The following is a 72,089-nucleotide window of genomic DNA, read 5'->3' on the forward strand; positions in this document are numbered from 1 at the left end:
AAATCGTATAGGTCTGATAGCACCATACCTAGTATATGGATTCTAGGATATTAGATGGATGAGGGACTATAGGTACATGGTAATTGAGGACAAATAGGTCCAATGGATTAGATTCCCCTGTAACGTCTAGGGACTATGACGTAGTGGCTTAGTACGTCCACAATCGATGAGTCGAGTGAATTATTATGGAAATAATAATTCACTCAGCCAAAAGGAGTTCTGACAGGTATGACTCACTGTCAGCTCGATATTGGGCCTAGAGGGTCACACACATATAATAGGCATTGCAATGAGTAGAGGTTCGGATATGAGATATCCTTCGGAGCCCCTATCTTATTAGATATTCAATAAGCCCATGAATTATTGGATCCTTTCGATGAGATCCAATAAGCACCCATGAGAGATTATTGGATAGATATCCACTAATCTAAAAGGCTTGGGTAGTTTAGATGGAGATCCAATACCCAATAGGGCAAGATGTATTAGGGTTAAGTTGATAGGGGGCCTCTATAAATAGGAGAAAATTAGTGGTTCATAGGCTAGAGCGTTTTACTTGCCTCTCTTATTCTTCTCCCCCTCTCCATCTTAGAGCAAGCTTGGAGTTTTAAAGAGCATCGTCGCAACCCTACTGTGCAGACCATTGCTAGAGAGGAGGGCGTTTGACCTCCTTCACCCTCAACTAGAGATATATAGAGATTCAGGGATATACGATCTCCCTAGGTAACTCAATCTATCTCACACGTGATTTTCTGTTTCACGAATCTTCGCACGACGACGAACATATCTTTGGGATTAGGGATTTTGTTTTCTATTCTTCTGCTACACATATGATGTCACTTCCAAGATTTCCCAACATATGTTTCAAGTATTTGCGATGTATTTGACAATTCCAATTATATTTCAAATATTTGCAAAGAATTTATGATAAGATATATTTTACACATTTATTTCAAACATTTATAATACCAATTTGTCATCAATTTTCCAAATTTTCTCCTCCTTTGACATCAACAAAGAGGAGAACATTCAACAAAGTAAGTGTTTAAAAAGAACTATTCAAGTAAGTTAAACACCAATTTATCCAAGTTAGCAAAAATGAGAAGTTAAGCAAAAACTTTGCATGATAACTTCTTTTGGATAAGCTAACATTTTTACTTTAGATACAGAAAATCTTTTAGTTCTTCTTGAGATGTGGAAGTTTCTTTCTTCCTTTGTCATAAAAAATAAGAAGAAGAGGAAGAAGAGTTAGGAAGGAATTCATCAAGAACCAAATTAATGAAAGGATTTGAACCAAGTCAAATGAAAATAAATGAGTTTCATTGAATTAAGTTTCTAGTTCAACAAGGAGAAGGAATTCATGAAAAAGATCAAGATATCCATACGAAATCAAATCCCCATTCTTGCAAGTGATCATTACATCCATAAAAATTCTTCTTGCATGAGAAAAGTAAGGAAGAATTCTTGGGAAAGGAGCATCATATGAAGAAAAAATTCACGAATAAAACTTTATAAATCAAATCTGTTTTTCATTAAAAATTCACAAGAGTGAAATCTGTGAGAGATATATTTGTCAATAAATTCCATGAGTGCAGGGACTAAGTGTATCAAAAATCATTAAGAGATGGAGCAAGCATATGAAATAAATTTGATATTAAGTAAATTTATGTTCTGGATTTCATGAAAGCTTTAAAAAATCGAGAAAGTCTGGAAAAGATATACAATAAACTCATGCATTCGGACAATTTAACATTCCTAACTCTCTTCTAATAAAATCAAATTATTCTTCATTTAAAGGTTTTATAAAGATATTAACTAATTGATATTTCATATCAATAAATTCTATAGATATGTCATGGTTATTAATATGATCTCTTATGAAATGATGCCTAATGTCAATATGTTTAGTTCTAGAGTGTTAAATAGGATTTTTTGTTAAACATATTGCACTAGTGTTATCACATTTTATGGGAATATTCTTAACATGAATCTTATAATCTTCTAATATATTTTTCATCCATATAACTTATGCATAGCATGCACCAACTATTATATACTCTACTTCGGTTGTAGATAATACAATCGAGTTTTATTTCTTGGAAGACCAAGAAACAAGTGCATGACCTAAGAATTGAAATATTCCGGATGTGCTTTTTCTATATTCTCAACATCCAGCAAAATCTACATCAGCATAAGTAATTAATTCAAAGTTTTTAGATTTTGGATACCACAATCCTAAATTAGGGGTTCCTTTTAGATATCTAAGAATTCTTTTAATTACTTTAAGATGAGATAGCTTAGGATTAGATTGAAATCTAGCACACAGTCCTACGCTAAACATGATGTCCGATCTAGTTATGGTGAGGTATAGTAAACTACCTATCATATCCCTATAAGTTTTTTGATCACAGCTTTCTCCTCTTTCATCCATGTCTAACTTAGTGGAGGACTCATAGGAGTATTGATAGCTTTTGAATCATCCATATTAAACCATTTTAGTAATTCTAATGCATATTTGGTTTGACTAAGAAAAATACCATCACTAAGTTGTTTGATTTATAAGTCTAAAAAGAAAGTTAGTTCACCCATTAAACTCTTGACTCATACTTTTAGCAAATGATTCATATAAGTATTCATTTATAGAACCAAAAATAATATCATCAACATAAATTTAAATAACAAGAAAGTCATTTTTAAAATTTTTAATAAACAATGTAGTATCAACCTTGCTTTTAGAGAAATTATTTTAGATAAGAAAGGAGCTAAGTCTTTCATACTAAGCCCTCGGGGCTTTTTTAATCCATAAAGAGCTTTAGTTAACTTAAACACATGATTAGGAAAAAAGAGTTCTAAAATCTGGGTGATTGTTCAACATATACTTCTTCGAAAATAAAGTCATTTAAGAAAGTACTTTTAACATCTATTTGAAATAATTTAAAATTATTACTATTAGCATAGGCAAAGAGCATCCTTATAGCTTATAATCTTGCCATAGGAGCAAAGGTTTCTTCGATACCTTCTTCTTGATTGAAACCCTTGGCCACTAATCTAGCCTTGTTTTTAACCACGATTCCAAATTCATCTTGCTTGTTTCTAAAGACTCATTTAGTACCAATAATTAAATGGTCATTTAGCCTCGGAACAAGCTTTCACACATCGTTTCTCTCAAATTAGTTCAACTCTTCTTGCATTGCAATAACCCATAAATTATCTTTCAAGATTTCATCAATGAATTTTGGTTTAATTTGAGAAGGAAAAGTGGCGCTGGCACAAAATTTTTTAAGAAAAGAATGAGTTTGAACCCCTTTTGATGTGTCTCCTATGATTAGCTCCTTAGGATGATCATCTATATATTTTCATTCCTGGGTAAGGATGTTTCGGAAGAAGATGTATCCAAATTGCTAGTTGGAGGAGAGGGTTCAATTAAATTCAAAGCATCAAAATTAAGATCATCATTAAACTTATTTTTCTTATTTTGGAGACTTTATTAAAGACAACATGAATAGACTCTTCTATGACCAAGGTTCTTTTATTAAAGACACGAAAGACTTTTGAAATAGAAGAATGAAAAAAAAAAATACTTTTATCGGATTTTACATTAAACTTTCCTAAGGCATCTTTTTCATTATAAAACATTTACAACCAAAAACTTTAAAGTATGAAACATTGGGTGTTTTGTCATTCCATAATTCATAATGAGTTTTGGAAAGTAATGGTCTTACTAGAATCCTATTCATGACATAGCATGTCGTATTAATAGTTTCAGCCCAAAAATACTTGGGTAGGCTATGTTCCGTCAACTTGGTTCTTACCATTTCGTGTAAATTTCTATTTTTTCTTTCTACTATTCCATTTGTTGAGGATTTCCCGAAGTAGAGAAATTGTGGTTGTATCCATTAGATTCACAAAAATTTTAGAAATCACGGTTTTGAAATTTGCCACTATGATCACTCTAAATTGATGAAATCATAAAGCCTTTTTCATTCTGAGCAAGTTTACAAAACTTAGAAAAATACCTAAAGTAATCACTTTTGTGTGCCAAGAAATATATCCAAGTGTATCTACTATAATCGTCCACAATTACAAAGGCGTATTTGCTACCTCCTAAGCTTGATGTATCAATTAGTCCAAACAAATCCATATGGATCAATTGGAATGGACTAGAGATGCTTATTTGATTCTTAGGTTTGAAACTACTTTTTATTTGTTTTCTTAGTTGACATGCATCACACACATTATCTTTAACAAACTTAATGTTAGGAATACCTCTTATAAGTTTTTTGGATGAGATTTGAGAGATTAGTTTCACACTAGCATGACCTAATCTCCTATGCCAAAGCCAAGCATTATCATTCAAAACCGAAAAACACATTTCATTATAAAGATCATTAATGTCAATAGTATATACATTATTTTGTTTTAGGGTAATCATAGAGGTGTTTTTGTGTGGTTGTTCAATAATACATGCATTAGATTCAAATCTAATGATGTATCCTTTATCACATAATTGAATAATGCTCAACAGATTATGCTTTAAGACATCAACTAACAACATATCTTTAATCCAAAAGTTGGATTTGTTACATATGGTTCTTTTGCCAATGATTTTACCATTTTGTTGTCTCCAAAGGTGACATACCCTTCATCTAGGCTAGTGAGCTTAGAGAATTTAGATGAATCTCCGGTCATGTGCCTGGAGCATCCACTATCAAGGTACCATCTCTTACTCCTAGCTTGTGATGGTAAATATTTTTACAAAAAAGAGTGAACTTTAGATAACCATTTGACCTTGTGTACCTCGAAAATCGATCTACTCAATTTATCATTTTGCTTAGAGTACTTTATGGTTTTTTTAGGAACCCAAATCAATTTATATAGACTATATCTCTTAAATGGACATTTATAAGTAATATGTCCAAGTTTGCAATAAATGTGGCATTTGATGTAGGGTGATACATGCAAGGTACGACCTTTAACAAAGGTGGTTGGATTTTGGTGAGAGCTACTCACAAATCTAATTCTGCCTCTTGTATGAACGTGACCCTTATGTTGAGAAATCTGGGGGTGACATCACATGCGTGGCGGAAGAACAAGAAAAATAAAATCCCCTATTCCCAAAGAGATGTTCATCGTCGTGGAAAGATTGGTGCGTAAAATCCGCGAAACTTAAAACTGCGTATAGAGTAGATCTTTAGGAGAGGATGAAGGAGGTCAATTATCCTCCTCTCTAGTAGTGATCCACACAGCAGGGCTGCGACAATGCTCCTCAAAACTCCAAGCCTACTCTAAGATGCAGAGGGGGAGGAGAATAGGAGAGGCAAAAAAAGGCTCTAGCCTATGAGGCTCTAAATCCCTCCTATTTATAGAGGCCCCCTATCAAAAACCTAATGGATCCTCCCCTAGTGGGTATTGGATCTACATTCAATTACCCAAGCCTTTTAGATTAGTGGATCTCTATCCAATAATCTCTCATGGGTTCTTATTAGATCTCGTCCATGACATCCAATAATTTAGGGGCTTATTAGATATCCAATAAGATAGGGGCTCCGGCAGATATCTCATATCCGAACCTCTACTCATCGCAATGCTTACCATATGTGTGTGACTCTCTAGGCCCAATATTGAGCTGGCCGTAAGTCATACCTGTTAGAACTCCTCCTAACGTAGTGAATTATTATCTTTGTAATAATTTACTCGACTCATCGACTAAGGATGTACTAGGCCACTACGCCGTAGTCCCCAGACGATATAGGGGAATCCAATCCATTGGACCTGTCTATCCTCAGTTACCGTGTACCTATAGTCCCTCATCCATCTAATATCCAAAGACCATATATTGAGCATGGTGCTATAGGACCCATACGGTTTCTACTCGAGTCTCGCTCTAATCGGATTCTCCCAGAGAACTCTTTCTCTCTCAACCAGAATAATCCTGGCCAGGGATTTGTCTGAGCAAGAACACATGAGATATTTCTCTCATGACGCCGAGAGTGGATGATCCTCTATCGACACTCAATAGCCCTCGTAAGGTCGACTGCCACTCCCAATGACCAGCTATACTAGATATAGGACATCCAAACCTATAAGTCTGGTATCAAAGAGTGGAGCACTCATACAGGATATCCTTGGTGTCTCAAGTCTAAGGACCAAATAAACCACTAGGACTATGGAATCGCTGTCTGACAATAAGGTATCATCAACCATCTAGCATTCCAAAAGCAGATCAATCAGTGAACTCATTCTCCAATGAGCACCTGTACTCTATCCCTAGTGTACCCACACGAGCAGCTATGAGACCAACTGCATCCATCATATGGATGGGTATACAGCACACCAGTCTGTCCGATTATCAAGATGTCCCTCTCAAGTAACCTATGACCGGGATTATTTAGGATCTGTGTTTAAAGGTGAATCAGTCTCATTATTGTGATCTCATCACGATCCGATTCCAATTGCACGGATCCAAGGACATCACAATATGTATATGCATATATGCAATAATCAATATAAAGTGATAAATGCCAAAATATAATAAGCAAAATGATTCTGTGTCAAGTCACACGTGTCATCACTCATATGATTGACTTGCTGGGCACCTATGATGAGTAATCTCCCACTTGACCTAAAGCCAATCACCTATGTGTCTGATCCCCATCAGACCCCTATGATGCTCAAAGACAATCTGAGACAACGGCTTTGTTACTGGATCTGTAATGTTATCTTCGGATAGAACTCTTTCCACTGCTACATCTCCTCAGGTTACGATCTCTCTGATAAAGTAGAACCTCCTCAGAACATGCTTATATTTCTGATGAGACCTGGGTTCTTTCGCTTGAGCAATCACCCCGTTGTTGTTGTAATATAAGGAAATTAGCTTCTCACTGTCCGACATAACTCCCAAATCTGTGATGAACTTCTTCACCCAGACTCCCTCCTTTGCTGCATTTGATGTAGCAACATACTCCGCCTTTGTGGTCGAGTCAGCAGTAGTATCTTGCTTGGAACTCTTCTAGCACACTGCTCCTCCATTCAATGTGTACACATACCCGAATTCGACTTGTTATCATCGACATTAGACTGAAAACTCGAGTCTATGTAGCCTTCAACCTTGAGGCTACTACCTCCATATACTAGTAAAAGATTTTTAGTCCTTCTCAAGTACTTAAGGATGCACTTTACTGCTTTCCAGTGCTCTAAGCCTGGATCCGCTTGATACCTGCTCGTGATACTCAGAGCATGTGCTATATCAAGCATAGTACATAGCATGGCAGACATGATAGACCCTATCACCGAGGCATAAGGTATCATATACATGTTCGCCCTTTCTTTTGGAGTCTTTTGGGACATAATCCTAGAAAGCGATCTCCCATGTCTCATCGGTATGAGACATCTCTTGAAATTTTTCATGTCAAACCTTTCGACAATGGTTTCTATGTACCTAGACTAGGACAAGCCAAGCATCCTCTTAGATCTATCTCTATAGATTCGAATCCCCAAGGTATAGGATGCTTCCCCTAAGTTCTTCATGGAGAAGTGTCTATATAACCAAGCCTTTACTGTGGATAACATTCCTACGTCATTCCCAATGATCAGGATGTCATCCACATATAACACCAAAAAGGTGATAGCGCTCCCACTTACCTTCCTGTACACACAAGGCTCATCTTCATTCTTAACGAAGTCATAAGATCTGATTGCCTCATCAAATCTTATGTTCCAACTTTGGGAAACTTGCTTTAGTCCATAAATGGATCTAAGCAACCTGCACACCTTAGCTGGGAAGTTCTTGGATACCAATCCCTCAGGTTGTATCATATACACCTCCTCCTCAAGGTTCCCATTGAGGAATGCAGTTTTCACATCCATCTGCCATATCTCATAATCATAGTGTGTTGTAATAGCCAATAGAATTTAGATGGATTTTAGCATTGCTACGGGTGAGAAGGGTTCATCATAGTCAACACCTTGCCTTTGACGATACCCTTTAGACACTAGCCTTGCTTTATAGGTCTCTACCTTTCCATCTACTCCGATCTTTTTCTTAAAGATCCACTTGTAACAGATGGGTACAATACCTTCGGGCACATCAACTAGGTTCCAAACCTTGTTGGAGTACATATAATCTATCTCAGAATTCATGGCTTCTTACCACTACCCGGAGTCTATACTCATAATAGCCTCCTCGTAGGTCTAAGGATCAATATTCTCAACATCTTCTCCTCTAATATGCCCCACATATCACTCAAGAGGATGGGATATTCTGTCGAACCTATGTAAAGTTGGAACTTGTATGTTAGGTACCTGAATAGACTCGGGCTGTAGAGTGGTGCTTGAGCTAGGTTCTCCAACCTCACTCAACTCTATCAAGCTCCCACTGTCTCCGCCAAGAATGTGTTCCTTCTCAAGGAACACTGCTCTCTTAGCTACAAAGACCTTTTGGTCCTCGAGATGAAAGAAATAATACCCATAAGTTTCCTTGGGGTATCCCATAAACTTGCACTGCTCTGTCCTCGATTCCAACTTATCGGGGTTGTGTCTTTTAACATGGACAGGGTAGCCCCAAATCTTAACAATCTTAAGATTGGGCTTCTTCCCTTTCTATATCTCATATGGTGTAGACACTACCAACTTAGTTGGAACTCTGTTTAGAAGGTAAGTTGTGGTCTCTAGGGCATATCCCCAGAATGAGATGGGTAGGTCAGCGAAACTCATCATGGACCGTACCATGTCTAATGGCATACGATTTCTCCTTTCAAATACACCATTGAGCTGAGGTGTATAAGAAGGTGTCCATTGGGATAATATCCCCATGGTCCTTGAGGAACTAAGTAAACTCTCTACTTAGGTACTCACCTCCTCGATCTAATCGAAGAGTCTTGATACTCTTTCCAGTCTGGTTCTCTAATTCTTATACTCTCTGAATTTCTCAAAGGCCTTGGACTTGTACTTCATTAAGTACACATATCCATACCTTGAGAAATCATCAGTAAAGGTAATGAAGTAAGAGTAACCACCAATGGCATGAGTTGACATAGGTCCACATACATCACTATATATAAGTTCCAACAGTTTAGTGGCTCTCTCTCCAGTTCTACTAAATGGAGAGTTGGTTAGTTTTCCACGAAGGCAAGGCTCGCAAGTGGCATATGACTCATAGTCGAATGGATCTAGATATCCATCATTTAGCAACTTTTGAATCCTTCCCTCATGGATGTGACCTAGCCTATAATGCCACAGGTATGCACTATTCACCTCATCTCTTTTCCTCTTAGACACATTTACATTCATGATATATGGAGTAGTGTCTAGCATAAATAAACCATTATGTAATGTTCCTTTCGTGATGATCTCATCATCTAATAATATCGAACAACCATTGTTCTCAAAAACTAATTTATATCCACTGACTATCATGTTGAATCTCGTATTTTGATGATGAAACCACTTGATATATGTTTATGATTTAATCTACGTTTTAAGTGACGCAAGATGCTTCAATCAAGATGAGACAATTAAAGTAGGAAAAATCATATTGTGCTAGAGGAACATGTCAGAATATTGGACATCAGGCTAGTGGATCGGTCGACGTATTGACAAAAGGCTTCGGGTCGTGGACTCGTGTGAATTAGTGTAGTAGAAAAATTACGTTTATTTGAAAATCTTAGTACGATAAAATTCGATTCCGACGAAAACTATTTCATTTTTCTTGAATGAGTAGAGAAGAGGGGATTGGATAGTTTGTAATAAAGTAAAGTTAAATGTCATAAAGAGATTAAGTAGTAAGGAATGAATACACCGGAATTTATAGTGGTTCGGTCATTGTGACCTACATTCACTTCTGATTTCTCCTCCTTCGAGGTCACCGGCGGCTACTAATGGTCTTCCTTCAATAGGCAAAGATTAACTACTTGCTAGCTTTCTTCTTTTCACAAGTATAGGAGATAACCCTTACAAGCCTCACACATCTTCCTAGATGATTACAAAGCTAAAGAGAGGGAAGAGGAAGACTCTTCTCACTTTTACAATACTTTTAACACCCCAACACTTAAAAGAGTTTTTTTTAAACCTTGATTGCACTTTGTTATTCTTCATGCAGAAAAGGGTGGGGTATTTATAGGCCCTAGTGGCTTTAAAATTAAAGTCAAAAAGTGTCTCATTCCGAATTTTTATGGTACTTGCAGTACCACTACCAATATTGGGTGGTACCATCGCCTAACACTAGGTTGTACCACCGCCCAGTCTGGTGGTTCCACCGCTTGACAAAGTCTCAGATACTAAGCTCTAGCGGTACCACCGCCTGATAGGGCGATGCCACCACTTGGCAGGTAATAACTGCTGATGATACCACCGCTCAGTCTAGGCGATACCATTGCCCAAACCACTTGGGAGACCATTACCTGGGCAGTTCTACCACTATACATGGTCCAACAACCTAGTTGGGCCTTGAATTCGCCCCAAACTAGTCCAATTACTAGCCTAGTTGGCCCCTAATCGAGTTAGTGGGATTACCTCCTAAACCTAATCCTAATTACATGCTAATTATGATTCTTAAGGCATACACTAAGCAAAACAAGTCCGATTAGTTTAAGTTTCTTCCGACGAGCTTCCAGCAATCTTCTGGCGAACTTCCGATGATCTCTCGGTAATATTACGGTGGACTCCCGTCAAGCACCTGTACTTTACGATGATCTTTTTGGCAAGTTCCGATAAGCTTCTTTGGCAAGCTCCTAGACTTCTCGATCAATTCCGGCAGAACTTCCGACGAACGTTTGGATTTCCGATGAACTCTTGAACTCCCAACAAAATCTCGATCTTTACTCTAGCACTTCATTTTGTTTTATACCTTGATTGCTATCGTAGTTAATCCTGTACACTTTTCTTAACATATAGATTTGATCAAATAATTTACTAATTGATTTCTTTATCAAAATTCAAGATTAAAAAATAATCAGTCTCCAGTTGTTAGAATCTTATGAACACAAGGGTATTGGATACCGGTAGTGCTTATCACATCTATACTTCGTTGTAAGTTCTAGCAAGACCTAGGAGATTGGTGAGAGGCGAGATGGACCTCAAAATGGGAAATAGAGCAAAAGTTATTACAGTGGCTATTAGCGAGGTCACCCTACATCTGCCTAGTGGAGCTATTATTACATTAGATGCATGCTATTTTGTTCCTTCTATTATCAAAAATATTATTTCCATTTCTTGTTTGATAGTTAGTGGATATAAATTAGTTTTTGAGAACAATAGTTGTTCAATGTTATTAGATAATGAGATCATCAAGAGAGAAACATTGCATAATGGATTATTTATACTAGACACTGCTCAACATATCATGAATATAAGTATGTCCAAGAGAAAACGAGATGAGGTGAACAGTGCATACTTGTGGCATTATAGGCTAGGTCATATCCATGAGGGAAGGATTCAAAAGTTGCTAAAGGATGGATATTTAGATCCATTCGACTATGAGTCATATACAACTTGCGGCCTTGCCTTCGTAGAAAAATGACCAACTCTCCATTTAGTGGAACTGGAGAGAGAGCCACTAAGTTGTTGGAACTCATATATAGTGATGTATGTGGTCCCATGTTAACTCATGTCATAAGTGGTTACTCCTACTTTATTACTTTTATCGATGATTTCTCAAGGTATGAACATATGTACATGATAAAGTACAAGTCTGAGGCCTTCGAGAAATTCAGGGAGTATAAAAATGAAGTGGAGAATCAGATTTGAAAGAGTATCAACACTCTTTGATCATATCGAGGAGGTGAGTACTTGAGTACATAGTTCACCTAGTTCCTCAAGGACTATGGGATTCTGTTCCAATGGACACCTCCTTATACACCCCAGCTCAATGGTGTATCCGAAAGGAGAAATCGCACACTATTAGATATGGTGTGGTCCATGATGAGTTTCGTTGACCTCCCTGTCTCATTTTGAGGAGACCAATTTTAAGGTAGTTAAGATTTGGGGCTGCCCTGCCCACATTAAAAGACACAACCTCGATAAATTAGAATCCAGGACGAAACGGTGCATATTCGTGGGATACCCTAAGAAAACTAATGGGTATTATTTCTATAATCCCGAGGACTAAAAGGTTTTTGTAGCTAAGAGAATAGTGTTCCTTAAGAAGGAACATATAATTGGCAGAGACAGTGGGAACATGATAGAGTTGAGCGAGATTGGAGAACTTAGCTCAAGCACCATTCTACAACCCAAGTCTGTTCAGGTAGCGGCGGAAACTACAAGGAGGCGAATCAAGTGTGGCCACCAGGCAGTCCAACGAAGACCGGGTTCAGGCGATTCCGCCGTCGCCTGCGGGGAGCGTAAAAGCTTCTCCCTGACAGGAAAATTTTATTCACTTTACTTGCTTCATCCAGTTTCAATTAGCTCAAATTAGTTCAGATTTAAAAAAAGTAATTTGAAATCTTGTGATTTTATGTTCCATCCGGATTTTGATAAATGGAAGAAATAAGAAAATAAAGATCAATGGACGATCTTCAAAACCAGATCCTTTATTATCTCACTTTACTAAATCATGTATCACAAGTAGCGAGTATAAATTTGTTGGAAAGACCAAGACAAATTATATACTACATCAAAAATCGTTCAGCATAAAACAAACGTTAACCTTATTGCCAATCGTTCAACTTCTAAATGCTTGTTGAAGTAGAGAAGAGAATCCTCTCACTTCTTGACGGTAGACACTGAGCAGCACAGAGTCAGAACAGGGGCTTATTGCCAATAAATACAACTCATCAAAAGAATCATGAAATTAAATCAACAAATCAAACCCGATTACTAAAATCATAATCTACCCCTGGTTATGCTAATTCGGCATGAATAGAATAACATCATATCTACAAGACGAATATGCACCTCTTGGGCATGAATAGGAAACTTGAAGATGAAGTCTACTATTCCTTCCTCTGTAGCAAAAATACAAAGCCCGAGTTCTGACGAATTAGAGGTGGTGGATCAACATCTGCTACCTCTATCTCAGTCATCGTCTTTGAGATATCGTCCACGGAGAATGGTATGCTGCATGAAAGATTGATCAAGCTTAGATTTTTCTATTTTCAACGAGGAGTTTAGATCTTCTTCCTTTGTTTTTTTAATGGCAGAATCACCTCGAATCATCATCCAACAAGAAAGAACTGCCGACTGCACTATTTGAATCCTCAGTCATCATAACTCTCATACTTGAAATGACCTAAAAAGTGGGGGGTGGGAATAAATGTTCAAAAACAGAAATTCAGCTTCTATGTGGAGGTAACAAATACAGAATGCTAACCTTCCTAAATAAGCAAACTATATTTAAAAGGAGCACATCAATCAGCTGAGTTCAAACTAACCTCTGATGATACGCTGTGTTCCATATTTGTCATCCCAATACATTGTACTTAATCTGTATAACTGTTGTATGCTGAGCACCTGAAAACAGAATCAGATAATAATTCAAAATGGGAACAATAACTAAATTACAATGCTTTGGACATAATAACAGGTCAAAGGAGTGGCCCAAACTGGACATAGATCAGTGGTTATCTCCTTCAAGGTCTTCTTTGGTTTCTGATGTATAACCTGGATCAGTGGACACATTGTATAAGGTTACTAGAAAATCAAAAATAAAATAAATAAACCAATGTGCTCTTCATAAAAAAACATACAAGGAAACCAACAGCCTGCCTAATATGCTTCAATTCACCCCATGCGGAACCTGCATACTGCGACCAAATGATATTTTAGTTTAAAACTTTCACAAAGTTTGTTTGAAATCATAGGAGATCACCTCTTCAGTTGCATCATAGCACCAGTGTTCTAACTCAGTCAGCCCTGCTTTGAGATATTCCCCATTGCTAAATGAACAACACTCGTGCCTCAGCAGAAGGCTATATAACAGAGAAAAAGATTATCCTTTATAATGAGAAAATATGAAAAAAATCACATGGCTAAAAAAGTGAAAGAAATGTAATCACACTTAATATGTACCTGTTGAACAGTTGTACATTTATAAATGAGAAAATTTCGGTGAACACCTTGCGAACCAAAAATGGAGGGACCTGAAAGGTGGAAAGCTAAAGTTTATCGAACATATATCAAAAGTCAAAGCACTGCTACTCAGAACTTACATGATTGGCTCTCAGGATTTTCTAGTTGGTTAAGCTTTTCACTATGCTTTGCCAATGCGTGATCAGTGCCTGCTGGGCCATAGCATTTGCTTGAGATCATGAGCCTCTAATTAAGCTTGCACGAGATGTTCTTGGCGCCTGCACAGTTAACAATATTAAAAAAATTTCAAGCAAAACTATTGGGAAAGTTTTTATTACCTGGATACATGAGGCAAGCAGTGAAGATACTTCTTTCTTTAGATTGTCTCCAATCATTCCATAGATTTTCTCAAGGAAAGCAGTAAGCTGCTGCTTGAAAAGTAGAGCAGGATATTTAGCTTCAACTTGACGCAAATCACTCAATCCACCCATCATGCGACCACTAAAAGAAAAGAGGCCAGCACTCTGAGGAGAGGCTCGAATTCCCTTAGGATGCAAGAAAAGTTAACATAAATTGAGTTAAACAAGGAAATCAGGATGAAGCCATATCAATACTTAAAGCATCATGATCTTCTGGGAAACCAAAGGTTTCACCATCTTGCTTGAGACATCCTCCCAAATAAAGCTGACGTTCTACGCCTCTGTGGAGTCAAACTTGCTGCTCCACTTGCTTTTAATGTTCGTTGGAGGAGCAACAATAGAGTACATGAATTGGACAACCAGTGGGATAAAACATCAATGTTATCCTGGGCCTTCAGAGGTACAAATTGCAAAATTAGTAAATCAAGAACTGGTTTAAATCTATGAATAAGATCATGTAGTAGTACTAGTGAGGATTATGTATAAAGAAAATAGTATCGATGTTGTATGTTGTCACACGTCTGATACAAATTTGAAAATGGATTTGGTTCACGATCCACAATATTAATGAAGAAAGACAATTAAACCACCAGCAACAATGACAAAGTTTTTCATACCTCTATAGCTGAGCCTATTGTTTGGATTATTCGGTCAAAAATAGTAGTCCTTTCAACTTCAAAGGATCTCCAATGAAGAAGGCATCTGTATATGACACAAGCAGCAATAGGCCTACCCCCAGAGAATCCCAAGTCTTTAGAGATACACTCAATAAGTAAGTCCTGATTTTCCTGGAGAAATAACATTGTGAGGGAAAATACATAGCTTATCAGGAAAATACAGCATTAAGGACAACAAGACATAATAAATTTTAGTATCAATACGATGCACACATGTAAAGCCAAAATATAGAATGGCATTTATTATAAAATTAAATATTGCCATACCTGCTGCTTCTCATTGAGTGACTTATGTGGTTTATCATCATTTTGAAGTTCTCTGGAATTAGGTGAACCAGGACTCAAGTCCTACAGTTTTTAGTGTATAAAAATCGTCCAAGGTTAATTCACTTGTCTTTTGGGTAAATGACTTGATATCTGCCGAAGCCAAATGCTTATCAGAATTGAAATTATCATGCTTACCAAAGCAAGTTTCGATTCACCATTCAGGATATTCTCATTTTCTGTGCTTCTTTGTGGCCAAAGCATCACAATATAATAACAACAATAAGAAATCTAACATACACACAAAAAAGCCTGGTAGTAATGTGCTAGTTGGCTAAATGTCGAAAAAGAATTAAATGAGATAGGGACCTGGAAGATAGTTGTTTTTGAACATGAAGCTCTGCTAGTTGGTGAAATGGCAACCGCCTGTTGACGAAGCACTTGTTTCTCTGACTCCAGGTTTGAGACTCTCTCTTCAAGCCTGTGCTTGGAGAGAAAACACAAATATTACCTTGTAATGTTGAAAGCAAAGCTTCAGGAGGATACGTGACTAATACTTGGTTTCAGCTTTATTACAGTATCATAGATAAACTAAATTTATTAAGGTTCCCATCAACAAGTGCCCAACATGATATATAAAATACTGGGAATAAACAAAAAAGGAATTATGAAATCAGAAACCTTTGAACAGTGTCTTGAAATTGATCAGCTCTCATTTCAGAATCTTCAACTTTCTTGACCAGTTCAATATTTCTGTTCTGAGCTTCAGCAAATGCTTTATTGGCTGAATCTGTTGCCTGCTTTTCTATTAGCAACAAAACCTATGAAAACAACAAGAGAAAAAACACAAAGTTGTTGAATATTCAGACTGAGCAAGGTATTAATTAATTTAACAAGACAAATATAATTTGCTATAACATAGAATCTCTCATTAATCAGTGTATTTTTTATAAATTTTTGTAGTTCAATGTTTTCCTTTTACCACATTGTGTACATGGTTATGATTCAGAACTATTAAGTTGTCTATAAAAATAGAAATCTAACATCAGTTGTTCTGTTGGTCGTACCTTAAGGTTTTCAGTTTCAGCATTTAGTAAATCAATCTTTTCTGTATCTTGAACTAAGACAGGGGTTTCCTTTATGATCGGAAGTGCTTCTTCAATAGTTTTTCGTGCAGCCTCCCGTTCCTTAATAACTGTGGATTTTGCTTGTTCTACCTGCAGTTGCATCTCATGCAACATGTCTTGCAGTTTAGCAATTTCTTGTGCTTTTGTCTCTTCTAGATCAGTCTGCAAATTGGAGTGAAACAAGATATGTTGCAACTCATCATGACATCCCAAGCCCAGAATATTAAAGAAAAGAATACAGAAGACTACATCGATATATTACCAACAATTAAATGCTACAAAGAATACCGATTAAGAAGGATATTTACTCTTAGTCTTTTCTCAAGCTGCAAACGCCATGTCAGTTCCTCCACGCGCTTTTCAAGATTGTCTTTGGCCTCTTTAAGGGCTCCTGTTTCCCTGGCAGCCTGCAAAAAATTGAAATAAGAACTACGTTATCCAAAGGCTTCATTTTATTGGAGTTATTCAGAAAGCTAGAGATAAGAAGAGACCATTCTTGGCTTTCTAGGCTCTTTCCTTGCAAGTCTCTGTCTCCAAGCACACTGATAAGTAAGTGTTGCCTTTTGCAACCTCTTGTGATAAGAATAATCCCTGTGACAACGCCATTGAGACTGCAAGCAGAGGACAACATATGTTTATAATCATAGTTCAAATCAGTGATTTCAATAGGTGCTCGAGCGCTCGCCTAAGCGCTTGGGCGAGGCGAGGTGAGGCCCGAGCGCCTCGCTTCACTTCCAGGCGGTGCCTCTTTAAAGCGCGCCGCCTGGGCGCTTGTCCGAGCCCAAGTGCCGAGTGCTTCGGGCGAGCGCCTGGGTTAAACCAGGCGACCGAACTAGCGTTTTAGGTCTGGTTCGATCCCTGGTGCTTTAGTTGGTTCAATCGAACCAACTAAAACACTGATATCAGCTGCCGCTGCCCAACCCTAACCTTGCTCGCGTTCACGCTACCGCTGCTGTTGCTCGCTGTCGCCGCTCCTGCTGCCGCTGTCACCACTCGCCGCTACCGTTGCCACTGTTGCCGCTCGCCGCTCTCGCTGCCGCTGCTCACTTTTATCGCTGTCGCTGCACCCTTTTACCGCTGTCGCTGCACCCTTGGTCCTCCCATACACTCCTCTTCCTTCTCCTCTTTCGAAAGTATATTGTTAACAATATACTGAATACTATTAACAGTATACTAGTAACAGTAATGTATTTGTATTTATTAGATTAATATTATATTATTTTGATTTTAATACTGTTAAATAATTATATTAATTAATTATATTATATATTTTAATATTTTAGCGTCTCGCTTCGCTTGGGCGAGCGCCTAGCGCCTCGGTCATTTTTAGACCTTGGCGTCTTTTGGCGCCTAGCGCTTTTTAAATCACTGGCTCAAATAAACAACTGGTAAACTAATGTGTTGCAGAACATAGCCCACAGCTCCTTCATGGTGATATGTAATAGTAATCTCTTTCAGGATAAAGTAAAACCATGTAGCTAAGCTTTAGCAGCAATATCCAGCAGAGAGAATTAAGGCACCTGAATACAAATTGAAGCTTTAGTTTGCTTTCTCAACCTAAAGTCATTGCGAGCAATCATTGCCCTTGAGCCTGTTTGCAACGTAATTGCTGACATTCGAAGTGCTGTATATGATTTCCTTGCAAAATATCGGCGCAAATTCTTCTGAATTTTGACTGCTGCTGCTTCACGTCTAATGCACTCATACAGTTTACAGGCCAGTCTTCCTGAATTTAACCAAATTGGGAACAAATTTGAAGAATTCTTTTACTGATGCACAAGAAATAAATGAACAACCAAACAAAATATTAGACTTAATAATCAGATCGCGGATCTCCGAACTAAATTCCATAAAATTAAATAAAAGAACAAACTTAACTTAGTCTCAGGGTAACTTAATTTAAAGTTTCAATTGATAACTTTGTAACTTAGTCAAAGTGAATCACTCTCACTATATTAGGATTATACCTCTCCAGAGAGACTGCAAATAAACAGATGCTTGCCGTAGCCTAAGGAACTCTTTACGAGCAATATATGTACCGATTTGTCTTTGAATTGTTCTGGCTGCTCTTCCAAGCACCTCTGCTCTTCTAGCATCTAATTCAGCCATCTGGCCAGCGCTCAGGAACACTTTGCTCTTGCCTAGCTGCCCATGCAAAGATTCACTATGTAAAAAGTGATATCCTCAAACAGTAATGCTTGACAAATAATAAAGAAGAAAAAATCAACAGATATATGTAGATAAAAGAAAAGTTATACAGAGCAAAATTCTTGTTCTCTAAATCTTTAAAAAGAAACAGGCCCAAAATATTGGCAGAATTTAGTGTAGGACAGAGAATCTGTAATGTAAGCTATTTCCCTTGTAGTTTCCACCCTTCTTATCAATTGATAAAAAGATCTGTACTGCATTCTTCAACGTTCTCAGCTCACTGAAGTTAAACCACAAGTTTTGCCCAGTAGAGGACTTATCAAAAATTTAAAAAAATGGTAACAACAATCATACCTGGTAACCTTTCAATCCAATTTTGTCCAGAATCTTTTGGCATGCAGCCTTGTCATCAAAGCTGTCCAGGATTACAAAAGACCAAGAGGGGGTGCATCAGAATATTTAGATCAAATACATGCATCACTAGGTACTTCATAACTTATTTGAATTTTATTTACGTATGTAAAGAGGCTTACTTTCCTTCCAAAACTTCTGGGGCAAGAAGACTGAACCGAAGGAGAAATTCATAAAATGTTCTTCGAGTTGGATATCCAGCACAGCTGATCCTGATTGCTTCTAGAACACCCTACATGCGTGAAGGCAACAAAACAAAATGGTAAAATATTATGTAAAACTTCGAGAGGGAAGAGGAATCAATTATAGTAAGTAGGAACATACTCCACAGCGCAATTGTTGGATAACATTGAAGTTCTCGAAAATAGAAGGTTTGAGGACGTTTCCATCAGAGATTGAAGTTGTAGCTGACTTTTTTTTTATGATCACAAGTCAAAACTAGAAATATATTCATGAATAATTAAGTAATTAAATAAATCAACTTGTAAGTTTATGGCACACAACTTTCTTGAAACAGTTTAAGGACGAATATTTGTCATATGACATATTCAACTTGAAAGATTATAAATGTTTATACTTTCTAGCAAGGTATGCAATACCGTACAGTACCGGTGTTTCGAGGTTGACTCGATATGGTACGATACTGTGTACCGAGCGGTACGCTAGGTCGTACCAAGCGGTACACCTAATTTAGGTGTAAAACCCTCCGAATATATCTGAAAATATAAAAAAAAGTTATGGTAGGGTTTTTAAGTTAGAAATAAATATAGTAATAGCATAAGTTTAGTAAAATCAATATAAATTAAGTAAGAATAGTATCATATATCTTTTTTGGGCTTTGAAGAATATTTTGTGCAAGGTTCGTATTTCAGTCCATTATGGATTGTCCTTATGTAAACATACCTCTTGATTAGAAAATTCTTCCTTTTAATCTTCCCAAATTAACCTCGATTCAATTAATAAATCGTTGTTTTGTAGAGTTTAGGAGAGCACAAATGTGAGAAAAAAAGAGTTTGAGATAGTTTAAGAGAGTATGAGAATGTAATGGATTGAAATAGGAGAGAAGAAGGGTTTAAATACTATGAGAAAGGGCTCCAATGGTCAATAAGATAGTTTAAGAGAGTATGAGAATGTAATGGATTGAAATAGGAGAGAAGAAGGGTTTAAATACTATGAGAAAGGGCTCCAATGGTCAATTTGACCATTGGAGCACTGTATCATTGTTGCTGAGCGATTTTAAATATTTCTTCCTCTTACTATAGCACTATATCACCGTAGCACGTTCCATCCGGTAGCGGGCGATCCGCGTACCGGTATGCCGTCGGACCGATACGTACCGCCCATATCGGGCGGTACCATTCGAAATTGCATACCTTGCTTTATAGATGCCGGTGGGGAAAAAGAATAAGATTGATGATCCTATTTGTATGACAAGCAAATCTCACTCATTTACTGCATTAGAATAAAATTTTATGTGGATAAAAATTGCAAAATAAAATATACATTTACTATGACTAAAGAAGTCAAATGACAAGTGCTTTGTAATGTGCAGTGAGTTCTATACTTGACAGTTGTGCAAACTGTTGTCAGCACAGAGTGACATTCCAGACGTATATACATAAATAAGTACTACCTCAGCATATCACTACTAAAGAAGTCTAAGGAGTCAATTCATATACCAATTTATTATTAATTATTGAAATATAACCACATCATATTTATACTGTAAAAAAACTACCAAAAAGAACGGACAAAGAAAAAAATTACTTTAAAGCAGGAGCCAATGGAAGAGAACTTTGAAGACTTTGATGTCTCTTCAGGAAGTGGTGGAAATAAACCCGAAACAAATGGGCACTTGGAAGCATTTAGTAAATCCTGATGTTCTGCCACAACATAATCTTTGTTTTTGTCTAAGAAGTAGTCGGCTTGATATGTTACCTGGGTGGATAGTATAGATATACAAGTGAAACCCAAAGCAGATTCAAATAAAAGTACTTAAGCATATCATCAAATGAATAATTACCTCTCCAGCATAATGGCAGATTGTGAAGTTGGTACGAGAAAGTTTCGGTTTTATAAATCTCTTGTTGTTTTTTAATGTCTGATACAATTTTTGAGCAAATGTCTCATGTGTTGACCTGGGAAACATGCTGAATCAAGCAAAAAGTGTGAGATTGGCCAAAGTTCATTTTCCAATATTTTCAGAAGCATAAGTATATGGATATACAGGAATACCATTGTTGCTTATACTCAAGTACAAAAAAGATGAGGTGTTAACCAGCACAAGGGAAGCAATCAACACATACCAGGCTTCATCAAGAAGTGCAATGATGCCTCCAGGTTTCTGAAAGAAGATATAACTTTTTATGTCAAAATGACAAACGAAGTTGGCCATCAAAAAGAAAATTCATACAAAACTGGGAAATAATTAAAAACATACAAATTTGCACATATGGAAAAGGAACAATATATCCACATATGTTAAAATAAATCCAGTAAAGATTGTCAAGTTCTCAAATTGATATGCATCACATTGACATACTAAAATCAGAAAATTTCAGTTATCAAGAAGTAGCATTGGCAGATGTAGTTCTACCATCCACAAGAAGTAGCATTGACCTATGTAAATTTCAGTTCCAACTTTACATAGGTCTAGCAAAGTATCTCATCCTCTCGAGAGAGAGATATGTGAGACATATTAAAGGACAAAATGTTGAGGATATTGATCATTAGACCGACGAGGAGGCTATTGTTGAATCTCGAATTTTGATGATGAAGTCAATTGTAAATTATTTGATATAATCTATATGTTGAGACAAGTGTGTAGGATTAACTACGATGGTAGTAAGACATAAAGTAAGTGTTGTGCTGGAGTCAAGATCAGAATCTCATTGGGAGTTCGAGAGTTCGTCGGAAGTTCTATTGGAACCAACCGAGAAGTCCAGGAGCTTGCCAAAGAAGATCATTGGAACTCACCAAAAGATCATCGTAAAGTCTAGGAGCTTGCCGGGAGTTCACCGGAACATTGCCGAGAGTTCGTCGGATGTTCGCCGGGAGTTCGTCGGAGGCTCGTCGGAAGAGCAATTGACGTATTGGAACAAAAAGTGCTATGATTATGTCTTAATTATCGTAGTTAGATCATAAATTAAGTTAGGATTAGAAGGTAATCCCACTAAGTTAATTAGGGGCCAATTGGGCCGAATTGAGTAGACCATTCAGCTCCTAAATTCTTGGTCGGCGGTGGCACCGCTTGGGAAACAGAGTCCCAGGTTGTTTGGGTGGTGGTACCGCCGGCAGTGAATGTTGCCAGCGGTGGTACCACCCCTGTCAGGCAGTGGTACCACCCAGTGTTAGACTAGCAGCGGTAGTACTGCCCAGTAACGGTGGTGGTACCGCCAGTACCCCAAAATCATGGATGTGATACTTTTTTACTCCAATTTTGATGCCATTGGGGCCTATAAAAACTCCACCCTTTTTTCCATGAAAGGGCATGAAAGTGTTAAACATACTCTTAAATCTTTGGGGTGTTAAGTGTTGTAAAAGTTAAAAAGAGTCCTCCCCTCCCTCTCTTAGCTTTGTAAACATCCAAGAACGAGGAGTGAGACTTGTAAGGGTTATCTCCTAAATCCGAAAAAAAGAGAAAGCGCTATAAAGAGGTGTTTGGCCTTCACCTATTGAAGGAAGGCCTTTAGTGGACACCGGTGACCTCATCGGGGAGGAATCCGAAAGTGGATGTAGGTCACATCGATCGAACCACTCTAAATTCTGGTTTGCTTTTTATTTGTGCAATTTACATTACTTCAAACCTCCTTAATCTTCTCTTTGCAATTTTATGAAAGCTTTCAAATTCAATTTCTCTCCGAAACGAATTCAATCGAAATAATTTTCGTCGGAATCGATTTTAATCGAAATGAAGACTTTTAAAATCGGAAAACATTTTCTTTGCACTAATTCACCCACCTCTTAGTGCCACTCTTGATCCTAATAGTTGGTATCAGAGTAAGGATCACTCTCATTTGGTTTTAAACCCAAGAGAGATGATGTTTGTTGACAACCAAGAGAGTAATTCAATTACATGTCCGCCCATGTTCAATGGGACGGATTACATATATTGGAAGACTAGAATGAGGATCTTCCTAATTTCAATGGATTTCGAATTATGGAATATTATAGAAAATGGGTTTCAAAAGTCTTCTCTTCCGATGAACGATTGGAACGAATTGGAGGAGAAAACTTTCGTTTTAAACGCCAAGGCTATGAATGCCTTGTTTTGTACTTTAGATAAAAATGAGTTCAATCGTGTATCTATTTGTAAAACTACATTTGATATTTGGCACACACTCGAAGTAACTCTTGAAAGCACTAATAAAGTGAAGGAATCGAAAATTAATCTTTTAGTGTACACTTATGAGTTGTTTCGGATGAAGCCGAGTGAGACCATTAGAGACATATATACTCGATTTACGGATGTCGTCAATAGTCTAAAAGGACTTGGTAAAAGTTTCTTGGATTTTGAGCTTGTTAATAAAATTTTAAGATCCCTTCCAAAGAGTTGGGACCCTAAAGTCACGGTCATTCAAGAGGCCAAAGATTTAAATAATTTTTCTCTCGAAGAACTAATCAGGTCACTAATGACCTATGAGATGACTTGTAATGATCATGAAGAGCTTGAGAACAACCTTCCTAAGAATAGGAATGACATGACTCTAAGAACTCAAGAAGACCAAAGAAAATTCAAGTGATGAGGATTTTGATGAAAACTTGACACTCTTAACAAAAATGTTCAAAAAATTTATAAAAAGAAATAAATTTAAAAGTGATACTAAAAATAAAATTAAACCTAAGAGTAAACAAGTGATAAGCTATGAATATAAGAAGCCAGGGCATTACAAGAGCGAATGTCCCCAAGCAAAGAAGAGACAACCAAAGAAGAAGAAGGCTCTTAAAGCAACATGGGATGACTCAAGTTCATCTGAAGAAGAGGACCTAACCAACATCGAGTAAGTTGCTCACTATGTGCTAATGGCTATTGGAGATGAAATGAGTAGTTCATTTGATGCAAATTTATCCTTTGATGAACTATTAAATATTTTTTATGATTTATTTGATAAATACAAATCAATTAGTAAAAAATATAAATTGTTAAAAAAAAAGCATGATTCTCTTGTTAATGATTTCAATAGATTAAATGTTAAGCACAATGATAGTTTAGCTCCATGTACAAAATATGAACTAGAAATACTTAGAAAGGAAAACTTGCTACTCAAAGAATCCTTTAAAAAGTTTGAGGTTGGTAGCAAGTCCTTGAACATGATCCTTGCCAACAAGGGTCATGTTTATAGAAAAGGCAGAATCATATTTGTGAGTAGCTCTCACCTAAATCCAACCACCTTCGTTAAAGGCCCTTCTTTGCATGTTTCACCCTAAAAGAAATGTAACTTTTGTTGCAAATTTGGGCATATAGCTTATCATTGTCCATTTAAGAAATGTAGTCCACACAAATTGATTTGTATTCCTAAAAGAACCTCAAATAACTCAATGCAACATGATAAGCTATGTAGATCGATTTTTGAGGCACCCAAGGTCAAATGGGTATCTAAAAATTATCTTTTTTTCATAGAAACATTTACCATCATAAGCTAAGAGCAAGAGATGGTACCTTGATAGTGGATGTTCAAGGCATATGATTGGAGATCCATTTCAATTCTCTAAGCTCACTAGCATAGATGAAGGATATATCACTTTCGGAGACAACAACAAGAGTAAAATCATTGGCAAAGGAACCATAGGTAACAAATCCACCTTTTCTATTGAAGATGTGTTGTTAGTTGATGGCTTAAAGCATAACCTTTTGAGCATTAGTCAATTGTGTGATAAATAATATATCATTAAATTTGAATCCAATGCTTGTATTATTGAAAAACTATACAAAAACACATCTATGATTGCTTTAAAATAAAATAATATATACGCTATCGATATTAATGATTTTTATAATGAAATGTGTTTTTCGGTTTTGAATGACGATGCTTGGCTTTGGCATAGGAGGTTAGGTCATGCAAGTATGAAACTAATATCTCAAATTTCATCTAAAGAACTTGTGAAAGGAATTCCTCACATTTAGTTTGTCAAAGACAATATGTGTGATGCATGTCAACTAGAAAAGCAAATAAAAAGTACCAAAGAACCAAATAATCACCTCTAGGGCATTGTAATTAATTCATATGGACTTATTCGAACCAATTGCTACTTCAAGCCTAGGAGGAAGCAAATATATATTTGTCATCGTGGATGATTATAGTTGATACCGGGGAGGGTAAAAATGCAGAATGGATTTCGAAAGAACACCAATAGAATAGTTGTACAGATAGAAAATATCACATAAGGCAATTAACGAACTCTTGACGAAACTTCAGTAAAACGAAATATAGCTCACCACCAAGTTTAAAAATCAAAAGGGATACAGAAGATCACCACCCTAATGATAATAAACAATGATACAAAACTGAAAGCAAAAGACTCACCACTCAAGGACGCATCCAAGAGATACAGAGTTCAAAAGAGCACTCCAAGAGAGCTTCTGTCAATATCCTCAGTTTTCTGAAATCTTTTCTAAGCCCTAAACCCCAAAACAAATACTAGTGCATGAAACAACCCTTCATGCATAGGAAATTTCGAAATTAAGTGCTTTACAGCTGCCAACCAACTCCATTAATGAATTCCTTAGCCATGAAGAAAAGCACCATGATACAGCTTTACAACTGCCAACCAACTCCACTAATGTATTCCTTTGTGCTGGGAATATGCTAATGAGCTGTCTTATCTGAGTAGGCTGAGTTGAAGATTATGTAGCAATATTATTGGCTGAAAAAAATATCATATTATCAGTATGATCCATATGAGCAGATTGTAGCAAATTAGACACTCCCGTGTCAATCTCCCCTGGTTGAAAAAGACTTGTCCTCAAGTTCTTGTTTGTTTCATCATCATGATTATAAAAAGGACTTAAGTCAGCCACATTAAATGTTGGGGATACTCTGTAATCTTTAGGTAGCTCAATCTCATAAGCATTTTTGCCAATTCTCTTAAGCACCTTGAATGAACCATCAGCCTTAGGTTTCAGTTTTCCAAATTTTCCCGGCGGAAACCTCTCCTTCCTTAGATGAATCCAAACCAAATCACCTGCATTAAACTCCACAAGTTTTTTGTGTTTGTTAGCAGCTTGCATGTACCTCTCATTTTGTTTCTCAATGGTTGCTTTCACACCCTTATGTAGCTTCTTTATCTGCTTAGCTCTTTCATCAGCATCTCCACTAAATTGCTTTGTTGTAGAATGAGGGATTAAGTCCAAAGGACCAGCAGGATTAGCACCATAAACTACCTCAAAAGGACTCTTACCAATACTATGATGCATAGAACGATTGTAGGCAAACTCAATTTGTGGAAGAATGACATCCCATTGCTTAATATTCTTGCCAACATAGCTTCTAAGTAAATTTCCCAAGCTTCGGTTTGTTACCTCAGTTTGCCCATCGGTTTGTGGATGATGCGAGCTGTTGAAATTCAAAGAAGTACCCAACTTCCTCCAAAGAGTTCTCCAAAAATGACTAACAAATTTTGAATCTCGATCAGACACCATAGTTCTTGGAATACCATGCAATTTAATAATCTCCTTAAAATATAAATCAGCGATATGAGATGCATCATTTGATTTATTGCATGGAACAAAGTGAGACATTTTTAAAAATCTGTCAACAACAACCATGATAGAATCCTTGTTCCTTTGAGTTCTTGGTAGTCCCAAAACGAAATCAAGACTTACATTCTCCCATGGAGCATTTGGCACTGGCAATGGAGTGTACAAACCAGAATTTTGACTTGTTTTTGCCAAATGACACAATCGGCATTGCTTCACATGTCTATCCACATCTCTGAACATTTTAGGCCAGTAGAAATTTGATTGAACAAGAGCTAGAGTCTTGTCCCTATCGAAATGTCCTCCCAAAACACCACCATGAGCTTCAGCTATAATTACTTGTCTCAAAGAACAAGATGGAACACACAAAGCATTAGCTCGAAAAAGAAAACCATCAAAAATAAAAAATTATTGAAAGGAACCTGATTTATAATTCTGCCATATCGAGCCAAAATCCACATCATTCTCATATAGATCTTTGAATGTTTCAAATCCAACCACTTTGACTTCCATTGCTGATAATAAAGAATGCTTTCTGCTTAATGCGTTAACAACTACATTTTGAACACCAAATTTGTGCTTGATTGTAAAGTTGTAAGATTGTAAAAACTCCACCCAAGCTGCATGCCTCTTGTTTAGCTTGTGCTGGTGATTAATGAACTTTAATGCCTCATGATCAGAATATAGAACAAATGGCTTGGCAAGAAGATATTGACTCCAATGAGACAAAGCTCGATAAATCGCATAAAACTCCTTATCATAAGTAGAGTATTTCTTTCTTGTATCATTCAGCTTTTCACTAAAAAATGCAATGGGCCTTCCGTCTTGACTCAAAACAGCACCAATTCCCACATTAGATGCATCACATTCAACTTCAAACACATTATCAAAATTTGGTAGAACTAAGATAGGAGCTTCAGTAACCTTTCTTTTCAAAAGCTCAAAAGCATCGTTAGCCTCACTAGTCCATTTGAATTTATCACATTTCAGACATTCGGTGATTGGAGCGACAATAGAGCTGAAACCCTTGATAAAACTTCTGTAAAACGAAGTTAAGCCATGGAAACTCCTCACATCATGCAACGAAGCAAGTGTTGGCCAACTGAGAATAGCCTCTACCTTACTTTGATCCATCATGATTCCATCTTTTGAAACAACATACCCTAGAAACACCACACTAGAAGTAAAGAAATCACACTTCTTTAGATTAGCATAAAGCTTTTGATGCCTTAAAATAAGAAAAATCTCTTTCAGATGATTCATATGCTCCTCTTCGCTCTTGCTGTACACCAATATATCATCAAAATAAACTACAACAAATATTCCAATGCATGGCTTAAGTATGTGATTCATAAATCTCATGAAGGTGCTAGGAGCATTAGATAGCCCAAATGGCATAACCAACCATTCATATAAGCCTTCTCTAGTTTTAAATGCTGTTTTCCACTCATCTCCGGGCCTCATTCTTATTTGGTGATAGCCACTCCTCAAATCAATTTTTGAGAAAATATAAGCACCACACAATTGATCAATTAAATCATCTAACCTTGGAATAGGAAAGCGATAGTCCACTGTGATTTTATTGATGGTGCGACTGTCCATGCACATTCTCCAAGAACCATCCTTCTTAGGCACTAACAAGGCTAGAACCGCACAAGGACTCATGCTCTCTCGGATTAACCCTTTTTTCACCAATTCATCAACTTGCCTTTGGAGTTCTTCATGCTCCTTGGGACTCATTCTATATGCTGCCTTATTAGGTAGAACAGCCCCTGGAATAAGATCAATGTGATGCTGGATATCTCTCAAGGGTGGAAGGCCATGTGGATTCTCTTCTGGTATAACATCTTCAAATTCTTCCAAGATTTATTTCATGATTTCTGGTGTCTCTTTGTGTTGTTCATTTGCTTCTACTACTAGTAGAGCCATAACATGACCACCCTTGTCTAATTCATCTTTGCATTCACCATAGGACATAAAAGCGCTAACTTTCTTTTTTGGTGCACTGATTTCAGATGGTTGTAATGGAGCTAAAATAATCTTCTTTTCATTCACTTTGAAAGAATAAGTATGTTTGTAGCCGTCATACAACACCCTTCTATCATAATGCCAAGGTCTTCCCAACAGCAAATGACAAGCATCCATAGGAGCAACATCACACCATACTTCATCTTTATAATACTTGCCAATAGAAAATGAAACTAAACATCTTTTAGTTACATTAATGTCATTTCCTTTTTGCAGCCAACATAACTGGTATGGATGTGGATGAGGGATGGCATCCAACTTTAGCTTCTGCACCATCTCCAAAGATACCACATTCTCAAAGCTGCCGTTGTCGATGATCACCAAGCACACTTTGCCAAGAGAAGTGCATTTAGTGTGAAACACATTTTTTCTCACCCAACTTTCATCGTCGGCCACATATGACACTTGTAAACTACGTTGCAATACAATAGACAAACCATGATCAGCATAAGTAATCTCTTCCTCATCATCATCGTATTTTGGTTCGTCGTCAGCTTCATCTTCTCCTCCATCACTATGATCTTCAACCAAAGTTACAATCCTCCTATTTGGACAATCCGAAGCAATATGCCCAAAACCATGACATTTGAAGCATTTTCGGCCAGTTGGGGTAGAAGAATTAGGTATTTTTTTGCTGCCAGCAGATTCTTCACCATTTTCTTGCACCTTCGATATCACCTTGCTTTGGACAGTAGGCTTGGAACTTCCTCCTTTTGTGTAGCCTTCTTTTGAGTCATACCGAAAACTCTTTTCAAACTTCTGTTGCTTTTCAACTTTTAATGTCAGCTTGCTCACATCATTTAAAGACCAATATGGCTGTAGCTGAACAACTTTAGCAATCTCATACTTCAGACCTCCCAAGTATCTTGCAATTGTTTGCTCTTCCGGTTCCACAAGTTCTTCTTTTAACATCAAATTATCAAATTCTACAGTATACTCCTCCACACTAAGATCTTTTTGCTTGAAATCATGTATTTTGAGAAAGATCTCTTGCCTATAATTATGAGGTAAATATTTTCTCTTTAGCTCCCTTTTCATTTTCTCCCATGTAACGATCTTACTCTTCCCCTCATGTTCTCTTTGTTTCTTCAAATTTTCCCACCAAAAAGATGCATTCCGCCTGAGTTTGAGTGCCACAAGTTTGACCTTCTTTTGTTCTGGTGGTTCATGAAAATCAAAAATACTTTCTACTATATTAAGCCAATCGATAAAGTCATCAACATTTATTTTACCTTCAAATTCTGGAATATCAAATCTGGGGTTATATTTATTCTGCCACTCGTCTTGGACTTCATTTCTTCTCCGACATCTTCTCGACTCCCTTAGAAGAGGTGTATCATCATCAAAAGTAAACTCTCGAGCTTCATTTTCATGTTGGTTATGTCTACTTTGAAGTTCGTCGATTATCTCACTTTTTTCTTGTAGGCTACGTAGCAATTTTCGTAGCTGCAGCCTCAACGACTCAGCGTCATCTTCGTGGTCGCTACCTTCACCAACTACATCTTTTCCATTTCACCTTGCCATGATCTCTAGCCTTTAGCTCTGATACCAAACTGATACCGGGGAGGGTAAAAATGCAGAATGGATTTCGAAAGAACACCAATAGAATAGTTGTACAGATAGAAAATATCACAGAAGGCAATTGACGAACTCTCGACGAAACTTCAGTAAAACGAAATATAGCTCACCACCAAGTTTAAAAATCAAAAGGGATACAGAAGATCACCACCCTAATGATAATAAACAATGATACAGAACTGAAAGCAAAAGACTCACCACTCAAGGACGCATCCAAGAGATACAGAGTTCAAAAGAGCACTCCAAGAGAGCTTCTGTCAATATCCTTAGTTTTCTGAAATCTTTTCTAAGCCCTAAACCCCAAAATAAATACTAGTGCATGAAACAACCCTTCATGCATAGGAAATTTCGAAATTAAGTGCTTTACAACTGCCAACCAACTCCATTAATGAATTCCTTAGCCATGAAGAAAAGCACCATGATACAGCTTTACAGCTGCCAACCAACTCCACTAATGTATTCCTTTGTGCTGGGAATATGCTGATGAGCTGTTTTATCTGAGTAGGCTGAGTTGAAGATTATGTAGCAATATTGTTGGCTGAAAAAAATATCATATTATCAGTATGATCCATATGAGCAGATTGTAACAAATTAGACACTCCCGTGTCAATAGTAGATACACATGAACTTACTTTTTGGCACACAAAAGTGATTGCTTTAGGTATTTCTCTAAGTTTTGTAAACTTGTTCAAAATGAAAAGGGTTTTATGATTTCATCAATTTGGAGTGATCACGGTGGTAAATTTCAAAACTATAATTTTCAAGAATTTTGTGAATCTAATGGATACAACCATAATTTCTCTACTCCAAGAAATCCTTAACAAAATGGAATAGTAGAAAGAAAAAATAGAAACTTACAAGAAATGACTAGAACCATATTAAACGAACATAGCCTACCTAAATATTTTCCATAAATACGGCATGCTATGTCATGAATAGAGTTCTAGTAAGACCATTACTCACCAAAACTCCTTATGAGTTGTGGAATAATAAAAAACTCAATGTTTCATATTTTAAAGTTTTTGGGTGTAAGTGTTTTATCTTGAATGAAAAAGATACAATGAAGGGATTTTTCTTGGCTATTCTTATATTTCTAAAGCATTTCATATATTTAACAAAAGAACTTTAATTAAAGAAGAGTCTATTTATGTTTTTTTCAATGAAGTTTCCGAAGTCAAGAAAAATGATTTTGATGATGATGTTAATTTTGATGCTTTGAAATTAAATGAAACCCCTTCTCCATCTAACAACTTGGATGCATCTTCTTCCAAAAAATCCTTACCCAAGGAATGGAAGTATATAGATACTCATCCTAAGGAGCTAATCATAGGAGACACATCAAAAGGAGTCCAAACTTATCCTTCTCTTAAGAATTTTTGTACCAATGTCGCTTTTCTCTCCAAAATTAAACCAAAATATATTGATGAGGCCTTAAAAGATGATTTATGGGTTATCACAATGCAAGAAGAGTTGAATCAATTTGAGAGAAATGAGGTGTAGAAGCTTGTTCCTAGGCCAAATGACCATTTAGTTATTGGTACTAAATGAGTCTTTAGAAACAAGCAAGATGAATTTGGTATCATGGTTCGAAACAAGGCTAGATTAATGGCTAAAGGTTTCAACCAAGAAGAAGGCATCAATTATAAAGAAACCTTCGCTCTTGTGGCACGATTAGAAGCTATAAGGATGCTCCTTGCCTATGCTAGTAGTGATAATTTTAAGTTATTTCAAATGGATGTTAAAAGTGATTTTCTTAGTGGATTTATTTCCTAAGAAGTTTATATTGAATAACCTCCCAGATTTGAGAATGACAATCTCCTTAATCATGTGTTTAAATTGACTAAAGCTCTCTATGGATTGAAACAAGCCCCAATGGCTTGGTATGAGAGACTTAGCTCATTTCTTATCGAAAATAATTTCTCTAAAGGCAAGGTCGATACTACATTGTTCACCAAAAATTTTAAAAATAATTTTTTTATTATTCAAATTTATGTTGATGATATTATTTTCGGTTCCACGAATGAATCTCTATGTGAATCATTTGCTAAAAGTATGAGTCTTGAATTTGAAATGAGTTTGATAGGGGAATTAACTTTCTTTTTAGGCTTACAAATCAAATAACTAATTAATGGTATTTTTCTTAGTCAAACAAAATATGCTTTATATTTGCTAAAAAGGTTTAATATGGATAGCTCAAAGGCTACCAATACTCCTATGAGTACCTCCACTAAATTAGACATTGATGAAAGTGGAGAATGCTTTAATCAAATAGCTTATAGGGGTATGATAAGAAGTTTACTATACCTCACCGCAACTAGACAGGATATCATGTTTAGTGTATGACTTTGTACTAGGTTTCAATCTAATCCTAAGATATATCATCTTAAAGCTGTTAAAAGAATTCTTAGATATCTTAAAGGTACCACTAATCTAGGATTATTATATCTAAAATTCGAGAACTTTGAACTAATTACTTATGCTGATGCAGATTTTACTAGATGTAGATTAGATAGAAAAAGCACATCCGGAACATGTCAATTTTTAGGACACACTTGTTTCTTGGTCTTCCAAGAAATAAAACTCGGTTGTACTATCTACAACTGAAGCTGAGTACATTGCAGCTAGTGCATGTTGTGCATTAGTTGTGTGGATGAAAAACACTTTAGAGGATTATAAGATTCATCTTAAAAACATTCCCATAAAATGTGATAACAAAAGTACAATATGTTTAATAAAAAATCTCATTCAACACTCTAGAACTAAACATATTGATATTAGACATCACTTTATATGAGATCATGTTAATAATTATGATGTAATCATAGAGTTTATTGATACAAAACATCAATTAGCCAATATTTTTATAAAGCCTTTAAGTGAAGAACAATTTGATTTTATTAGAAGAGAATTAGGAATGTTAATTTGTCCGAATGCATGAATTTGTTAAATTTCATTTTTAAACTTTCTTAATTCTTTGGATCGCTCACTTAAATCATGATCTTATTGTTGAATCTCATATTTTGATGATGAAATCAATTGATAAGTGTTTATGATTTGATCTGCATTTTGAATGACGCAGGATGCTTTGATCAGGGAGAGACAATTAAAGCAGAAAGAATCAAGTTGGGTCGGAGGAAAATATGTTTGAAGATTGGATGTCGGGCTGGAGGATCGGTCGATGTATCGACAGAAAGCTTCGGGCCATAGATTCGAGCATCGAGCTAAGAAGAGCATATATTGTGCCAAGGAGATCGGAGTTGCGAAGGTCAACTGGCCGATTGGGCAATAGGCCGTAAGAGAGAACGATGCGCCGAAGAATTGGACGAAGCGTCGATGGACCAATGAAATGCCAGACAACTTGATTCATGCTTAGTAATAATTGTCTAGATCGAAGTGTGTTTTTATGTGTGCAAGATTAACTACAATAGCAAGGCATAAAGCAAAATGAAGTCCCGGAGTCCAGAATTCGATTTCGTTGGGAGTTCAAAAGTTCGTCGGAAGTCCGAATGTTTGTCGAAAGTTCAGCAGGAATTGACCAAGAAGTCCTAGAGCTTGCCAAAGAAGCTCATCAGAACTCTCTAAGAAGATTATCGTGAAGTCTAGGAGATTGCTAGGAGTCCACTAGAACATTACCGAGAGATCATCGGAAGTTCGCCAGAAGATCGTCGGAAGCTCACTGAAAGAAACCTAGACTTACGGACTTTGTTTAGCTTAGTAAATATCTTAAAATTCATAGTTAGCATATAATTGGGATTAGAATTGGGCCAACCTAATTAGGGGATATTGGGCCCAAGTTTGAGCTGTGTTGGGCCAAGAGAAAGGCCTAAACGGTGACCAAATAGGTGAAACCATCATGGCATAGTCTCCGAGACTATGTCAGGTGATGGTACTGCCAGTATGGGTGACGGTACCACCTAGACACAGTCTTCTAGGTGGTGGTACCACCAGACTGGGCAGTACCACCGCCTAGTGTCAGACTATAGGTGGTGGTACCGCCTAGTGCAAGTGGTGGTACTACCCATACCTTAAAATCTCAAGGGATTTGAATTTTGGCTCCATTTTTGAAGCCATTTGGGATCTATATATACCATAGCTTCCTGTATGGAGAAGCAAGAAAAATGAACAAAAAACTATATATTTCTAGAGTTGAAAACCCTTGTAAAGTATAGAGTCCCTCCTCCTAAAGTTTAGAGATCATTCTAAAGGAGAGTGTGAGGGAAGCTTTGTAAAAAGGGGGTGTAAAGTTCTCTCCTAGCAAAAAGAGAATAGAGCTGTAAGAAGAAGGTTGATCTTCGCCTATTAAAGGAAGATCGTTAGTAGATGCCGGTAGCCTCGACAGAAGGGGAATCAGTGGAGTGGATGTAGGTCACGGTGACTGAACTAATATAAAAACTTGGTTTGCATTTCTATTCTTGCTATTTACCTTCACTGCAAACTGTCATATGTCCTCTTTACTCTAACTGCACATCCTTATAAACGTATTTCAAGTTATCATCTTTCCGAAATCAATTTTATTGAATGAAAGATTTTACAAAGTTGACGTTTTTATCGCTGCACTAATTCACCCCCCCCCCTAGTGCTGACTCTTTCCTAACAGTTGGTATCAGAGCCTCGTAATTTCTCATTTGGTTTAATACCCAAGAGAAATGGCTCTTTACGGCTTTCAAGAGAGTCACTCTCTCATTCATCCTCCCTTGTTCAATGGGATGAACTACACATATTGAAAAACTCGAATGAGAGTTTTCTTGCTTTCGTTGGATTTGAATTTATGGAATATTATCGAAAGCGGTTTTCGAAGGTCTTCTCTTCTAATGAACCATTGGAATGATTTGGAGAAGAAGACTTTTTTTTTTAATTCTAGAGCTATGAATGCTCTATTTTACGCCTTAGACAAAAATGAGTTTAATCGGATTTCTACTTGCTAAACCAATTTTGATGTTTAGCATATTCTTGAAACCACTCACGAAGGCAGAAGTAGATTAAAAGTTTCGAAGGTCAATCTTTTAATGCACAATTTTGAACTATTTCGAATGAAGCCGAGCGAAACTATTGTTGACATGTACACCCGTTTTACGGATATCATCAATGGTGTAAAAGCTCTTGGCAAATGTTTTTCTAATTTTGAACTCGTTAACAAGATTTTATGATCACTTTCTAAAAATGGGATTAAAAAATAACGACTATTCAAGAATCAAAAAATTTGAATACTTTTTTGATCGAAGAACTTATCGAGTCTCTAATGACCTATGAAATGACGTGCAATGTACGTAAAGAACTTAAGAACCACCTTCCAAAGAATAGGAAGGATTTTGGACTTAGAACAATCGAAGACCACTTGAGCATAAGCTCAAGTGATGGTGAACTTGAACTCCTCACTATGAAATTTAAAAAGTTCATGAAACAAAAATTAAAGAACAAAAAGAACGCAACTACTTGCTATGAACGTAAGAAAAAGAAGGTGACTTTGGATGAATCGAACTCCTAAAAGGCGAGGTGGCAAACTACACCTTAACGGCTTTCTACAACAAGGTAAACAACTCAAATGAAACTCCCTTAGTTTACTTTGAAATTACATGATGTTCTTCGTGAGTTATTTTTAATTTAGTTTAAAAAATTATATAATTTTTTTTTTAAATTACATGTTTAATGATGTAATGAAAATGCAAAAAATTAGGATCATGCTAGTAATTTTGAAAATGATAATAAAAATTACATGTTTTATGTTAAAGAAATAAAATGTTAGATTTGAATCTAATGATAATCCTATGTATGTTTTTCAAGAAGAAATAATGTATATCTTGATGATTTTCGTATTGATTTTTTATTTTGTTTGAAAATGTATTATGCTCAATGAAATAATGATTGATGAATATGCTTTATGTTTAATGATTTCTTTAGCTTGTATGCCTTATCATGATGAATGTTTTGAAAATAAATGTTTGTATCATACTTTATGATTTTTATGCATAAGGACTTGAAGTAATGATTTGAAATCATATGTTTTGGAATTACATGTTACACTTTTTGATCTTGATGATTTTGTATCTTTCCATTTTAAATGTTGATGCATGGTTTTGACATAAGAACAAATATTTGGGCATGCTAATATAAAGTCAATCACACAAATTGAAACTAAAGAAGTTTAGATATCTTTAAGAATCATTCAACATTATATTCAATGAAACCATGCTTAATGTGTTAATGAAAATGTTAAGAGGTTTGATATCATGCTTAATATGAAATTATGCATGATGATTTTTGTGATTCATGGCCTATTGATCTTTGTCGCAATGAAAATTGCTTTTTCGGTTATAAACAAGATGGATGGTTTTTATGACGAAACTTATTTTTCGATCCTAAACATTGATGCATGTTTTTATTTGGAATAAATAAAAAGGGCATACTTCTATGAAATCGATCTTATGAATTGAATCACTAAAAACAAGAAAGCTTTCTCCTTGAAAAATTTATTTTTCTCTACTTCATCGATTTTCAAAAAGAAGAGATTGATAAGTCTATTTATATTTTTTTGAATCTCTTGAACTATGAAAGTGATTTTGATAATTTGAATTTGAATAATTTTTTATCTAAATCATGATCTTGATTCCTTGATTTTTACAAATTAAGATTTATTATGAATCAAGATTTTTCATTAATCGTTCTCCTATGATTCTACTTGGTATTTTCTTAAGAGGAAATTTTCTAAATGAATCATGATTTTTCTTGTGAGTTCTTGGATTTATTACTTGAGATATTTTTTTAATCAAGATCTGTTCTTTGTACTCCTATGATTTTTTTCTTGGTATTTTATTTAAAGAAGAGATTTATTATATAAATAATATCTTTCAGTATTCAAATGGTCTTATCTTTCATAACATGATTTCTTTGTATTTATGACTTGTATGCCTTGAAATGATTGAAATATTTTACACTATTATGTTTTTTCCTTATTCTTTCTTGTTTACAATGATAAAAGGGGAAGAAGTTATGATCATGCATGGTAGGATGTAATTTAACAAATTGATACCATCATGATGTGAAATATTTATGATTTGGAATGATACATGCAATACTTATGCTTTTTATTATGATGATGTATGTGATGTATTGCATATGATGTGAATCATGATTAAAATTGCTTTGATTTGAATTCAAAGATTATCTCAATTATAACATTTTGAAATAAGAATGATTACTTATCTTTGTCATGCTTTGAAAATTATTGCAAAAAGAAAAAGAGATACAAAATTATATTCTTCCCTTCTTTTTGACAATGATAAAGGGGGAGATAGCTAGCTTGCACAAGTCAAGAAGATGCAAAACTTGTTAGCTTGCTTTATGTAAAACATTGTATCTCGCTAGCTTGTTATCTTGCATTATTTTTCAAAAACTTGCTAGCCTCCATACTTCAAAAAGAAGTAACACTTGCCAAATTTCAGCTTGTATGTTATAAAATAATGTAAAATTTTGCTAGCTTGCACTTTGCAAAGGAAGCAAAAATGACACTTCTCAAAAGAAAAGAAAGAGCTTGCCATCTTGAATATCACTAGCTTGCCTATCTTAAGAAGCAAAAATACAAACTTACAAAATTTGTAATCATGCACGTCTTTAAAATTAATGAAGATTTGGTGATTATGCATGTTGTAAAGTGATATAAAATTTGCTAGCTTGCATGATGTAAAACTTGCTAGCTTGCATGATGATTAAACCTAAGATTTATTATATAATGATTTAGATATTATATCTCAAACACTTGATAGTTGCACTTCTCCTTTTTATTGATGACAAAGGGGGAGAAGTATGATGATGTTATGCATAAGTTTTTGATAACATGTTGCTTGGATTTTTGAATCCAAGAGTTCTATCAATATGGCATATTGATAGGGGGAGTTTGTTTAAACTCCGGGAGTTAAGGTTAACTCCATCATCAATTGGTTGTCATCATAAAAAAGGGGAAGATTATTGAATCTTAGATTTTGATAATGAAACCAATTGATAAGTGTTTATGATTTGATCTGTGTTTTGAGTGACGCGGAATGCTTCAATCCAGGAGAGACAATTAAAGTAGGAAGAATCATGTTGGGCCGGAGGAAAATATGTTAGCAGATTGGACGTCGGGTCGGAGGATCGGTCGACATATCAACAGAAGACTTCGGGCCAAGAAGAGCGGATATTGCGCTAAGGATATCGGAGTTGTAGAGGTCAATTGGCTGATTCGGCAATAGGCCGCAAGAGAGAATGATGCACCGAAGAATCGGACGAAGCGTCGTTGGACCAATGACATGCCGGACAACATGATTCATGCTTAGTATTAATTGTCTAGATCAAAGTGTGTTTTTATGTGTGCAGGATTAACTACGATAGTAAGGCATAAAGTAAAATGAAGTCCCGGAGTCAAGAACGCGATTTTGTTAGGAGTTCGAGAGTTCGTCGGAAGTCCGGACGTTCGTCGGAAGTTCTGCCAGAATATGTTAGGATCAAGAGCTTCACTAAGAGGGGGGGGGGGGGGGGGGGTTGAATTAGTGTAGCGAAAAATTCTTAGATTTCGTAAAAGATTTCGTACGTTCGATGGAAATCGATTCAGAAAGAAAGCAACTTGAAACGTAAGAGAGCGTAAGCGCAATGAAAGCAAGATGAGGAGGAGAAGCAGTTTGCTATGAAATGATTTGCAGTTAAAGTAAATTGCTTAAAACAAAATGCAAACTAGAATTTAGAGTGATTCAGTCAATGTGACCTACATTCACTTTTGGATTCCTTCTCCATTGAGGTCACCGACGTCTACTAAAGGCCTTCCTTCAATAGGTGAATACCAATCACCTTTTACAGCTCCTTCTCTTTTTGTCGGGTTTAGGAGATAACCCTTATAAATCTCACACCTCTCTTGAATGATCTCAAAAACTTAGAAAGAGAGGAGGAGGAATCTAGTACTTATTTATAACACTTTTACACCTTAATAACTTAAGATTATAATCACACTTCGGTGCCTTTTCATGTTGAAAAGGGTGGGGTATTTATAGGCCCTAATGGCTTTTAAAAATGGAGCCAAAAATTTATTGAATCTCATATTTTGATGATGAAACCACTTGATATGTGTTTATGATTTAATTTGTGTTTTGAGTGACGCAGAATGCTTCGATCAGGATGAGACAATTAAAGTAAGAAAACCATGTTGTGCTAGAGGAAAATGTCAGAAGATTGGACGTCGGGCCGGTGAATCGGTCGAAATATCAACAGAAGGCTTCGTGTCATGGATTCGGACATCGGGCCAAGAAGAGCGGGTATTGCGCCAAGGATATCGGAGTTGCGGAGTCAACTGGGTAATTAGGCAATAGGCCGCAAGAGAGGACGATGCGCCGAAGAATCAGACAAAGTGTCGAGGGACCAATGACATGCCGGACAACTTGATTAATTACTTAGGAGTAATTGTCTAGATCGAACTTTTGTTTTATATGTGCAGGATTAACTATGATAGCTTGAAGACATAGAGCAAGTCTATCGGAGTCAAGTTGGATGGGTGTTCGAGAGTCCGAAGATTCGTCGGAGATGCTGCCGGAATCAACCGAGAAGAAATCGGGGACTTGTCGGAGTTTTCGGAAGTCCACCGAAGAGATCGTCGGAGGTTCATGGAGATCACCGAGAAGGCTTGGCTACTCATTGAACTCGCCATAAGATCGGGAGCTTACTGGGAGTCTGCCAGAAGATCACAAGAAAGCTCACCGGAAGGAGACTCGACGTTTGCCGGTTAAAACCTTGCTTAGGACTATGTTTTCAGTTACGTAGTTTGCATGTAATTAGGGTTAGGATTAAGGGATAATCTTATATCCTGGTTAGGGGCCAATTGGGCCCGAATATGACTTGGTTTAGGCCGGATTTGAAGCTCCACCAATGACCGGTAAAGTCGGGCAGTGGAACCGTCGGATTCGGCGGTGCCACCACACCCGAGAGGTCCGGCAGTGGCACCATCGGACTGGGCGGTGGCACCGCCGATACACTATCAGTGTCAGACACTAACATGCAGTGGCACCGCCACTGACAAGCGGTGGCACCGCCAGCATTAGGAACCCAAGAGAATTCAAAATTTGGAGCCCAAATTTGAATCCTCTTGGGGCCTATAAATATCCCTCAATTCTCAGTAGAGAATACAACTTTTTGAGAAGCAATAGATTGAGACAAAAACCTTTGTAAAGTTTTTAGCAAGCCTTATTTTCAATTGCTTGAGTGTTCACCTCCTTCCTTTTTATTGAAAACTTATAAGAGTGTGAACCACTTATAAAAGTTGTAAGAAGGGTATTTGTCCTTCCCCTTCAAAGTAGTTTGCTAGTGGAAGTTGGGAGCCTCATCGAAGAAGGCTTCGCAAGTGGATGTAGGTCATTTGACCGAACCACTTTAAATTGGTATGTTCCTTAAATGTGTGAGTACTTACCTTCCTAAAATTATTATTTACACTGCAGCAAGCTTTCGTTTTCATCTTCTCACTTTACTCAAGTTATTGTCGAATCGAAATCTCCTCGCATTTACAAATTCGGTTTCAAACTTACAAGTTTTAATCCACTGCACTAATTCACCCCCCCCCCTCTTACTGCCGCTCTGATCCTAACAATTGGTATCAGAGCCTTGTTATTTCTAAGTTGGTTTAATACCTAAGAGAAATGGCTCTTTACGGCCTTCAAGAGGGGCACTCTCTCATTCGTCATCCCTTTTTCAATGGGACGGGCTACACTTATTGAAAAACTCAAATGAGAGTTTTCTTACTTTCTTTGGATTTGAATATATGGCACATAGTCGAAAATGGATTTGAGATGTCTTCTCTTCTAATGAACCATTGGAATGATTTGGAGAAGAAGATGTTTTCTCTAAATGCAAAGGCTATGAATGCCTTATATTGTGCGCTGAACAAAAATAAATTTAATTACGTTTCGAATTGTGATTCAGCTTTTGATATTTGGAGAACTCTTGAGGTCACTCAAGAAGGCACTAGCCGAGTGAAAGAGTCCAAAATCAATATTCTTGTGCATTCTTATGAACTTTTCTAGATGAAACCAAGTAAGTCCATCGGAGACATGTACACCCATTTTACGGATGTCATCAATGGACTTAAAGCTCTTGGTAAAGATTTTTCTAATTTTGAACTCGTAACTAAAATTTTAAGATCCCTTCCAAAGAGTTGAGATCCAAAAGTTACAGTCATTCAAGAGGCCAAGGACTTTAAAACATTTCCTCTCGAAGTACTTATTGGGTCTCTAATGACCTACGAAATAATGTATAATGCACGTAAAGAACTTGAGAACCACCTTCCAAAGGACAGGAAGGATTTGGGACATAGAACATTTGAAGACCACTTAAGCATAAGCTCAAGTGATGGTGAACTTAAACTACAAATGAAACAAAAATTAAAAAGTAAAAAGAACGAAACTACTTGCTTTGAATGCAAGAAAAGGAACAAGAATTGGGATGAATCGAGCTCCTCCGAAGATGAGTAGAAAATTAAGAAAGGCGAGGTGGCAAACTATGCCTTCACCACTTTCAGTGATGAGGTAATCGAAATCCCCCTAATTTTCTTCGAAATTACATAATTCTTTTTATAATGCACTTCTTTTTGTAATTTAGTTTTGAATCAATTTTTTAAATTAAATGTTCAAAAATAAAAATGCAAAAAATATGATCATGCTCGTAATCTTCAAAATGACAATGAAAATTGCATGTTCTATGTTAATGCAATAAAATGTTAGATATAAATCTAATGCTTGTACACCTAGTAAGATTAATCTTATGTATGTGCTTGAGAAGCAAGAATGTATATTTTGATGATTTCCATATTGATTTTCAATGACGATGCATGACTTTTGAATGGAAGGCTTGATGATTTTTTTATGAACCTTGTCTTTGATTTTCAAACATGATGTATGGTTTTGACATAAGAACAAATTTTGAGTATGCTAATATAAAGTCAATCATATAAATTAAAATTAAAGAAGTTTTAGTTATCTATAAGAATCATTCAAAGTTATGTTTAATGAAACCAATGCAATAAAGTTGTAATCAAAATATTGAAGTTTTGATATCATGATTGATAACTTTATGCATGATATTTTAAAGTAATACATAATGATTTTTGTAATTTATTGGTCTTGATGGTTTTATGACAAAATTCATTTTTTTGATCCTAAGTGTTGATGCATGTTTGAAAAGCATGTTAACATGAAATCAATCACTTAAAATGAAACAATTTAAAAAGGGGGGGTGGGAAATCTTTTATCAATGAAATCATGAATCTACTTATGTTATGAATTTTGTGAACCATAAAAATGATTTTGATAATTTGAATTTAAAATGAGTTTTATCAAAATCATGATCTTGATTTTTTGGAATAATATGATATTTCCTTTGATGATCATTTAAAAGGAGATTTGTCGAAATGATTCATGAAATTTTGGATTCATGACTTGATCCTTCGTTTGTTTATGAGATGGTTGAAATCTTTATACCTTTGAATTCTTCCTTTCTCTTTTCGATTTTTGAATTCATGCATGTTATATGTTGAAGATTTGAAACCATGTTTTGATATCATGCATACCCAAGAAATGTTGATTTGATAAATTAAATGATTTGAAAATGAATGATGATTTTTCTCTTGAATGTAACTTGTGATATTCTTTATGAATCATCATCTTGATTTCTCGATATTCGATACATGAAATTTTATTGTGAATCAAGATCTTGTTCTTTGAACTCCCATGTTTCTTCTTATTGTTTACTAAAGAAGAAAATTTTTGAAATGAATCATGATTTTTTTTGGAATTATAATGATTCATAAAGAATTGAGAGATTAAAAAATCTATCTATGTTTTCCTTTTATGAATATCTTGAAAATGATTTTGATTTGATGATTTGAATTTGAATAAGACTTATCTTGATTTTTCAAAATTTATAACTTAAGACTTCTTATGTAAGAATCAAGGTACTATAGCATTTGATCTCCTACATTTCTTTTTGACAAAATAAAGGAGATATGTTGAAATAAATCACGTCTTTTGGTATCCAAATGGTCTTATCTTTGATAATATGATTTCTTTGTATCTATGATACAAATGCCTTAATATGATTGAATCACTATTATAAAAGAAAAAGGAAATTGTTAGCTTGCTAATTGCAAAAATATTCGCTAGCTTGAATGATAAAACATGAGATTGTCTATAGTGTAAATTTATTGTTATCATGATGTGTAGATTGAAATAATGATTAGAATATTGATGTAATTATAAATGATGATTTAGTATTATGCATAAAATACTCTTGATATTATTTTGATGCATACAAATGAAAAGTTATGAACATGCATGGTAGGATATAATTTGACAAAATTGATACCATCATGATATGAAATATTATGATTTGCAATGATGCATGCAATGCTTATACTTTTTAATTATGACGTGATTATTACATATGATGTAAATCATGATTTAAAATGTTATGAGTTGTTGCTAAAATGATGTATGTTAATTTAATGCTTTGTGTCATGAATGCTCTAAATGATGAATGTTTGGTATCATGATCAAAATATTGATAAATAATTAAAAATTTTAGTATCATGTATGATATGCTCATAATGTTGATTGATTTATTCAATATCATGCATGAATGAAATATAAGGTTTTTGAAAATGTGCATGTTTTAATTTGAAAATATAATAATGCACGAATAAGATTGATACTTACCTTTGTTATAATTGATGTAAAGGGTCTTCCCTTCTTTTTGACAATGACAAAGGGGGAGATAGCTAGCTTGCACAAGATAAGAGAAGCAAAAAAAAAAAATTACAAACGTACACATCGCAAAAAGGGGCAAAACTTATTAGCTTGCTCATCTCAAAAGCAAGAAATGCTATCTTGTAATCTCAAGAAAAAGTGCTATCTTGCAAATCTCAAAGAAGCAATATGTGCCAAGTTACATATTTTGAAAAGAGGCAAAATAGTCCATTTTGCATATCTTTCTGCTAACATTTTATGTGTAAAAGTTGATAACTTGCAAACTATAAATTTGCATATCAAATGTGCAATCTTGCCTATCTCAAAAGCAAAACATGCTAACTTGCACATCTAGCAAACTTACGTATTTCAAGAAGCAAGGGATGCTTTCTTGAACATGTCAAAACTGCAAGCTTGTATGTTCTAAAATGTTGTAAAATATTGTAAAGTAGGACATGCTATTTTACTATCTTGCATATCTAAAACTTGATAGCTTGTATATTCAAATGTGATATAGCACTTGCTAAATTTTTGCTAGCCTACATGATGTAGCATTTGCTAAATTTTCAAGCTTACAAATTGCATGATGATGAAACTTGATATTATGTTTTTCATGCAATAAGTTGAATTCATCTCTCGAACACATAGAAAATGACACTTCTCCTTTTTTGTTGATGATAAAAGGGGAGAAGTATGATCATGTTATGCATGATGACATATTGCAAATATTCATGATGAATATTTGCAATGACTTGAATTTGGCTTGAATTCAAGGTTCTATCAATATGGCATATTGATAGGGGGAGTTTGTTTAAACTCTGGTAGTTAAGGTTAACTCCGTCATCAAGTGATTGTCATCATCAAAAAGGGAGAGATTGTTGAATCTCGTATTTTGATGATGAAACCACTTGATATGTGTTTATGATTTAATCTGCGTTTTGAGTGACGTAGGATGCTTCAATCAAGATGAGACAATTAAAGCAGGAAAACCATGTTGTGCCGGAGGAACATGTCAGAAGATTGGACGTCGGGCCGGTGGATCGGTCGACGTATTGACAAAAGGGTTCGGGCCATGGATTCGGGCATCGAGCCAAGAAGAGAGGGTATTGCGCCAAGGATATCAGAGTTGCAGAGTCAACTAGCTGATTGGGCAATAGGCCACAAGAAAGGACGATGCACCGAGGAATCGGACGAAGCGTCGAGGGACCAATGACATGCCGGACAACTTGATTAATTGCTTAGGAGTAATGGTCTAGATCGAACTTTTGTTTTACATGTGCAGGATTAACTACGATAGCTTGAAAACATAAAGCAAGTCTACCGAAGTCAAGTTCAATGGGTGCTCGAGAGTCCAAAGATTCGTCGGAGATGCTGCCGGAACCAACCGAGAAAAAATCGAGAACTTGTCGAAGTTTTCGAAAGTCTACCGAAGAGATTGTTGGAGGTTCGCGAAGATCACTGAGAAGGCTTGGCTACTCGCTGAACACGCCACAAGATCGGGAGCCTACTGGGAGTCCGTCAGAAGATCACCGGAAAGCTCACCGAAAGGAGACTCAACGTTTGCTGGTTAAAAACTTGCTTAGGACTATGTTTTCAGTTGCGTAATTTGCATGTAATTAGGGTTAGGATTAAGGGATAATCTTATATTCTGGTTAGGGGCCAACTGGGCCCAAATATGACTTGGTTTGGGCCGGATTTGAAGCCCAACCAATGACTGGTAAAGTCGGGTGGTGGAATTGCCGGACTGGGCGGTGGCACCACCCAGAACCCGAGGATCGGGCACTGGTACTGTCGGACTGGGCGGTGGCACCGCCCAGCACCCGAGAGGTCTGGCGGTGGCACCGTCAGTACACTGTCAGTATCAGACACTAATAGGTGGTGGCACTACCACTAACAGGCGATGGCACCGCTAGCATTGAGAACCCAAAAGAATTCAAAATTTGAAGCCTAAATTTGAATCCTCTTGGAGCCTATAAATATCCCTCAATTCTCAGCAGAGAATACAACTTTTTAAGAAGCAATAGATTGAGACAAAAGCCTTTGTAAAGTTTTTAGCAAGCCTTATTTTCAATTGCTTGATTGTTCACCTCCTTCCTTTTCATTGAAAACTTGTAAGAGTGTGAACCACTTGTAAAAGTTGTAAGAGGGGTATTTGTCCTTCCCCTTCAAAGTGATTTGCTAGTGAAAGTTGGGAGCCTCATCGAAGAAGGCTTCGTAAGTTGATGTAGGTCATTTGACCGAACCACTTTAAATTGGTGTGTTCCTTGAATGTGTGAGTACTTACCTTCCTAAAATTGTTATTTACACTGCAGTAAGCTTTCGTTTTCATCTTCTCACTTTACTCAAGTTCTTGTCGAATCAAAATCTCCTCGCATTTACGAATTCGGTTTCAAACTTACAAGTTTTAATCCGCTACACTAATTCACCCCCTCCCCCTCTTAGTGTTGCTCCGATCCTAACAAAAGTGTCTTATCCCGGATTTTCAGGGTATTGGCGGTACCACCGCCATTATTGGGCGATACTACCGCCTGACATCTGACACTGGGCGGTACTATAACTCAGTTTGGGTGGTACCACCACATGATAGAGCTTGGAGATCGAGCTCTGGTGGTACCACTGCCTAACAGGGGTGGTACCATCATTGGTAGCAATAACTGTCGGCGGTACCACCGTTGGCAGCAACAACTATCGGTGGTACCACTATTGGTAGCAATAACTGCCGGTGGTACCACCATCGACCAGGAATTCAGCATCCTGGTTGGGCCTTGACTCCGGCCCAAACTAGCCCAATTCCGAGCCCAGTTGGCCCCTAATAGAGATGATGGGATTACCTCCTAAATCAACTCTAATTATCATTCTAACTATGATTAAGGCAAGCATGGTCCGGTAAGTCGATTTTTCACTTAACGATCTTCCGGTGAACTTTTCGACGAGTCTTCTGGCGAGCTTCTAGCGAACTCCCAACCAACTCTCGGCTAGTCTTCCGGCGTGCATCCGGCGATCTTTCGATGAGCTTTCGGCAAGTTGTGCTTCCGATGATCTCACGATGAACTCTCGGCGAGCTCTCGGTATATCGTCTGAGTCTTTGACTCCAGCCCATCATCGGCTTTATGCCTTACTGCTATCGTAGTTAATCCTGCACACTTATCTCAACATATAGATTAGATCAAATAATTTATCAATTGATTTCATCATCAAAATCTAAGATTCAATAATCTCCTTTTTTATGATGACAACCAATTGATGATGGAGTTACCCCTATTTATATGCCATAATTGAGAAAAGATACTCTTGAATTCAATGCCTTTGAATTCAAGCATAAAATTGATAATTTAAACTTATTATCATCATGAACATCATGATTTACCATGTATTCATCGATAGAAATGATATCAAGACATGACATCCATTTTCGACTCAAAATCACAGAAATTTTCAGCATCAAAGTAAGCATGATATTGACAGAAATTTTCAGCTTCAAGGTAAGCATGATATTGATAGAAATTTTCAGCTTCAAGATAAGCATGATATTGACAAAAATTTTCAGCATCAAGGTAAGCATGATATCATACTAATCATTTGAAGAGGTAACATGGAAATCAAAGCACATAATTGTAATAATCAAAGTAAGTAACATTTTGAGTTTACAACATCAAGGTAAACAATATAGGATTACAATATCAAAGTAAGCAGAATAAAAGGGGATTTCATCCATTTCTCCCCCTTTGTCATCAGCAAAAAGTCACAATTAATTATTCAGGTGGTGGCCAATCAAAATATCTAAACAGGGTATTGAGTTGTTGATGAATCTACTGTAGCTCAGTCAAAATTTGATCTTGGCATTGTTCAAGTCGATCTTGCCATTGTTCAAATTGATCCATCCGTGTCCCTATGTCGGCAATAGATGAAGGAGGTGCTTGCTCTACTGGAGGTGATTCCTCAAAGGGACTAGTTGGAGGAGATAGATTACCCCTAAAAATTGGTGTTTTAAGTTCTGGTTTAGGTTAGAGGGGATCAGTCTTTCTAGACAGTCTAATCCATACACCATTTTTGAATATACATCTCATCCGTCGAAGTATATTTTTATTTATGATACTAAATCTATCTAATTTTATAACTTCTTCGTCGGGTGGAATGGCAATATCATAGGCATGGAGTAGTCTTGTGATTAAGCTACCATATGGAAGCATCATATCCTTTTTTGATATTTCAATCATATTTTGTTGGATTAGGTAACCAAAACAATTGTTATGTCCCTTCATAATCCAATACATGGTACCTAGTTTCATTTGGCTTACTTCATCATGATGATATTGCTTTAGGAGAATGATACTTATCGGGATATGATGAAGTATTTTGGTGCTTAAAGGTAGTAAATGTTCACAGCTTTTTTGGAAGAATCGTTAAGTTAGGATTGCTAAAAATTATTCCTAAGGCATCAACGTAAGTAGTCCAAACTATTTTATCATCCCATTGTTCTCTAAAATAACATCCTCTTTCATTTACCGGAATTCCTATGATGTTGCAAATTGATCTATCTGTAATGGGTATACGATGTCCTAATAGATAGGTAGTTACCCTTTCTTCTTCATCTATATGTAAATTGTTGTAAAATAGTCTAACAAGTCTAAGGTAAATAGGTTCACTCATTTGAAGAATAGGGAGAATGTCTAGATTAGCAAACCATTGAATAGGTTCCAAATCAATTAATTCGTCTAAATCAACATATTTGCCCTTATGAACATGTCTAAACTCTATTGATGGAAATTTTATGGCATGTTGATTAGAATCGAAAAATAGGGAGTCATAATTTTCATCTAATCTCCTCTTCCCTTTGTCCCTAGAAGATCTTCTAGAAACAATGAGACTAAACACATAAATGATGAGAGAACTATACATAAGAGGCAAGATCTATTAATAAATTGAGAGAAGAGGTTTGAGAATTACCATTGCAGTAATCTTCTTGAAAGGTTGAGATTGATCCTTGAATTTGAAGAAGAGAAGGGTTTCCTTGAGTTTCTAGAGGAGGATCAAGAAGAATGAGGGGTGGAGAGGTGTTTAGAAGTGTGAGGAAGGGGTGTAGGAGGGCTTGGGGTCGGTTCTACTGCCGGCCCTAAGTGCCTTTTTATAAGGTAGAGGTTGTGGGCGGTGGCACCGCTAGCTGGGCGGTGCTACGACCTGCCACCCGAGACAACTAGCGGTGCTACCACCAGCCGGGTGATGCTACCACCAGCCGGGTGATGCTAACGCCAACCGAGCGATGCTACCGCCAACCGGACGATGCTACCGCCAGTCGGGCAGTGCCACCGCCTACGGGCAGTGAGCACTGCTCACATTGGTGTGTGGAGCTATCACAAGTGACTCCAATTTTACAAGATTTTTATTGTTGTGAAGCACACAACCTTATTTACTTTATCATGTACAATTCGCATCATAAGAGGAGAAGATTCATATTATGTTGAATCTCGTATTTTGATGATGAAACCACTTGATATATGTGTTTATGTTTTAATCTATGTTTTGAGTGACGCAGGATGCTTCGATCAGGATGAGACAATTAAAGTAGGAAAAATCATGTTGGGCCGGAGGAACATGTTAGAAGATTGGACGTCGAGCCGATGGATCGGTCGACGTATCGACAGAAGGCTTCGGGCCGTGGACTCGGGCATTAGGCCAAAAAGAGCAGGTATTGTGCCAAGGATATCAGAGTTGTGGAGTCAACTGGTCGATTGGGTAATAGGCCGCAGGAGAGGATGATGCGCCGAATAATCGGACGAAGCGTCGTGGGACCAATGACATGCCGGACAACTCGGTTAATTGCTTATTATTAATTGTCTCGATCGAAGTTTTGTTTTACATGTGCAAGATTAACAACAATGGAAGTAAGACATGCAGCAGGAGTTGTACCAGAGTGAAGACTATGATCACGTTGGGAGTTCGAGAGTTCGACGGAAGTTCGGACGGTCGTCGGAGGTTCTGCGGGAACAAAATCCGAGAAGTCTAGGAGCTTGCCAAAGAAGCTCATTGGAACTCGCCAAGTGGATCATCGCAAGTCCAGGAGTTTGCCGGAAGTCCGCCGGAGCATCACCGAAGGTTCATCGGATGTTCGCTGGAAGCTCACCGGAAGAAGCGATTGACGCACCGGAGCAAGTTGCAGTAAATGTCTTAAGAAATATCATAGTTAGCATATATATTAAGTTAGGAATAGGAGGTGATCCCATTAACTTAATCTGGGGGCAATTGGGCCCTTGATAGACCCAAATTGGGCCGAATAGATTAACCCATTTGGACCAGAATTCCTGCTAGGCGATGGCACCACCCAGGAGATAGTCTCCCATGAAAGCTGGGCAGTGCAACCGCCTAGGTTAGGCGGTGGCACCGCTTGGGCTCAGTCTCCGAGCGAGACTGGGCGGTGCAACCGCCCTAGTCAGGCGATGGCATTGCTTGGGCTCAGTCTCCGAGCGAGATTGGGTGGTGCAACCGCCCCTGTCAGGCAGTGGCACTGCCCAGAGGCTCAGTCTCTGAGCTGCTATGCGGTTGTACCGCCCCAATCAGGAGGTAGCATTGCCAAGACCCTAGAAATCCGGGAAAAGACACTTTTGAGCTCCAAATTCAAACCAGTTTGGGGCCTATATAAACCCCACCCTTTCTTGCATGAAAGGGCAACCAAAGGCACCAAAAATCCAATCTTACTCTGTGATTTTTAGAGCACAAAAGTGTTGGAAAGGCTAGAAGTTCTCCTCCCTCTTTTCTTCCAAGTTTTGATCTTTCAAGAGAGGAGAGAAAAGTTTGTAAGGGTTGTCTCCTAAGCCTATCAAAAGGAGTGAAATTGTAAAAGGGTGGTTGGCCTTCGCCTATTGAAGGAAGGCCTATAATGGACGTCGATGACCTCATCGGAGGAGGAAGCCAAAAGTGGATGTAGGTCAAGATTGACCGAACTACTCTAAATCTCAGTTTGCATTTACTTTATGTTCTCTATCTTAACTACAAACTTCCTCCATAGCTTTACTTTAACTGCACTTCGCCTAATCTAAGTTAAAGCAACTTCCGAATCGGCTTTCATACCGAAATCGCTTTTATTGTACGAACGTCATATTTCAATTTGCAATTACATTCTGTTCTCTATCTTAACTGCAAACTACCTCTATATCTTTACTTTAACTGCATCTCACTTGATCATAAGCTAAAGTGATTTCTGAATCGGCTTTCTTACCGAAATCGTTTTTATCGTACGAACATCGTTTTAAATCGTCGAAAGTTTTCCGCTGCACTAATTCACCCCCCCACCCCTCTTAGTGCTCTTGATCCTAACAATTGGTATCAGAGCTCGGTATTTCTCATTTCGGATTTACACCCGAGAGAAATGGCTCTTCATAGCTTTCAAGAGAGCTTTTCGGTTGTTCGTCTACCGTTGTTTAACGGATTGGACTACACTTATTGGAAAACTCGAATGAGAGTTTTCTTGATTTATATGAATTTAGATTTATGGAATATTATTGAAAACGATTTTCAACTTCCCTCTAAACTGATGAGTGAATGGTCGGATTTGGAGAAGAAGTATTTTCTTTAAACACAAAGGCTATGAATGCTTTATTTTGCACTTTGGACAAAAATAAGTTCAATCGGATTTCTATGTGCAAAACAGCTTTTGATATTTGGCGAACACTTGAAATCACGTACGAGGGAACTAGTAGAGTCAAAGACTCGAAAGTTAACATTTTATTGCATGATTTTGAGCTTTTTCGAATGCAACCAAGCGAGACTATAGGCGACATGTACACCCATTTCACGGATGTCGTCAATAATCTAAGAGTTCTTGGTAAATCTTTTTTGAATTTTGATTTTGTGAGTAAGATCTTAAGATCCCTTCCAAAAAGGTGGGATCCTAAAATAACCGCAATACAAGAGATAAAAAATTTAAATGATTTTCCATTAGAAGAATTAATCGGGTCATTAATGACCTATGAAATAACACTTTTGGAACATTTTGAACCCAATGAGCACTTGAATCACCTTCCAAAGAATAGGAAGGATTTGGAACTATGGACAAATGATACTGTTAGGATCGAGAGCACTAAGAGGGGGGGGTGAATTAGTGCAGCGGAAATTTTACAGCGATTAAAACCGAAAGCTGCGTTCGTTCGATAGAAACTATTATGATGCAAAAGCTGATTCACAGTTTGTATCTAAGTGCAGTTTGCGTCTAAGCGCAGATTGCGTCTAAGCGCAGTTTGCGTTTAAACACAGTTTGCGTCTAAACACAGTTTGCGTCTAAGCGCAGTTTGCATCTAAACACAGTTTGCGTCTAAGCGCAGTTTACGTCTAAACGCAGTTTACGTCTAAACGCAGTTTGCGTCTAAACGCAGTTTGCGTCTAAGCGCAGTTTACGTCTAAACGCAGTTTGCGTCTAAACGCAGTTTGCGTCTAAACGTAGATGACAGTTTGCAGTTCTAAATGAAATCAAGACGTAAACGTAAACTGCACAGAACCTTGTTAGTAAAAGCGCAGAAGACAGTTTGCAGTTGTAAATGAAATCAAAAGACGTAAACGTAAACTGCACAGAACCTTGTTCGTAAAAAAGCGCAGAAGACAGTTTGCAGTTGTAAGTGAAATCAAGACGTAAACGTAAACTGCACAGAACTCATTCGTAAAAGCGCAGAGAGACAGTTTGCAGTTTGTAGATGGAATCAAGACGTAAACGTAAACTGCACAGAATTCGTTCGTAAAAGCGCAGAGAGCAGTTTGCAGTTTGTAAATGGAATTAAGACGTGAACGTAAACTGCACAGAACTCGTTCGTAAAAGCGCAGAGAGCAGTAGCTATGTAGGAGGTTTGCAGTAATGATAAAGTGCTCAAAATAAACGCAAACCAGAGATTTAGAGTGGTTCGGTCAGTCTTGACCTACTCCACTTTTGGCTTCCTCCACCGATGAGGTTACCGACGTCAACTAGAGGCCTTCCTTCAATAGGCGAAGGCCAACTACCCTCTTACATATTCACTCCTTTTGACGAGCTTAGGAGACAACCCTTACAGATGTTTTCTCTCCTTTCTTCACAACTCAAACTTGAAGAACAGAAGGAGGAGGAAAACTAGCAGTTTTGAGCTCTAAGAACCACTGAAAAGATCAAGATTTCGGGTAAGTTCTTGCTGTCTCAGTGCTGAATGGGTGGGGTATTTATAGGCCCCAACCCAATTCAAATTTGGAGCTCAAAACGATCAAATCCCGGAATTCCGGGATCAGGCGGTTGCACCTCCTGACTGGAGAGGTTGCACCACCTGGCAGAGCTCGAAGACCGAGCTCAGGCGGTGCCACCTCTCTGTCAGGGAGGTTGCACCGCCCAGTCTTGCTCGAAGACTGAGCTCAGGCGGTGCCACCTCTCTATCAGGGAGGTTGCACCGCCCAGTCTTGCTCGAAGACTGAGCTCAGGCGGTGCCACCTCCCGGCTGGGGAGGTTGCACCGCCCAGTCTCGCTGGGAGGCTTAGCCCAGGCGGTGCCACCTCCTGGCCTAGGCGGTTGCACCTCCTGGTGCAATCAGGGTCCGAATGGTTAGTTCCATTCGGCCCAATTTCAGTCTTTCAGGGGCCCAATTGCCCCAAGATTAAGCCAAAGGGATCACCTCCCATTTTCCAACTTAATCAACATGCTAACTACGATTAAATCTAAGACAATTTCTGCAGCTTTGCTTCGGTGTGTCAATCGCTTCTTCCAGCGAGTTTCCGGCGAACTTCCGTCGATCATCCGATGAACCCTCGGTGATGCTCCTGCGGACTTCCGGCAAACTCCTGGACTTTGCGACGATCCACTTGGCAAGTTCCGACGAGCTTCGCTTGGCAAGCTTCTGGACTTCTCGGATCTGTTCTCGCAGAACCTCCGACGACCGTCCGAACTTCCGTCGAACTCTCGAACTTCCAATGTGATCATGAACTTGACTCCGGCGCAACTCCTGCTGCTTATCTTTCTTCCATCGTAGTTAATCCTGCACACTCAAAACAAAAACTTCGATCGAGACAATTAATCCTAAGCAATTAACCAAGTTGTCCGGCATGTCATTGGTCCCTCGACGCTTCGTCCGATTCTTCGGCGCATCGTCCTTTCCTGCAGCCTATTGCCCAATCGGTCAGTTGACTCCGCAACTCCGATATCCTTGGCACAATACCCGCTCTTCTTGGCCCGATGCCCGAGTCCACGGCCCGAAGCCTTCTGTCGATACGTCGACCGATCCACCGGCCCGACGTCCAATCTTCTAACATGTTCCTTCGGCACAACATGTTTTTCCTGCTTTAATTGTCTCATCCTGATCAAAGCATCCTGCGTCACTCAAAACGCAGATTAAATCATAAACATATATCAAGTAGTTTTATCATCAAAATACGAGATTCAACAGATACTACTTGAGCGATGACTCAAGTGATGAGGACAATGATGAACTTGAACTTCGAATACTAAATCTTAATAAGTTCATTAAATAAAAATAAATAATAAATAATAAACTTGAATGGAGGAAGAGGCCAAAGAAGAGGAAGGCAACCAAGGATGAATCAAGAACTTCCAAAGGTGAAACGACGAATTGGGCTTTGACGGGCTTCGACTACAAGGTAAGTAACTCAACTCTCTTGAATTATTTTGAAATTACTTGAAGTTTTTCATGAGTGCTTAATTTAGATAGTTGGAATAGGAAATAAAAAATTATTTTTCAAAAATTATATCATGTTTTTCCTTTTAGCATCATTGAAAAATTAAAAATTTGATCATGAAAAGTATATTGCTAAGGTTTCATGCATGTTTTGTTTTGAAATGTTGAATGATGTATGCAACATTAGGTATGATAATTATATAATATATGATCATGCTTAGGATTAATCCATGCATGTGTATCTTGATGATTTTATGTCATGCATGAGTTTTTGAAGTAAATGTTGATTTGAAACTCTAATTTTAGATTAACATGTTTTTAATCTAATAGTTTTTGTGATGAATTAAGATGACATTCTCATGACATATTAAGATGACATAGTGTATGTACATCTATGTACGAATTTCTTGATAGTCTTTTGATGATAGATGTGATATCATGATGTGTTTGGTTTTGACGGTTTCATGATGAAACTTATGTTTTGATTTTAAATGATGATACATGTTATCATAAAAGACTTGAATACTCTCACATGAAATCAATTGTATGAAATGGAAATAAATTTTCTATCCTATTGAGATTAATGAATTTATTTTACCAATCTTGTGAATCTCATGAAAATAAACATGATGAATATTTGAAAATAAATGAGTGTATCATGCATTTGGTCTTAATGATTTTTCTTTAACATACTTTTTAAATCATACTTGATGATGAATATCAAGATATTAAAAGGATGTTATCATGGAATCATGCTTGATGATTTGTTTTTTTTTACCTTTCCATCTTAAATGTTGACACTTGTTTTATTAAAGGTAAAGGCATGCTTATAAGAAGCAAATCACATGAATAGAAATTTATAAAAATGAAATGTGATCCTCTATCTCATCGTCTTTTCAATAAATCTATGCTTGTCATGTATGAATTTATTGAATGTGACTTTGAGGATGATTTCGGATTTCACAAATGCGTGATTCATACTTATGACACAAGACACATTTTAAATATGAATCATGTTCAATGCTTCAAACATGTTACATCTCCCTTAATTGATTTTATTCTCCTAGATTTATTTACCAAAGAGGAGAATCTTCCGAATGAATGAAATGATACAAATAAATCACTTATCGATATATCTTTTTGAAATATCTTTTTAATGTGATGTTGATAATTTGAGATGCCTGTTGGAATTCATGACATGAGATAATTGAATCCTTGACTTACTCTTTATATGGTTTGAAAATAGATGTTTAAAATCTTGCTTGATGAGTTGTTTTATAAGATTTTGCCTTTACGTCTTGAACCTTCATGCTTATCTTGATTTGGCATATAAAGACTAAGGCATGCTTAGATGAAAAAGAATCACTTAAAAAATGCCTTTCCCATCTGATCGAGATTAATGATTTCATGATATTTTGTGAATCTCAAAATTGATTTTGATGACTTGATTATGAGTATCAAGTTAACGATTTGACTTGAATAAGTTTTATCTAAATCATAATCTTGATCTTGCAAAATTGGAATCATAAATAATATCTTTTAGTATTCATGAATTGATACTCACAATATGAAAGTATTGGTATTCATGACTTGAATTTGATTGAAACATTGCATGCTTAAATTAATCATTCTCCTATGTTTCAAAAATTCTTTAAATGCCTTATGTGATGATTGAAAATTAATTTGCATGAATCACGAATCATGACTTAATCTATGATATTGATATATTTTAATCATGATCCTTGGTTGTATAATTCTTTTGCTCTATTAAAAAGATTTGTCAAATGAATCATGTCCTTCTTGAATTTTCTTGATACCATGATATGATTTTGTAATATGGCTTGTATAATGATTAAATTTTTTAGCCATTGATTTCTCCCTTCTTTTCGATAATGATAAAGGGGGAGTTATTTTACTAGCCTGCATATTTCAAAGGAAGGAAAATTTGCTAGCTCGATCATTTCATTGAAAGAACTTGCTATCATGAACACTACCAATGAATTGCAAATCTTGCAATATAAAGAGAAGAAAAGAATTGCTATCTCGAAAGAGGCAAAAAATGTAAAACTTAGAAAACTTGCAATATAATTGCTCTTGCCATGCTTTGTATCAAAAATAGGTTGATAACCTTAAAAGCATCGCATTAAATTTTTTAGTGTATCGCATTGTATCATATGTATCTCAAATTGAAATTTTTGAGACTATTATCATATCATGTTTAACAATTGATGTCTTTCATGACATGATTTCTTTGCATTGTTGTCTTGTATGTATCATGTGATGATTGAAATATTGATTGATGCAAATTCATAGTTTATGTAAAAGTCTAAATCATTGGTTCCTCTCCTTTTCGGCAATGACATAGGGGGAGAAAGATTGCTAGCTCAAGGCAAATGCTAGCTAGCTTGTACTCTTCCCTTCTTTTTGACAAAAACAAAGGGGAGAAAGCTTTTGCTAGTCAGAACATGCAAAGAAAAGCAAAGTGCGATCTTGCACAAGAAGCAAGTGTTGAATTGGCATGATTGAACTTAAGAATCTTGCTATGCTTTTGTGCTTATATGTTGTGATGAAAAGCTAGCTTGTGTATAGTAAAACTTGCATATCGTAAAAATTGCTAGCTTGTAGTAAGCAAACAGTTGGTATCTCAAGAAAAGCTAAACATGCTAAACTTGCACTTTGCAAAGGAAGCAAAATTGGCGGTGGTACCACCCAGACACAGTCTTCAAGATTGTGTTAGGCGGTGGTACCGCCCAGACATAGTCTTCAAGACTATGTTAAGCGATGGTACCGCGCAAATACAGTCTCCTAAACTATGTCAAGTGGTAATACCGCCAGACTGAGTGGTGGTACTATCTAATGTCAGTGCTATAGGCGGTGGTACCGCTAGGACTCAGGAAACCCAAGATGAGACCTTTTTTGCTCCAATTTTGAAGCTATTTGAGGTCTATAAATACCTTAGCTATTCTACATGGAGTAGCAAGAATTGAGCATGAAATTGAGTTAAAAAAGAGGGAAAGAAAAATTGAAAACTCTCTTAGGATTTAGAGTCCCTTCTTCCTAGTGTTTAGAAAGTTCTTCTAAAGGGAGAAGTGAGGTATAAGAAAGAGAGGTTGTAAGGGTTATCTCCTAAACCCGTGAAAAGGAGAAAGAATATAAAAGGATAGTTGATCTTTGCCTATTGAAGGAAGATCATCTTTCAGTGTAGTAATCATTGCAAGAAACTCCTTGCCCTATATAATCAATTTTATCTTTGAATATTTGCTATCACAAGTTAAAATCTGTCCATCAATGATCTTTACTTTGAATCTGTCACAGCCTTCAATGTGGTGGGCTGATCGGGCTACAACTTTCCTATCCATAAACTTATTAGTGCTACCCGTATCAATCCAAACAGTGACAGGTTGATGCTTCAAAGTTCCTCCGATTTTCATAGTTTGTGGGTTAGCATAGCCAGCCAATACATGCACTGTATATTTGATGGCTTCAATATCTTCATCAATTTCCACACCTTCATGATCGGAGTCCAACTCTTCTATTTCTAGTTCCTCTCCAATTGGCTCAATCATCAGAAGTTGCCTTTGTTTATATCGGTGCTCCATACTCCACTTTGACAGAAGAGGAATCGGTGGAGTGGATGTAGGTCATGATGACTGAACCACTATAAAAATCTAGTTTACATTTCTATTTATGCAATTTACCTTACTGCAATCTTTCTTACTTGATTTATCTTCACATTACACTCCTACGAATGCTTTTAAGTTAACATCTTTCCGATCGATTTTCAATGAACGAATATTTTTGAAATCGATGTTTTTACCACTACACTAATTCACCCCCACTCTTAGTGCCGACTTGTTCCTAACAAGGATATTGTATGCCTTAGTGATAGAGTCTATCATGTATGTAATGCTATGTACCAGGCCTGATATAGTGCATGTTTTGAGTGTCACGAGCATGTATTAGGTGGATCCAGGCTTAGAGTATTGGAAAACAATAAAGTGTCTCCTTAAGTACTTGAGAATGACCTAAGATCTTTTATTGGTATATGGAGGTAGTAACCTTAGGGTTGAGGGCTACACAGACTCAAGCTTCTAGTCCAATGTCGATGATAGCAAGTCTAATTCAAGGTATGCGTTCACCTTGAATGGAAGTGCTGTGTGTTGGAAGAATTTCAAGCAAGACAATATTGTTGACTCGACCAAAGAGGTGGAGTATATTGCTACAGTAGAGGTAGTGAAGGAGGTAGTCTAGATGAATAAGTTCATCATAGGTTTGGGAGTCATGTTGAGAAGCAAGGAACTGATTCCCTTATATTGTGACAACAATGGGGTAATTGCTCAAACAAAGGAACCCAAGTCTCATTAGAAGTCGAAGCACATTCTTAGGAGGTTCTACCTAATCAAAAAGAGATTGTCGCCCGAGAAGATATAGCTTCTTCCGACGATAATATCACAGATCCACTAACAAAACCATTGTCTTAAATTATCTTTGAGCATCACAGGGGTCTGATGGGGATCAAACATATAGGTGATTGACTTTAGATCAAGTGGGAGATTGCTAGTCATAGGTGCCCTACAAGCCAATCACATGAGTGATGGCATGTGTGACATAATATGCATTCTTTTTGCTTATTATATTTTGATATTTTTATCACTTTATATTGCTTACTGCATATATGCATATATATTGTGATGTCCGTGGATTTATGCAATAGGAATCAGATCATGAGAAGATCATGATAATAAGACCAATTAGCCTTTAAACATAGACCCTAAGCAATAATACTGTCAGCGATGGTACCACCCCTATTCGGCGGTGGTACCATCCAGAGTCAAATCCTGTAGTGGTAATATTGCCCAGGAATGGTGGTGGTACCGTTAGTACCCAAAAAATCTAAGATGAGACCTTTTTACACTCCGAGTTTGAATCAACTTGAAGCCTATAAATACCCCTCTCATCCCTGGTTAACTTACACAAGCACAAAGAATTAAAAAAAAGAAAAACGCTATTGTAATCTTTTGTGAGAATCATCCTCTACTTTAAGTGTTATAATAGTTTGAGAGAGGAGTGAATACTTGTAAAGGTTGTCTTCTAAACCTGTGAAAAGGAGAAGAGGGGTGTAAAAAGGAGGTTGATCTTTGCCTATTAAAGGAAAATCGATAGTGGATGCCGGTGGCCTCGACGAAAGAGGAATCGGTGGAGTGGATGTAGGTCACGATGACCGAATCACTATAAAAATCCAATGTACCTTTACTTCTTGCAATTTACTTTTATAAGCAAACTGCCTCTCCTTCTTACTATGCTTTTACTATGCCTATACTCGCATACACTTTCAAGTTTCCAAAATTGGTTTTATCGTACGAAACAAAATTTCTGTAACCGACATAATTTTTACCGCTACACTAATTCAAACCCGCCCCCCCCCCCCCCCCCCCTCTTAGTGCCGACTCGTTCCTTTGGTATTAGAGCCTCGTATTTCTCATTTAGTTTAACACCTAAGAGAAATAGCTCTTTTCGGCTTTCAAGAAGGTCACTCTCTCATTCGTCCTCCCTTTTTCAATGGGATGAACTACACATATTGGAAAACTCGAATGAGAGTTTTCTTGCTTTCTTTGGATTTGAACTTATGGAACATTGTTGAAAATGGTTTTTGAAGGTCTTCTCTTCCAATGAACCATTGGAATGATTTAGAGAAGAAGACATTTTCTTTAAATGCTAGAGCTATGAACGCTCTATTTTATGCCTTAGACAAAAACGAGTTTAATCGGGTTTCTACTTACGAAACGACTTTCGATATATGGCACACTCTCGAAATCACACATGAAGGCACTAATAGAGTAAAAGATTCTAAAACAAATCTTTTAATGTATGATTTTAAACTTTTTCGAATGAAGCCGAGCGAAACTATTGTTGACATGTACACCCGTTTTACGGATGTCGTCAATCATTTAAAAGCTCTTGGCAAATGCTTTTCTAATTTTAAACTCATTAATAAGATTTTATGATCGCTTTCTAAATATTAGGATTCGAAAATAATGGTTATTCAAGAATCACAAATTTTAAATACTTTTTTGATCGGGTCTCTAATGACCTATGAAATGGCGTGCAATGCACATGAAGAACTTGAGAACCACCTTCCAAAGAACAAGAAGGATTTTAGACTAAGAACAATTTAAGACCACTCAAGCATAAGCTCAAGTGATGGTAAACTTGAACTCCTCATGAAATTTTTTAAACAAGAATCGAAAATTAAGAATGAACTTAAAAAGAAAAAGAAGGTGACTTTGGATAAATTGAGCTCATCCGAAGACAAGAAGAAAATCAACAAAGGCAAGGTGGCAAATTACGCTTTAACGACTTTCTACAATGAGATAACTAAAACCCCTTTGCCTTATTTCAAAATTACATAATGCTTTTCATGAGTTATTTTAGTTTAGATAATTTATTTTTCTTAAAAATTACATGTTTAATAATATAATAAAAATGCTAAAAGATTTGGATAATGCTTATCTTTCTAGTAATTTTAAAAATGATCATGAAAATTACATGTTTTATGATAAATGAAGAAAAATATTACACTTAAATCTAATGATAATCCTATATATGTTTTTAAGAAGCGTTAATGTGTATTATGTTGATTAATTATATCGTTTCTCAATTTTGATTGAAGATGATCTATGATTAATGAAATCATGTTTGATTTGAAGTAATGATTTTATATCATGTTTAATGAGTTTATCTTTCGAAATTATGCATGATGATTTAAAGCAATATTGATTTTTGGGTGATTTATGGATTATCGATCTTTGCTGTTATGAAAGTTCTTTTTTGGCTTTAAATGTTGATCAATATTTTTGTTTGGCATGAAAAGATAAAGGCATGCTCGTATGAAATCAAATCACTTAGATTAAAACAAAAAGGGGGAATGCATATTTTGTTAGGATCGGAGCGGCACTAAGAGGGGGGGGGGGTGAATTAGTGCAGAGGTTTAAAACGTTGGTTTCGACAAATCTTTTGTACGATAAAAATCGGAATCAGAAGTGCTTAACTTGAAAGCGTATTCGCAAAGTTGTGCAGTAAATGTAATGAGGAAATAAAGCAAGTAAGAGGGTTTGCAGTAATGTAAATAGCAGTAAAGAAATGCAAACCAGAGATTACGCCGTTTTTAAAGTGGTTCGGTCAAGTGACCTACATCCACTTGCGAGGCCCCTCTTCGATGAGGCTCCCACCTTCCACTAGCAAATCTTTTGAAAGGGAAGGGTAAATACCCCTCTTACAACTTTTACAAGCGGTTCACTCTCTTACAGATTTTCAGCAAGAAAGAAGGAGGTGAACACTAGCAAATTGAAAACAAGAAAGGCAAAGACTCTTCTAAGACTTTTCTCTCAATCACTTGCTACTTAAAGAGTTGTATTCTCAGCTGAGACTTGAGGGGTATTTATAGGCCTCAAGAGAATTCAAATTTGGGCTCCAAAAATTTGAATTCTCTTATGTTCCCGATGCTGGCGGTGCCACAGCCCAGCCAAGCGGTGCCACCGCCCAGCCCAGGAGGTGTCACCGCCTAGCTCTCGGGTGCTGGGCGGTGCCATCGCCTAGGCCAATTCAGCTCACTGGTTGGGCTCCAAACTTGGCCCAAACCAATCCGAACTCGGGCCCAATTGGCCCTTACTTGGGTTATAAAATTAACACCTAATCCTAACCCTAATTAATGTGCTAACTACGAATTTAAAGACATTTTCTAAGCTATTACAAAGTCCGTAAGTCAAGACTTTTTCCGGCGAGCTTCCGGCGAACTTCCGACGGTTTTCCGATAAACTCTCGGAAACCATTATGCGGACTCCCGGCAAGCTCCTAGACTTCACGATTTGATCTTGACGAGTTCCAACGAGCTTCTTCGATAAGCTCCGATCTTTCTCGGTGAGCTTCGCGAACTTCCAACGAACATTCCGGCGAGCTTCCGAAAAACCCTTCGGCAAGCTCCCTACTCATTCTCGGCTAGTTCCGGCAGCATTCCCGACGAACCTTCGGACTTCCGTCGAACTCTTGAACTCGCAATGAATCCTTCGTGCTTGACTCCGACACTTTGTTTTGCTTTATGTCTTCATCGTTATCGTAGTTAGTCCTGCACACACAAGCTAAAACTCTACTCCGATCTAGACAATTATTACAACGCGAATTGACATTCTGTTGCCCGGCACGTCATTGGTTGGCGCTTCGTCCGATTCTTCTGTGCATCATCCTCTCTTGTACCTTGTTGCCTAATCGGCGGTTGACCTCTGCAACCCCGATATCCTTGGCGTAATTTCGCTCTCCTTGGCCCGATGCCCGACGTCCGAAGCCTTCTGTCGTCCAATATCTTGATGTGATCTCCTCCGGCGCAACGTCAATTCCTCCTGCGTTAACTGTCTAATCCTGATCGAGTAGACCTGCATCACTCAAAATGCAGTTAAACATAAACATAATTATCAATTGGTTTCATCATCAAAATACGAGATTCAACAATCTCCCCCTTTTTGATGATGACAACCAATTGATGACGGAGTTAAACTTGACTCCCGGAGTTTAAACAAACTCCCCCTATCAAACTGCATTCAAGTCATTGCAATATTCATCATGAATACTTGTAACACGTCATTATGAACTTATACATAGACTTATGCATATCATGTCATCAACATACTTCTCCCCCTTTGTCATCAATAAAAAGGAGAAGTACAACTATTCTTTATGTTTGTAATATAAGTTCAACTCATTGCATGAAAAACATAATATGAAGTTTTATCATCATGCAGTTTTGAAGCTAGAAAATTTAGCAAGTAATGCATTATGCTTAGGACATTCAAGCTATCAAGTTTTAGATATGCAAGTTTTACAGCATACAAGATAACACTTTTGGTAATGTTCAAGATAGTAAGTTCTACATCATGCAAGCTAGCAATATTGAGATGTTCAAGAAAGCAACTCTTGCTTCTTGAAATATGCAAATTTGTCAAGTTTTGCTAGATGTGCAAGTTAGCATTTTTGCCTCTTAAGATAGGAAAGATAGCACATTTGCTTCTTTTGAGATAGCAACTTTTTGCTTCTCTTTAGACTACAAGCTAGCAATTTTTACGATATGTAAGTTTCACAATATACAAGCTAGCAAAAATTTCGAAAGCAAATGCAAGATAGCTTTCTTGTGTAAGCTCATAATTCTTGCTTCCTATTGCAATGTGCAATTTGCAAGTTTTGCTTCTTGAGATAGGCAAGATATCACTTTGTAATTTTTGTTTCTTAAGATAGGCAAGCTTGTGATGTTCAAAATAATAAGCTCTTTCTTCTAGAAGTGTCATTTTTGCTTTCTTTGCAAAGTGTAAGCTAGCAAAATGTTTGAAAAAGTGATCAAGTTTTGCAACATACAAGCTAGCAAAAATGCCAAACTAGCAAGAGATAATGTTTTACATGAGGCAAGCAAACAATTTGGCAAATGTTACATTTGCATCTTCTCTTTTGAGAAGTGCAATTTTTGCTTTCATCTTGAATTGTGCAAGCTAGTTAGTTTGCCTCTTTTCATGATGTCCACGCTAGAAATTCTTGCTCCCCTTTTGTCATTGTCAAAAAGAAGGGAAGACCCTTATATCAATTTTCATATTATGACAAAGGTAAGTATCATTCTTATTTGTGCATCATTATATATTAAAATTAAAACATACACAATTTCAATAACCTTATTTTTCATGCACGATACCGAAAAATAAATCAATCATCATTAATAAGCATATCATACATGATACTCAAACATTAAAATTTTCAAGCATTTATCAACATGTTGATCATGATACCAAACATTCATCATTTAAAGCATTCATGAAAAACATCATATGCAATAAATACATCATGTACATCATTATCATAAGTATTGCATACATCATTTTAACTTTATGAATATTTCATCATTGCATGCATCATACCAAAACATTTCAAGTCATGCAAGCCATAAATACAAAGAAATCATGTCATGAAGGATAAAATCATTTGAATACCAAAAGACATGATTCATATAGTAAATATCTTCTTGAAATAAAATATCAAGAAAAATCATAGGAGTACAAAGAAGAGATCTTGTTTTAAAAGAAAAATCAAGTAATAACTCCAAGAACTCACAAGGAAAAATCACGATTCATTTAGAAAATCTCCTCTCAAGAGAATATCAAGTAAAATCGTAGAAGATAGATTAATGAGAAATTTTGATTTATAATAAAATCTCATGTATCGAATGTCGAGAAATCAAAATGATGATTTATATATAAAAAATATCACAAGTTATATTCAAGAGAAAAATCATCATTCATTCTCAACTTATTCAATTTGTCACATCAATATTTCTTAGATATGCATGATGCCAAAACATGGTTTTAAATCTTTAACATATAACATGCATAAATTGAAATGAGAAAGGAAGAATTCAAATGTACAAAGATTTCAACCATCTCATAAACAAATGTAAGACCAAGTCATGAATCCAAAATTCCATGATCATCAAAGGTAATCTCATGTTATTCCAGGAAATCAATATCATGATTTTGATAAAACTCATTTCAAATTTAAATCATCAAAATCATCAAAATATCAACATTACTTTCAAGAGATTCAAAATGGTATACATAGATTTATCATAATAAACATCAAGATCAATAGGATAGAGAAAAATAATTTTTCAAGGAAAAAATATTTTCCTCTTTTTAGTTGTTTCAATTCATATGATTTTATTTCACTTATACCAAATAAAAACATGTATAATGTTTAAAACGGAAAGTGTAAGATTTATTACAACAAAGATTAATAAGCCACTTTCATTATGGTAAAAATCAATAATCCATAAATCACAAGATTCATATGCATAATTTTGAAATTTATTAAGCATGATCATTATGCATGACACTAAAACATGGTTTCAAAATGTTTAATATTTTCATTATATCATTATGCAATGGTTTCATTGAACATAATTTTGAATGATTCTTATAGATAACTAAAACTTCTTTAGTTTTAATTTATGTGATTGACTTTATATTAGCATGCTCAAGTTTTGTTCTCATGTCAAAAACATACATCATGTTTGAAAACCAAAGACAAGGTTTAAAAAAAATATCATCAAGCCTTCCATATAAAAACCATGCATCATCATTGAAAGTTAATATGGAAATCATCAAAATACACATTCTTGCTTCTCAAGCACATATATATGATTATTTAAATCTAACATTTTATTCTATTAACATAAAACATACAATTTTCAAGAAAAATAATTATTCAAAAGAAAAGAGAAAATGCATCATGGAAAACATCAAGTAATTTCAAAATAATTCAAGAGAGTTGAGTTACTTACCTTGTAGTCGAAGCCCGTCAAAGCCCAATTCGCCGTTTCACCTTTGGAAGTTCTTGATTCATCCTTGGTTGCCTTCCTCTTCTTTGGCCTCTTCCTCCGTTCAAGTTCATTGTTTATTTTAGATTTTTGTTTAATAAACTTATTAAGATTTAGTATTCGAAATTCAAGTTCATCATTGTCCTCATCACTTGAGTCATTGCTAAGTGGTATCCATTTGTCCGGAGTTCCAAATCCTTCCTGTTCTTTGGAAGGTGATTTTGTTTATCATGTGCATTGTGCACCATTTCATATGTCATCAACAAACCAATTAGTTCTTCAAGTGGAAAAATATTTAAATCTTTTGTTTTTTGTATTGCGGTTATTTTAGAATCCCACCTTTTTGGAAGGGATCTTAAGATCTTACTTACAAAATCAATATTCGAAAAAGATTTACCAAGAACTCTTAGATTATTGACGACATCCGTGAAACGGGTATACATGTTGCATATAGTCTCACTTGGTTACATTTGAAAAAGCTCAAAATCATACAATAAAATGTTAACTTTCGAGTCTTTGACTCTACTAGTTCCCTCGTGCGTGATTTCAAGTGTTCGCCAAATATCGAAAGCCGTTTCGCACGTAGAAATCCGATTGAACTCATTTTTGTCCAAAGCACAAAATAAGGCATTCATAGCCTTTGCGTTTAAAGAAAAATATTTCTTCTCCAAATCCGACCATTCGTTTATCGGTTTAGAGGGAAGTTGAAAAATGTTTTCAACGATATTCCATAAATCCAAATTCATAGAAATCAAGAAAACTCTCATTCGAGTTTTCCAATAAGTGTAGTCCAATACGTTAAACAACGGTGGACGAAAACGAAAAACCGATAAGCCCTCTTGAAAGCCATGAAGAGCCATTTCTCTCGGGTGTAAATCCGAAATGAGAAATACCGAGCTCTGATACCAATTGTTAGGATCGGAGCGGCACTAAGAGGAGGGGGGTGAATTAGTGCAGCGGTTTAAAACGTTGGTTTCGACAAATCTTTTGTACGATAAAAATCGGAATCGGAAGTGCTTAACTTGAAAGCGTATTCGCAAAGTTGTGCGATAAATGTAATGAGGAAATAAAGCAAGTAAGAGGGTTTGCAGTAATGTAAATAGCAGTAATGAAATGCAAACCAGAGATTACGCCGTTTTTAAAGTGGTTCGGTCAAGTGACCTACATCCACTTGCGAGGCCCCTCTTCGATGAGGCTCCCACCTTCCACTAGCAAATCTCTTGAAATGGAAGGGTAAATACCCCTCTTACAACTTTTACAAGCGGTTCACTCTCTTACAGATTTTCAGCAAGAAAGAAGGAAGTGAACACTAGCAAATTGAAAACAAGAAAGGCAAAGACTCTTATAAGACTTTTCTCTCAATCACTTGCTGCTCAAAGAGTTGTATTCTCAGCTGAGACTTGAGGGGTATTTATAGGCCAAGAGGATACAAATTTGGGCTCCAAAAATTTGAATTCTCTTATGTTCCCGATGCTGGCGGTGCCACCGCCCAGCCAAGCGGTGCCCCCGCCCAGCGCTCGGGTGCTGGGCGGTGCAACCTCCCAGCCCAGGAGGTGTCACCGCCCAGCTCTCGGGTGCTGGGCGGCGCCACCGCCTAGGCCAGTTCAGCTCACTGGTTGGGCTCCAAACTTGGCCCAAACCAATCCGAACTCGGGCCCAATTGGCCCCTACTTGGGTTATAAAATTAACACCTAATCCTAACCCTAATTAACGTGCTAACTACGAATTTAAAGACATTTTCTAAGCTATTACAAAGTCTATAAGTCAAGACTTTTTCCGGCGAGCTTCCGGCGAACTTCCGACGGTTTTCCGATAAACTCTCGGAAACCATTCTGCGGACTCCCGACAAGCTCCTAGACTTCACGATTTGATCTTGACGAGTTCCAACGAGCTTCTTCGGCAAGCTTCGATCTTTCTCGACGAGCTTCGCGAACTTCCAACGAACCTTCCGGCGAGCTTTCGAAAAACCCTTCGGCAAGCTCCCTACTCATTCTCGGCTAGTTCCGGCCGCATTCCCGACGAACCTTCGGACTTCCGTCGAACTCTTGAACTCGCAATGAATCCTTCGTGCTTAACTCTGACACTTTGTTTTGCTTTATGTCTTCGTCGTTATCGTAGTTAATCCTGCACACACAAGCTAAAACTCTACTCCGATCTAGATAATTATTACAACGCGAATTGACATTCTGTTGCCCGGCACGTCATTGGTTGGCGCTTCGTCCGATTCTTCGGTGCATCGTCCTCTCTTGCAGCTTGTTGCCCAATCGATGGTTGACCTCTGCAACCCCGATATCCTTGGCGTAATTTCGCTCTCCTTGGCTCGATGCTCGACGTCCAAAGCCTTCTGTCGTCCAATATCTTGATGTGATCTCCTCCGGCGCAACGTCAATTCCTCTTGCGTTAACTGTCTAATCCTGATCGAGTAGACCTGCATCACTCAAAATGCAGTTAAACATAAACATAATTATCAATTGGTTTCATCATCAAAATACGAGATTCAACATATTTTTCTTGAAAATACCTCTAAAGCTTTTCGTTTTTCAACAAGTGATTCTTAGTGATGAATCCATCTTATATAATCTCTTGAAAATTATCTTGATTTGATGATTTAAATTTAAATGAGCCTTATCTTGATTTTTGAAAATTTATAACTTGAGATTTCTTATGCACGAATCAAGATCTCCTATGTTTCTTTTATCCACTTATAAAAGAAGAGATTTGTTGAAATAAATTATGTTTTATGATATTCATAAAAAATTGAGACAATATGCATAAATTGAGTTCTCATGAGAATCTATTTACATTGTCTTCATTGAATTTTCTTGAAAAGATATTGATAATTTTGACGATCTGAATTTGAATATGTTTTATCAAAATTATGAACTTGGTTTAATAGAATTATTTTAGATATTTTACTAAAGAAGAGATTTTCTATGTGAATCATAATATTTTATATGCATGAATTGAGGTCTTGTTCTCCTACAAGATTAAATGAATTTTATTTGTATCATGATCTCCTAAGAGTTCTTTTTGTTAATTATTTAAGAGGAGATTTATTAAAATGGATCATGGTTTCTCTTGATTTCTCGAATTTTAGATTTGATCTTTCATTTTTGATGATTGAAATAATGATTAAAACATTGATGATATGAATGCATGAAATACTCATTATATTGTTTTGATGCTCTAAAATGTTATAAATTTGCTAGCTTATGAGTATCATGTATGATATGATGATTGATTTATTTTTAGTATCATGCATAGAGTAAGGATAATATGTAAAGTTTTAAAATTGTGCATGTTGTAAATTAAAACTATAATGATGCACAAACATATTGAAATAATGATTGAAACATTAATATAATATGAATGATGCTTTGATATTATGCATGCAATATTTCAACTTATGATAATGATGCATGCAATGATAAAATATTCATGATAAAAAATTATTTTGACATTCATAACTTGATTTTTCATCTTTGATTATTCATCCTTTTTCATAATTTGAAAATTATTGTAAAGGGAAAAAGAGATACAAAAGTGTATTCTTCTCTTCTTTTTGAAAATGACAAAGGGGGAGAAAAATTACTAGCTCAAGATACAAAATTTGGAAACTTGTACATATTGCAAAAGAAGCAAACTTGCTAGCTTACTCATCTTAAAAGAGAAGCAAGAAGTGCTATCTTGCAAATCTCAAGACACACAAATGTAAACTTACAATATTTGTAATTTTGCACATCATTAAACTTTATGATGATTTGGTGATTATGCATGTTCTAAAATATTGTAAGATTCACTAGCTTGCATGATGTAGAACTTGCTATCTTGAACATCACCGAGAAGTGCTATCTTGCTTATTTCAAGAAATAAAAAATGTTAACTTGCACATCTAGCAAAACTTATATTTCAAGAAGCAAGAGTTACTTTCTTGAACATCTCAAAATTACTAGCTTGCATGTTTTAAAATGTTGTAAAATTATTGCTAGCTTGCATGATGATAAAATTGAAGATTATGTTTAGTATACGATGATTTGACATTATATCCAAACACTTGAAAGTTACACTTCTTCTTTTTGTTGATGACAAAAGGGGGGAAGTTTGATCATGTTATGCATGATGACATGTTACAAATATTCATGATGAAATTTGCAATGACTTGAATTCAGCTTGAATTCAAGGTTCTATCAATATGGCATGTTGATAGGGGGAGTTAAGGTTAACTCCGTCATCAATTGGTTGTCATCATCAAAAAGGGAGAGATTGTTGAATCTCGTATTTTAATTATAAAACTAATTGATAAGTGTTTATGATTTAATCTATGTTTTGAGTGATGCAGGATGCTTCGATCAGGGAGGATAATTAAAGTAGGAAGAATCATGTTGGGCCAGAGGAAAATATGTCAGAAAATTGGATGTCGGGTCGGAGGATCGGTCGACATATTGATAGAAGGCTTCGGGCCATGGATTCAGGTATCGGGCCAAGAAAAGTAGATATTATGCCAAGGATATCAAAGTTGTAGAGATCAACTGGCCAATTGGGCAATAGGTCACAAGATCGGAAAATGTGCCGAAGAATCGGATGAAGCATCGATGGACCAATGACATGCCAAATAACATAATTCATGTTTAGTAATAATTGTCTAGATCGAAATATGTTTTTGTGTGTGTAGGATTAACTACGATAGCAAGGCATAAAGAAAAATGAAGTCCCGGAGTCAAGAACGCGATTTCGTTGAGAGTTCGAGAGTTTGTCGGAAGTCTGGACCTTCGTCGGAAGTTCTACTAGAACTAATCGAGAAGCCCAGGAGCTTGCCAAAGAAGCTCATTACAACTCACCAAGAAGATCATCGTGAAGTCTAGAAGCTTGTTGAGAGTCCATCGGAACATTACCGAGAGATCGTCGGAAGTTCACCGGAAGATCGTCGAAAGCTCGCCAAAAGAAATTGGACTTATCTTGCTTAGAATATGTCTTAGGAATCATAGTTAGCACTTAATTAGAGTTGGGATTGAGAGGTAATCTGGGCGATGGTACCGCCGGCAGTAATGCTGCCAGCTGTGGTACTGCCCCTGTTTGGCAGTGGTACCGCCTAGAGTCAGATCCTGCGAAGGTAGTACCACCCAGGAAAGGTGGTGGTACTGCTAGTACCAAGGAAACCTAGGATGAGACCTCTTTAGACTCCGAGTTTGAATCACCTTGAAGCCTATAAATACCTCTCTCATCCCTGGTTAATTTACACAAGCACAGAGAATTTAAAAAGGAAAAACGCTGTTGTAATCTCTTGTGAGAATCCTCCTATAGTTTAAGCGTTAGAATAGTTTGAGAGAGAAGTGAGTGCTGTTAGGATCGGAGCAGCACTAAGAGGGGGGGGGGGGTGAATTAGTGCAATGGATTAAAACTCGTAAGTTTGAAAACGATTTCGTAAATGCGAGGAGATTTCGTTTCGATAGTAACTTGAGTAGATGAAAACCGAAAGCTTGCAGTAGTGTAAATAATAATTTCAGGAAAGTAAGAACTCACACATTCAAGGAACACGCCAATTTAAAGTGGTTTGGTCAAAATAACCTACATCCACTTGCGAAGCCTACTTCAAAGAGGCTCCCAACTTCCACTAGCAAATCACTTTGAAAGGGAAGGACAAATACCCCTCTTACAATCTTTTACAAGTGGTTCACACTCTTACAAGTTTTCAACGAGAAAGAAGGAGGTGAACACTCAAGCAATTGAAAAACAAGACTTGATAAAGACTTTGCTAAGGCTTTATCTCAATTTCTTACTCCTCAAAAGGTTGTGTTCTCCGTTGAGAATTGAGGGGTATTTATAGGCCCCAAGAGGATTCAAATTTGGGCTCCAAAATTTGAATTCTCTTGGGTTTTTGAGGCTGGCGGTGCCACCGCTTGTCAGTGGCCGTGCCACCGCTCAGTCCAGCGGTGCCATCGCTCAGTTCTCGGGTTCTG

The 72,089-nt window shown here is 36.7% G+C and overlaps 1 pseudogene; it reads right to left on the bottom strand.

Annotated features, from left to right (window-relative positions):
* Window positions 1-12,505: 12,505 nt before the first annotated feature.
* LOC135679530 (myosin-17-like) lies at window positions 12,506-58,327 on the bottom strand (annotated as a pseudogene).
* Between the last annotated feature and the right edge of the window lie 13,762 nt (window positions 58,328-72,089).

The sequence above is a fragment of the Musa acuminata genome, chromosome BXJ1-1, assembly GCF_036884655.1.
Source record: "Musa acuminata AAA Group cultivar baxijiao chromosome BXJ1-1, Cavendish_Baxijiao_AAA, whole genome shotgun sequence".
Classification (NCBI taxonomy): Eukaryota; Viridiplantae; Streptophyta; class Magnoliopsida; order Zingiberales; family Musaceae; genus Musa; species Musa acuminata.